The sequence below is a fragment of the Chiloscyllium punctatum genome, chromosome 8 (assembly GCF_047496795.1).
Source record: "Chiloscyllium punctatum isolate Juve2018m chromosome 8, sChiPun1.3, whole genome shotgun sequence".
Classification (NCBI taxonomy): Eukaryota; Metazoa; Chordata; class Chondrichthyes; order Orectolobiformes; family Hemiscylliidae; genus Chiloscyllium; species Chiloscyllium punctatum.
Window position 1 is genome coordinate 44,936,275 of NC_092746.1, and position 72,089 is coordinate 45,008,363.

The window sequence follows — 72,089 nt, forward strand, 5'->3', positions numbered from 1 at the left end:
AGCACAGTGGGGAAGGCCAATGTACCCCGAGCAGAGTGGGGAAGGCCAATGTACCCCGAGCAGGGCGGGGATGGCCAATGTACCCCGAGCAGGGCGGGGATGGCCAATGTACCCCGAGCACAGTGGGGAAGGCCGATGTACCCCGAGCACAGTGGGGAAGGCCAATGTATCCCGAGCAGAGTGGGCATGGCCAATGTATCCCGAGCACAGTGGGGAAGGCCAATGTATCCCGAGCAGGGCGGCGATGGCCAATGTACCCCGAGCAGAGTGGGGAAGGCCAATGTATCCCGAGCACAGTGGGGAAGGCCAATGTACCCCGAGCAGAGTGGGCATGGCCAATGTATCCTGAGCACAGTGGGGAAGGCCAATGTATCCCGAGCAGGGCGGCGATGGCCAATGTACCCCGAGCAGAGTGGGGAAGGCCAATGTATCCCGAGCACAGTGGGGAAGGCCAATGTATCCCGAGCAGGGCGGCGATGGCCAATGTACCCCAAGCACAGTGGGGAAGGCCAATGTACCCCGAGCAGAGTGGGCATGGCCAATGTATCCCGAGCAGAGTGGGGAAGGCCAATGTACCCCGAGCAGAGTGGGCATGGCCAATGTACCCCGAGCAGAGTGGGGAAGGCCAATGTACCCCGAGCAGAGTGGGCATGGCCAATGTATCCCGAGCAGAGTGGGCATGGCCAATGTATCCCGAGCAGAGTGGGGAAGGCCAACGTACCCCGAGCAGAGTGGGGAAGGCCAACGTACCCCGAGCAGAGTGGGGAAGGCCAATGTACCCCGAGCAGAGTGGGGAAGGCCAATGTATCCCGAGCAGAGTGGGGAAGGCCAATGTACCCCGAGCAGAGTGGGGAAGGCCAATGTATCCCGAGCAGAGTGGGGAAGGCCAATGTGTCCCGAGCAGAGTGGGGAAGGCCAATGTATCCCGAGCAGAGTGGGGAAGGCCAATGTACCCCGAGCAGAGTGGGGAAGGCCAATGTATCCCGAGCAGAGTGGGGAAGGCCAATGTACCCCGAGCAGAGTGGGGAAGGCCAATGTATCCCGAGCAGGGCGGCGATGGCCAATGTACCCCAAGCACAGTGGGGAAGGCCAATGTACCCCGAGCAGAGTGGGCATGGCCAATGTATCCCGAGCAGAGTGGGGAAGGCCAATGTACCCCGAGCAGAGTGGGCATGGCCAATGTACCCCGAGCAGAGTGGGGAAGGCCAATGTACCCCGAGCAGAGTGGGCATGGCCAATGTATCCCGAGCAGAGTGGGCATGGCCAATGTATCCCGAGCAGAGTGGGGAAGGCCAACGTACCCCGAGCAGAGTGGGGAAGGCCAACGTACCCCGAGCAGAGTGGGGAAGGCCAATGTACCCCGAGCAGAGTGGGGAAGGCCAATGTATCCCGAGCAGAGTGGGGAAGGCCAATGTACCCCGAGCAGAGTGGGGAAGGCCAATGTATCCCGAGCAGAGTGGGGAAGGCCAATGTGTCCCGAGCAGAGTGGGCATGGCCAATGTATCCCGAGCAGAGTGGGGAAGGCCAATGTACCCCGAGCAGAGTGGGCATGGCCAATGTACCCCGAGCAGAGTGGGGAAGGCCAATGTACCCCGAGCAGAGTGGGCATGGCCAATGTATCCCGAGCAGAGTGGGCATGGCCAATGTATCCCGAGCAGAGTGGGGAAGGCCAACGTACCCCGAGCAGAGTGGGGAAGGCCAACGTACCCCGAGCAGAGTGGGGAAGGCCAATGTACCCCGAGCAGAGTGGGGAAGGCCAATGTATCCCGAGCAGAGTGGGGAAGGCCAATGTACCCCGAGCAGAGTGGGGAAGGCCAATGTATCCCGAGCAGAGTGGGGAAGGCCAATGTGTCCCGAGCAGAGTGGGGAAGGCCAATGTATCCCGAGCAGAGTGGGGAAGGCCAATGTACCCTGAGCACAGTGGGGAAGGCCGATGTACCCTGAGCACAGTGGGGAAGGCCGATGTACCCTGAGCACAGTGGGGAAGGCCCATGTACCCCGAGCACAGTGGGGAAGGCCAATGTACCCTGAGCACAGTGGGGAAGGCCAATGTACCCCGAGCACAGTGGGGAAGGCCAATGTACCCCGAGCACAGTGGGGAAGGCCAATGTACCCCGAGCAGAGTGGGGAAGGCCAATGTACCCCGAGCAGGGCGGGGATGGCCAATGTACCCCGAGCAGGGCGGGGATGGCCAATGTACCCCGAGCACAGTGGGGAAGGCCGATGTACCCCGAGCACAGTGGGGAAGGCCAATGTATCCCGAGCAGGGCGGCGATGGCCAATGTACCCCGAGCAGAGTGGGGAAGGCCAATGTATCCCGAGCACAGTGGGGAAGGCCAATGTACCCCGAGCAGAGTGGGCATGGCCAATGTATCCTGAGCACAGTGGGGAAGGCCAATGTATCCCGAGCAGGGCGGCGATGGCCAATGTACCCCGAGCAGAGTGGGGAAGGCCAATGTATCCCGAGCACAGTGGGGAAGGCCAATGTATCCCGAGCAGGGCGGCGATGGCCAATGTACCCCAAGCACAGTGGGGAAGGCCAATGTACCCCGAGCAGAGTGGGCATGGCCAATGTATCCCGAGCAGAGTGGGGAAGGCCAATGTACCCCGAGCAGAGTGGGCATGGCCAATGTACCCCGAGCAGAGTGGGGAAGGCCAATGTACCCCGAGCAGAGTGGGCATGGCCAATGTATCCCGAGCAGAGTGGGCATGGCCAATGTATCCCGAGCAGAGTGGGGAAGGCCAACGTACCCCGAGCAGAGTGGGGAAGGCCAACGTACCCCGAGCAGAGTGGGGAAGGCCAATGTACCCCGAGCAGAGTGGGGAAGGCCAATGTATCCCGAGCAGAGTGGGGAAGGCCAATGTACCCCGAGCAGAGTGGGGAAGGCCAATGTATCCCGAGCAGAGTGGGGAAGGCCAATGTGTCCCGAGCAGAGTGGGGAAGGCCAATGTATCCCGAGCAGAGTGGGGAAGGCCAATGTATCCCGAGCAGAGTGGGGAAGGCCAATGTACCCCGAGCAGAGTGGGGAAGGCCAATGTACCCCGAGCAGAGTGGGGAAGGCCAATGTATCCCGAGCAGAGTGGGGAAGGCCAATGTATCCCGAGCAGAGTGGGGAAGGCCAATGTATCCCGAGCAGAGTGGGGAAGGCCAATGTACCCCGAGCAGAGTGGGGAAGGCCAATGTACCCCGAGCAGAGTGGGGAAGGCCAATGTATCCCGAGCAGAGTGGGGAAGGCCAACGTACCCCGAGCAGAGCGGGGAAGGCCAATGTATCCCGAGCAGAGTGGGGACAGCCAGTGGGCGTGAGGCCCGAGCGGAACAGAACAGCCACTGCGTCCATAGCGGGGACAGGTGTTGGACTGGGGTCCAATGCAGGTGGCCAGTGTGTGGAAGCCCCCTGCATTGATCTAGTCCAGGCCCTTTATAGAAAGACAATATGCTTATCTTTTTAACTTTAGTTCATTTTTGAGAAAACTTATACTATGAATAACTGTAAGGTAATGTAACTTTTTGAACTCTATTTTATATCTAAGATTTGTGCCTAGGTACTTTATACCTAAGATGGCACTACATGACACAACATTGTAAACTTTTCACAGTACCTAAGTACGTGACAATAAAAGATATTTTAATTCTAATTCTAAAAGGAAGAGGTGTTGTGTATCTTAAAAAGTATTAAAGTAGGTAAGTCCCCAGGTCCTGATGGGATCTATCCCAGAGTACTGGGGAGGCAAGAGAATAAATTGCTGGAATGTTAACAGACATCTTTGTATCCTCTTTAGGCATAGGTTAAGGACCCAGAGGACTGGAGAATGGTCAATGTTGTCCCATTGTTTAAGAAGGATAGCAGCAACAATCCAGGAAATTACAAGCCTGTGACTGTCATGTTTGTGATAGGGTAATTCTTGGAAAAGATTCTTAAGGACAAGATCCTTATACATTTAGAAGCAAATGGACTTACCAGCGATAAACAGCATGGTGCTCTGCTGGGGACATCACATCTCACTAATGTGATCACGGTGTTTGAGGAGGTGACAAAGATGATTCACGTGGGAAAAGTAGTTGATGTTCATCGAGAGTCATAGAGATGTACAGCATGGAAACAGACCCTTCGGTCGAACCCGTCCATGCCGACCAGATATCCCAATCCAATCTAGTCCCACCTGCTAGCACCTGGCCCATATCCCTCCAAACCCTTCCTATTCATATATCCATCCAAATGCCTTTAAAGGTTGCAGTTATACCAGCCTCCATCACTTCGTCTGGCAGCTCATTCCATACACGTACCACCCTCTGCGTGAAAAAGTTGCACCTTAGGTCTCTTTTATATCTTTCCCCTCTCAACCTAAACCTATGCCCTCTAGTTCTGGACTCTCCCCACCACTGGGAAAAGACTTTGTCTATTTATCCTATTCATGCCCCTCATAATTTTGTAAACCTCTATAAGGTCACCCCTCAGCCTCCGATGCTGCAGGGAAAACAGCCTCAGCCTGTTCAGCCTCTCCCTATAGCCGCAACATGACCTCCCAACTCCTGTACTCAGTACTCTGACCAGTTAAGGAAAGCATACCAAACGCCTTCTTCACTATCCTATTGACCTGTGGCTCAACTTTCAAGGAGCTATGAACCTGTACTCAAAGGTGTCTTTGTTCAGCAACACTCCCTAGGACCTTACCATTAAGTGTACAAGTCCTACTAAGATTTGCTTTCCCAAAATGCAGCATTTATCTGAATTCAACTCCATCTGCCACTTCTCAGCCCATTGGCCCATCTGATCAAGATCCTGTTGTAATCTGAGGTAACCTTTATCGCTGTCTACTACACCTACAATTTTGGTGTCATCTGCAAACTTACTAACTGTACTTCTTCTGCTCACATCCAAATCATTTATAGAAATGACAAATATTAGAGGACCTAGCACGAATCCTTGTGCACTCCACTGGTCACAGGCCTCCATTCATGGGGAACCTTGTCGAACGCCTTACTAAAGTCACATCTACTGCTCTGGCCTCATCAATCCTCTTTGTTACTTCTTCAAAAAACTCAATCATGTTTGTGAGAATGATTTCCCATGCACAAAGCCATGTTGACTCTCCCTAATTAGTCCTTACTTTTCCAAACACATGTACATTCTCTCCCTCAGGATTCCCTCCAACAATTTGCCTACCACTGACGTCAGGCTCACTGGTCCATAGTTCCCTGGCTTGTCTAATTGGACTTCAGTAAAGTTTTTGACAAGGTCCCTCATGACAGACTGGCATGAAAGGTGAAGTCACATGATATCATGAGTGAGTTGGCAAGATGGATACAGAACTGGCCTAATCATAGGAGACAGAGGGCAGTTGTGGAATAATGCTTTTCGGAATAGAGGGTTGTGACGAGTAGTATTCTATAGGGATCAGTGCTGGGAGCTCTGCTGTTCATGGTCTACATAAATGATTTGGAGGAAACCATAGCTGGTCTAATTATTAATAGTGCGGACAATACAAAGATCGGTGGAGTCGCAGATAGTGAGGATCGTCAGAGGATACAACAGGATGTAGATCAATTGGAGGCATGGGCAGAAAAATGGCAGATGGAGTTTAATATGGACAAATGAGAAATGATGCACTTTGGAAGGTTGAGTACAGTTGGAAATTATACAGTGAATGACAGAACCCTTAGGAGTATTGATTTGCAGAGATCTGGATGTGCAGGTCCCCAGGTCACAACATGACAGCATAGGTACATAAGGTAGCAAAAAAGGCCTATGGCATGTTTGCCTTCATGGGAAGGGGCATTGAGTATAACAATAGACAAATGATGCTGTAGCTTTGTAGAACTTTAGTTAGGCCATACTTGGGAATACTGCCTCCAGATCTGGTCACCACACTACCAAAAGGATGTGGAGAGGGTATAGAAAAGGTTTACTAGAATGTTGCCTGCTGGACTTTAGCTATGAGAAAGGTTGAATAGACTGGGTTTGTTTTGATTGGAATGCAGGAGGTTGAGGGTGACCTAACAGAAGTTTATAAAATTGCGATTGGCATGGATATAGTGTGAAGTATGAGGGTGCAAGGTTCAATTACCAAGGGACACAGGCTCAAGGTGCGGTTTAGGGGGCGGGGAGGAGGGAGTGATGTTTATAAGAGATGTGTGAAGCAGGTTTCACACAAAGGGTGGAGTGCCTGGAATGCTCTACCAGAGGAGATGGAAGCAGACACAATAGCAGCATTCAATAAGCACCTGGACGAATACATGAATAGGAAGGGAATTAAGGGATATGGATTCTTTAAGTGAAGATAATTTTAGAATGGAAGGGCAAAATGTGTTGGCGCAGGCTTGGAGGCTGAAGGGCCTGTTTCTGTGCTGTACTGTTTTTTGTTACAGCACAATAAAGGGCAGCTGTCTGAAAGAATAAAAATGTACAGATTTGCACTTGGAAGGGGAGAATGCCAAAATGAGCAGAATTTGTTATCGAAAGTTGTTGAATTCAACGTCGTGTCCTGAAGGCGATAAAGTGCCTAATCAGAAGATGAGGTTCTCTTCCTCTAGCTTACGTTGGTCTTCAGTGAATTACTGTTGTAGGCGTAGGCCGGAAAGATGAAAGCGAGGCAATGAAATAGTGAGCAATCAGCAGACATGGGTCATTCATACAAACTGTGTTACCCAATCTGTGTTTGGTCTCCCCAATATAGTGGAGTCTCCATTGAGGAGCAAACAAACCAAATTAAAAGCACAAGTAAATTATTTCTTTACCTGATTGAACATTTAGAGACTTGGACAGAGAAAAGAGGGGGTAAATAGGCAAATGTTACACTGCCTGTATAAGGAATAAGAGTACACCATTCAGCCCTTTGAGCCTCCTCGAATAAGTTCATAGCTGATCTGGTTTTTAACCTCAAGTCTACATTCTTGCATCTCCCTGATCATCTTCCATCCATTTAGACGAGAGTGTCACACAGATAACGGTCCCATCAAAATGCTACCAATGTGAGTTAAGCAAAGACATATTTGGTGGCATAGTCTTGCTGGAGGTGGCAGAAATAGAACAGATGGTTCTTTGAATGAGGCTGGCAGGTTGGAAGGTGAGACAAGGGTATCATTATGGATCTGTTGTGCCTACTGTAGTTCTGGAAATGGAAGAAATACATAAAATGGACTGGACATGGCTGAGGGCTTCAATCAACCACTTGGTTGAGGAATAGAGAGATATGTTGGAAGCACTGTTGTGGAAGATAGTATCATTGGAATAGATAAGACTGAAGATAGTGAAAGTGGGAGAAAGGAATGGAACTTCACAGGAAGCAGTGTGTGTTGAGGATGTAAAGGTAGCTGAGGGAGCTGGACTGTGTGAAATGAAGATTAGTAGACAGTCTAAAACAGGGATAGAGAAGTCAAAAAACTTCTGCAAGTGGCAGAAATGGAAAGAAGGGCAGAAATTGATGGAATTCCTCTCAGCTCTCAATGAGAGCAAGAAGCAACACTGATAGTCATCAAAAGTACTTGGAAGCAAGACAAGTAAAAGGAGAAATTATTCAACGACAAGAACTGAGAAGATGGCTATTGACTCTTTCTCGAATGGAAGGCTAACAGGGACGGGACATGAGATTGAATGTCCAGTGGAGACAGTTTGGGCTAGGAAATGGTTGAAATGACAAAGGGTATCTGAGTCACACAGGAGACTGAATGAGGGGAGAAAAATTTGAGTCAAGATGGGGAGAAATAAGTTATGAGACAAAGTGATTAGATTAGATTACTTACAGTGTGGAAACAGGCCCTTCAGCCCAACAAGTCCACACCGACCCACCGAAGCGTAACCCACCCAGACCCATTCTCTTACATTTACCCCTTACCTAACACTACGGGCAATTTAGCATGGTCAATTCACCTAACCTGCACATTTTTTGGATTGTGGGAGGAAACCGGAGCACCCGGAGGAAACCCACGCAGACACGGGGAGAATGTGCAAACTCCACTCAGTCAATCACCTGAGGCGGGAATTGAACCTGGGTCTCTGGCGCTGTGAGGCAGCAGTGCTAACCACTGTGCCAACGTGCTGCCCGATGGGTCTACCATGACAGGCATGCTGTAAATTTTGGAAAGGAGGTAGAAAGAGGCTTTCCAGCATTTGGAAATGAGGTGAGAAAATCTCTACAAGAGATGCGGTCAGTCAAAGCCCTGGAAACATTAGGAATTAAGAAGGTGGCCCTTCAGTATGCCAATGAGGAGGAAAAAGTAGAAAAGGTCATAGTTCAGCTTGTGTTCCCATTCACGGAGATCTTTTGACCTCAGTTCCACTTCTTCACCTGATCCCCTATCCCTCAATTCCCTTAAGAAACAAAACCTTATCGACTTCAACCTTCGCTATGCCAAACATGTTGTATCAGTAGCCTCTTACTCACATAATCCAACCAATTTATCATAAAAGCCAATACACCACTGTCATTCTAAATGCTAGTTTACCAGTATGCTATGTGTAACACCAACTTCTGAATATTTATTACTCAACATTTAAATGTTATTTTTGTATTCCTTCCGACCAAATACTCACTTGTTGACATTGTAATGTCAGTCATCTTTTTGTCCACTTGTGCAACCTGCAGCACTTTGTAGGGGCTCCTCAGAGTTTTCTTTCCCTTGTATTGTTGGCAAACTCGGATTCTCAGTTCATTCATTCAAGTTAAAAATTTGCAATTCCACTGATCCTTGCAACACCATGAACCAGAAGAGTGTGCTCCTTCTTCCTGATTTCCATTGCTTAATGAATCTATAATCTGCTATTACCTACAATCCTACATCTTAAGCAACCTTTCATGTGACATCCTATAGTTTCCCTTCTTTTACTCAAACCTGTTGGAGTTCATTAAATTTTATTGCTTCAATTACATAACCATCCTTTGCTAGATTTAAAACAGTACTCTTGACATTATAATTCTTATTTAATTTAATGCCAACATTAACCCTTTTTTTGTTAGTCACAGATAAATCAATTTCCTGGGGTAGTTTCTCAAATTTAATGAAACTTTTGAGAATAAATTTTATTTTTGCAATTGCTCATCATATCTTTATGCACCATACCTTTAACCTTCCGTGTCCAATTTACCTCAACCAACTCTATAAGTGAGTCAAAGTGAACACTATACCCAGAGATCTTTCGAGACAATCTTTTGGACCTGGATTCAAAATGCCAAGATGCAAATCTTTCTCGTTGATTGTAAGGGCTCTATGTAAATTTTGTTTAGGCAGACCAATTGTTGGGTTTGGCAAAAATGAAAAACTTAGCATTCAATATTTATTTAAAATCTGATCCAGGTTGACTAAACCAAACTATGTCCATGGAATAGCTGCACTCTAGTAGAGGGAGCCTTGCTGTATTGCTAGTTATTATCAGTCTGCATGGTGTCAAATGCTGAAATGAAACAAAATTTTGAAAATGGGGGAAGATACTAAATGAATATTTTGCATCAGTATTTACTGTGGAAAAGGATACGGAATATATAGACTGTAGGGAAATAGATGGCAACACCTTACAAACTGTCCAGATTACAGAGGAGGAAGTGCTGGATGTCTTAAAACGGGTAAAGGTTGATAAATCCCCAGGACCTGATCAGGTGTACGCGAGAACTCTGTGGGAAGCTAGAGAAGTGATCGCTGGGTTTCTTGCTGAGTTATTTGCATCATCGATAGTCACAGGTGAGGTGCCGGAAGACTGGAGGTTGGCAAACGTAGTGCCACTGTTTAAGGGTGGTAAGGACAAGTCAGGAAACTATAGACCAGTGAGCCTGACGTGAGTGGTGGGCAGGTTGTTGGAGGGAATCCTGAGGGACAGGATGTACATGTATTTGGAAAGGCAAGGACTGATCAGGGATAGTCAACATGGCTTTGTGCGTGGGAAATCATGTCTCACAAACTTGATTGAGTTTTTTGATGAAGTAACAAAGAGGGTTGATGAAGGCAGAGCAGTAGATGTGATCTACATGGACTTCAGTATGGCATTCAACAAGGTTCCCTATGGGAGACTGATTAGCAAGGTTAGATCTCATGGAATACAGGGACAACTAGCCGTTTGGATACAGAACTGGCTCAAAGGTAGAAGACAGAGGGTGGTGGTGGAGGATTGTTTTTCAGACTGGAGGCCTGTGACCAGTGGAGTGGCACAAGGATCAGTGCTAGGCCCTCTACTTTTTTGTCATTTACATAAATGATTTGGATGCGAGAAGAGGTACAGTTAGTAAGTTTGCAGATGACACCAAAATTGGAGGCGTAGTGAACAGCAAAGAGGGTCACCTCAGATTACAACAGGATCTGGGCCAGATGGGCCAATGGGCTGAGAAGTGGCAGATGGAGTTTAATTCAGACAAATGCTGCATTTTGGGAAAGCAAATCTTAGCAGGACTTATACACTTAATGGTAAGGTCCTAGGAAGTGTTGCTGAACAAAGAGACCTTGGAGTGCAGGTTTATAGCTTCTTGAAAGTGGAGTCGCAGGTAGATAGGATAGTGAAGACGACGTTTGGTATGCTTTCCTTTAATGGTCAGAGTATTGAGTACAGGAGTTGGGAGGTTATGTTGCGGCTGTATAGGACATTGGTTCGGCCACTGTTGGAATATTGCGTACAATTCTGGTCTCCTTCCTATCAGAAAGATGTTGCAAAACTTGAAAAGGTTCAGAAAAGATTTACAAGGATGTTGCCAGGGTTGGAGGATCTGAGCTACAGGGAGTGGCTGTTTTCCCTGGAGCGTCGGAGGCTGAGGGGTGACCTTATAGAGGTTTACAAAATTATGAGGGGCATGGATAGGATAAATAGGCAAAGTCTTTTCCCTGGGGTCGGGGAGTCCAGACTAGAGGGCATAGGTTTAGGGTGAGAGGGGAAAAGATATAAAAGAGACCTAAGGAGCAACTTTTTCACGCAGCGGGTGGTAAGTGTATGGAATGAGCTGCCAGAGGATGTGGTGGAGGCTGGTACAATTGCAACATTTAAGAGGCATTTGGACAGGTTTATGAATAGGAAGGGTTTGGAGGGATATGGGCTGGGTGATGGCAGGTGGGACTAGATTGGGTTGGGATATCTAGTCGGCATGGATGGGTTGCACCGAAGGGTCTGTTTCCATTCTGTACATCTCTATGACGCTGACTAAAATTACACAAATACAACATGTGGTCAAAGGAAGTTCATGCTCAATTGGAGGATGCAGGTTTTAAACTTCTAATAGTTTAATTTTCAAATATGGTATTGATCTAAAGTAACACATGAACTTCAGAATTTATTTTGTAATGCCATTTTATTTTGTGAAATGTAGATATACATGAATCTCAAAAACAAAGATTTGATTTATGATTTGATCTTTTGTACCTGCTGAAAAATTATAGCTTTGATGAAATCTGTAAAGCAGGTTTTGTGGACTCTCGGGGTTTTGTACATGTTTACACTCAGCATAGTGTTCTGCCATGAATGGCACCATTATAGAGGAGAAGAAAAACTTTGCAGACGACATTACGTTTCAAAACAATTTTTGAAAATAAAAAGGAAAATTCACAAGAAAATTGTGTCCTCCTTTGCAAATGTTGAACAACATTTCAGTTTCTATTACATCTCACTTCCAGTGTTACATTTGCCACAGACCATTTTGAACGTGTGCAGAATTCTTTATTCTATATTTTCCAGACAGACAGACATTCTTATCCTGCAGAACTTCACCTATGAGGTTTCCATCTTGTATCCAAATTTTTCTAATTCAGCTCTGGAAAACACAATTGAAATATTTCATCACCATCTTGTGAAGAGAACATATATTCGAGTAAATTCAGATTGTAAATTCACACAGTTCTCTAATTCTACCCTTTTCCTCCAAAGGAAGACAAGCATAACTCCTGATTTAGAACAATCGTCTTTTCATGACTAATCCATAACAGACAGATTAAAGCAAAATGCTTTAAGAATTTTATATTCAGATTTTCAGGGGCTCCATTGATTTAGTTGAGTTTGAGGTGAGGGAAGAGGTTTTGTACTGATAGAGGATTAATTAAGCTATATCAATGACAATTACTGAAAATTGTTGAAGTTACTTTGATATGTGCTGTATATAGCAGCTGTAATTTTCCGTTAGGAAGTTAACAGATCTCGCCATCTCATCTAATCATGTATAAAGTGATGGAAGTTTGTGATTTATATTTTTTATTTTAAAAAAGTTTGAATTTTAAAATGTGTGATTTTAAATTGTGAAGGGGTTTATAAATTAATTAGGTCAGTCCTTCCAGCACCTTGAAATCAGAATTGGCTCCTGGAGTGTTAATGGAAGTTTGTTGAGATTGTAGGGCTTAACAATAGCTGAGAATAAAAAAAATACTTCATTTTGTGTTTTGAATGATCAAGGATTGATTTTATCTTAAGAAAGGACAAAATGGTGAAGTCTAAAGGAGACCAGACTTAAATCATATGCAGGTATAGCTTCTCAAAAGGGAAAAAGAGATTGTCTTCATTACCTCAGTGAAAGAGTTTAGTTTGTGGAACTTTCAGATTAGGAATGTTTGGTTCGAGACCTGCATTGATCAGTTAAAGCTGAGAAAGACTAAAAACTCAGTTGTGAGAGTGACTAAGCATAAAGACCTCCCAACTCCTGAGACTGGAACTAAGAGTTAAGTCAAACATACCAATTTGACAGAGTCTCTCTGGATTTTGATCAACTGCAAAGTGATGGTTTTGGGGGTAGATGGGACTTTGTTGAAAGAATTCAAAGCCTACAGCAAAACAGTGTTACATTTAGCTAACTTGGTTTGTTTTATTTTATGTTTATTTCTCTTGCTATAAACATTTGTTTTAGTGTTAAAACCAAATCAATAGTTTAGTATACTTACATTTCAGTGAAAGACCACCATGGTGTATTAAAGGAAACCAAATTTATCAAGCCAGATTTAATTCTGGCATCTGACTGGTTTGGTTGTAAGATCAGCCAGGATCATAACTAGTTTTCCTTATTTCCAAATTAGCCACTTTATGGAGTGCAAGAACAGTAAGAAGCTTTCCCAACAAATATTTTGTTTTTGCCAATCTATTATCTTGCAAGGAAGCTGAACAACTCGGGGGATAAATAAAATATGCTACAAACCCAGATAAACAATATTAGACAAACTTAAGGTTGCTGACAAAGCCCACAATGGGACAACGCTTTGAAAATTGATAAAATAAGTTTGGACAAGAATGGAGGAGAACTAGCAAAATTTTAAAAAATCTATACCACCTTAAAACGTCTGAACAGAACGGAGGCTGTAGTGTCAATGGATGCAAGATATCTGCTTGAAAATAACTGGATAATGAGCAAAGTAATTGCACAAAATATACAAAATGTAAGTGGTTATCAAAGTTAAATGATCAACAGCCATCAATGCATGAAACCTAACAAACAGACTATGGATCATTCCTTGATTGAATAGTTTTTGTAAATTGATATTAGTACACCATATCGATGTATAATATGCACATTTCCGGATGTTGTTTATGATAGGCAATTGGCACCATCTATGTGATATTCCAATTCCATTTGAGATAGCAGTGATCAACCAGCAGCAGCTGAGAATAGATTGAGATCAAGGGATAATTAAATCTATCAGGAATTATACAATGATCTAACATTATCATCTTGTTTGATTGAAGTGCTACAAAATATATCTGTTGCAAAATTAATGCTGGTAGAACTAAGGGGCAGTGATGATATGAAACAGACTCTAAAATAAAGAGCAGAGTGTTGAAAAATCATTTTCTAAACCGAAGGGATGCACAGTGACATTTTTCTGATTTTGGAATTATTGCCATGGTTATTTTTGATGTGTTTTAATGAGCATAAATGTAGTATAGAGATCTCTTTTCAAAGTATGCAAAATGACACAAATTTTTTAAATATGGAAAACAAAAGCATGAAGAGGGTTAACAGGCTCCAGGACAAGGATTTCAGACATATTGGATGAAATTTGATAAAAAGCATGGGAAGAGATGAAGAGGTAAAAAAAAACACTGGGTAAGGGTTCAAGTACAGACTTGAAATGTGGATTATATACTTTATAAACATCTACCAACATTCAGTGCTGAAGGAAGTATAGTACTAACTAAAATCACTGCCATTCCTCTTATCATTTACCAGTCAAATTGTGCTCTCAACCCATCTATTGCCCCATAAATTGATAGCATTTGTCCATCAAAAATCTAATTCAGTCTTGAACAAATTCAATGATGCAGTGTATTCATTGATATCTGAGGAAAGCCAATTCCACATTCTAATGACTGTCTGAGAAGGAAACATCCTCTTGGTTTCCACTTATGATGTCCCCTCAGGTTCTAAAGTTTCAATTAGATTATCACTCATTCTTAAAACTCCAATGGGTATATACCGAAGCTTTAAATAAAGCCCCTCACCCCATTAATAAATCAATTGAATATTTTCTGAATTGTTTTTAAACACTATATTTGTCATCAATAAAATGACCAAGACTCTGCATACCACACCACATTTTTCTACACTATATGTTCACTGCCAAATATGAAGCACATGTGAACTCAATTCCTAAATGCTCACTTTGGTTCAACACAACAAGATCACCAACACAATACAACAGACATGGAGAAGATATTTCCATTAGTAGGAGAGACTGGGACTTGGGGGCCGAGCCTCAGAGTGAAGAGATGACCCCTTAAAACTGAAATGAGGAGGAATTTCTTCAGTCAGAGAGCAGTGAATCTGAGGAACTCATTGCTGCAGAGAGATTGAGGCCACGTCATTGAATATCATTTATGACAGATGGAATGAGCTGCCAGAGGATGTGATGGAGACTGGTACAATTGCAACACTTAAGAGGCAATTGGATGGGTATATGAACAGGAAGGGTTTGGAGGGATATGGGCCAGATGCTGGCAGGTGGGACTAGATTGGATTGGGATATCTGGTCAGCATGGACGGGTTGGACCGAAGGGTCTGTTGCCATGCTGTACATCTCTATGACTATGACTCTATGATAGGTTCTTTATTGCTAAGGGGATCGAGGGATACAGAAGGTAGGAGAATGAGGTTAAGAGACATAACAGTCGTGATTGAATGGTAGTGCAGACTCAATAGGTCGAATGACTTAATTCTGCTGCTCTATTTTATGGTAATGGTCCGAGATCCACAAATTCAGGTTAACGTTCCTCCCATTATAACCTCAACACAAACTGTTTATTAGCACATTGAGGTTCTTCTGTAATCAATTATCTGGCATTCGATTTTCCAAATATCAGATTATCCGTGAAAGATTGCAAGGTTCTGATGCTTTGCTAAACTGTGTTATTTGGCATTCTATTACCCAGAATTCAATTACCTTAACAAAATACTCCCTGCCCGTGTCACTCGGATAATAGAGATTTGAGGGCGGCCGGTGGCACAGTGGTTAGCACTGCTGCCTCACAGCACCAGAGACCTGGGTTCAATTCCCGCCTCAGGCGACTGACTGTGTGGAGTTTGCACATTCTCCCCATGTCTGCGTGGGTTTCCTCCGGGTGCTTTGGATTCCTCCCACAGTCCAAAAATGTGCAGTTAAGGTGAACTGGCCATTCTAAATTGCCCGTAGTGTTAGGTGAAGGGGTAAAATGTAGGGGAATGGGTCTGGGTGGGTTGCGCTTCGGCGGGTCGGTGTGGACTTGTTGGGCCGAAGGGCCTGTTTCCACACTGCAGGCAATCTAAGTAATCTAATCTAATCCTCTGTACACCGGGCAAATTTGAGACATTGTGGTAACAGTTGAAAAGTGTGGCACTGGAAAAGCACAACAGGTCAGGCAGGAACAAAGAAGTGGATGAATCGACATTTGGACATAAGCCCTTAATCAGAAATGGGTAACACATTGTGGTCACTTGAGGTATCATGAACAGTTTTGTTAATTATGAACTGATTATACATAGAGCACCTGGATTTTTTTAAAAATCAGTTTGGTTATAGATTTCACTTCGATCTGGAAAGAACTACTGGAAAAAAATTCATGGAAGCAAACTCATTAGGAAGCTTCAAAAAGAGTTGAATAATTATGTGAACAAAATAAACACTGCAGGGCAATAGCACAAGTACAGGGGATGGGACAGATGAGGTAGACAGGCTTGACAGGTACATAGGCCTCAAATCTGCACTTGGTGATGGTTTATGGTTCAAAATTGTAATTTTTTCTTTTATTTCTATAAAAGAAAAGTTCTCTATTTTAAGAACAAGCAATGTTTAGGGTGTAGGTTTGCTCGCTGAGCTGTAGGTTTGATATCCAGATGTTTCATTACCTGGCAAGGTAACATCAGTGGCGACCTCCAAATGAAGCAAAGCTGTTGTCTCCTGCTTTCTATTTATTTGTTTGTCTTGGATGGGGTTCTGGGGTTTGTGGTGATACCATTTCCTGTTCGTTTTCGGAGGGGTTGATAGATGGTATCTAGATCTGTGTTTGTGTTTATGGCGTTGTGATTGGAGTGCCAGGTCTCTAGGAATTCTCTGGCATGTCTTTGCTTAGCCTGTCCCAGGATAGATCTGTTGTCCCAGTTGAAATGGTGTTTTGTTTCCTCCGTGTATAGAGCTACGAGGGAGAGAGGGTTGTGTCTTTTTGTGGCTAGCTGGTGTTAGTGTATCCTGGTGGCTAACTTTCTTCCTGTTTGTCCTACGTAGTGTTTGTGGCAGTCCTTGCTTGCATGGAATTTTGTAGATGACGTTGGTTTTGTCCATGGGATGTATTGGGTCTTTTACGTTTGTTAGTTTTTGTTTGAGAGTGTTGGTGGGTTTGTGTGCTACTAGGATTCAGAGGGGTCTTAGTAGTCTGGCTGTCATTTCTGAAACTTCTTTGACGTATGATAAGATGGCTAGGGTTTCTAGCTGTGTTTGGTCTGCTTGTCGTGGTTTGTTCTTGAGGAATCTGCAGACTGTATTTTTTGAGTATCCGTTCTTCTTGAATATGTTGTATAGGTGGTTCTCCTCTGTTTTCCGAAGTTCGTCTGTGCTGCAGTGTGAGTTGGCTCGTGGAATAGTGTTCTGATACAGCTTTGTTTGTGTGTGTTGGGATAGTTGCTGGTGTAGTTAAGTGTTTGTCGGTTTTCTGTATATGCAGGTTTATAGTTCTCAGTTGTCTGTTCTTTCGACTGTGATGTCCAGGAACGCGAGTTTATTGTCGTTTTCTTCCTCCTTGGTAAACTTTATGCCTGTGAGGGTGTTGTTGATGATGTTAAATGTCTCTACCTTGTTTCGTTTTGTGATGACAAAGGTGTCATCTATGTAGCGGACCCAGATTTTTGGTTTGATGGTTGGTAGGGTTGTTTGTTCTAGTCTTTGCATTGCCGCTTCTACTACGAATCCTGATAGCGGAGATCCCATGGGTGTGCCGTTCGTTTGTTTGTAGGTAATGTTGTTGAAGGTGAACTGGGTGGTGAGGCAGAGGTCCGCTAGCTTCACGATGTTTTCATTAGTATGTGATTGATAGTGGTTGGGGTCTGTGTGATGGCCTCTTCTAAAAGTGTGGTAAGTGTTTCCTTTGCCAGGTCGATGTTGATGGAGGTGAACAGTGCTGTTACGTCGAATGAGATCATTGTTTTGTCTTCCTCTATTTTGGCGTATATGATTTTTAGGAATTGCTGGGCGGAGTGGATGGAGTGCTGTGACTCTTCTACGAGGTATTTCAGTCTTGCGTGTAGTTCTTTGGCCAGTCTGTAAGTTGGGACAGGCTAAGCAAAGACATGCCAGAGAATTCCTAGAGACCTGGCACTCCAACCACAACGCCATAAACAAACACACAGATCTAGAATCCATCAACCCCTCAGAAAACGAACAGGAAATGACATCACCACAAACCCCAGGAACTCTATCCAGGACAAACAAACAGAAAGCAGAGACAACAGCTTCACTTCACTTGGAGGTCGCCACTGATGAGGTTACCTAGCCAGGTAACGTCTGGATATCAAACCTCCAGCTCAGCGAGCAAACCTACACCCTAAACCTCAACCTGAGCTACAAACCTTCACAAACCTTGCACAGGCAATTTTTGGTTTTTTAAAACAGATGTTTAAAGCAGGATATTGGATGGCACTTGGATGGTTAGTTGCCATTTTTGACAAACATGCATAACATTACAAGCTTAATAATTTTCCTTTTATATGGAAAGACTTATGATATTAACTTCCTAAATTTTAAAGAGTCAATGAGTGGAACACATGTTGCTGAATGCACTGTAAACAGTTCTAATTTAGCTCAATATAAAGTGATCCATACATCACATTGCTGGTCAGGTACATACAATTATGCTGTGGGTATTGTGTAGAGAATAAGAACCAATTCATTATTGAAGCTTACAGCACAGAAGGTGGCCAATTATACCTGTGTTGCTTTATTGAATGATGCTTAATCTGACATTCTGGCTTTCTTTCCTGTAACCCATTCATCAACTACTTGCCTAAACTTCTTTTGAACTTACGGAATCAGATTTTAGAACTTTTAGAAACAATTGGAAAAAAGTCATGTTTACCAGATTCAAATAATTGGTAAAAGAACTATGAACTCTCATTACTGACCAAATGATTGACAGGAATTATTCTTCAGTAACAACTCAATCAAACTCTAATTTGAATTTCTATTAGGCTAACTCTTAATGGTCTCTGCTGTAGAAAGAACAGCCCAAACTTTTCCAGTCTCTCATCCCTGGCAACACTCTGGCAAACTTGCTCTGGATCTCTTCCACATGGCATCCAGAATTGTCTAAAGTTCTAAGTGAGGTATTCTTGGCTTTGGATTCTATTTTACTAATAAACCAAAGTAACCCACAGTATTTTAACCATCTTATCCATTTGCCTGGTCACCTTCAATGAAATGTGTCATGGACATCAAAATCTTCACTCTATTACAATTTTCAAAATTATCTAACATGTCATCTGTCAATGAGTCCTCCCTCAGCATGTCTCTTCACATTTGCTTTATTGCATTCGCTGCGCTTAGGTCACACTTAAGCCTATAACTTATTCTCATCTTAGTTTACCAAGTTTCATCACTTATACTCAACAAAACAAAAAGACCACATGGCCACCCAGGCTGCTCTATCATTCAATATGATCATGGTTGATCCTCAGCTGCAGCTCTACACTCTTGTCCATTTGCTTTGTCAGATTCCTTGAAACACCAGACATTTGCCCATCTCAGCCTTAAACACATTTAATGGTGGAGCATCCTTTAAGCGAAGAAATTTCACCTCATTGCAGTCCTAATGATCCTTTTATCGTTTGATTGTGTCCCCATGCTTTCCCAAGCCAGAACCTTTCAGTATTGACAATGTCAAGCCTCTTCATGATCATGTACTTTTGTTCTGAATTAGAGAAAATTGACCACTTAACTCAGTCTCTCGCTTGTAAGAAAATCTTCTCTCTCAGGGACCAACATAGTAAAACTTTGCTGGAATGTTTCAACTGCAAGCATCTCCTCCTTTAAATACACAGACCAAAATGCAAACAGGATTTCAAGTGTCATCTCCCCAAATTCATACACAATTGTACCAAAAATTTACTCCTTCACTGATTCCTGTAAAAGGTCAACATACATTTGGTTTCCTAATGACAGTACTTGTTGTCCCCAAATGTTAATATTTTATATTCCTTGTAGGAACATAACAGGACGCTGAACAGCATTTTAAAAAAAATCTGTTTTTCTATTGTTCCAAGCAAAGTAAATAAACTTGCACTTCCCTGCCTGAAATTCTATCTGCCATCTTATTGCCAATTCACTCAACCTATTTCTCTTTGCACACAAGTCCTCGTGTAAAATTTCTTTTCTCAGCAAACCTATATACATTGTGTCTTCGCGCAAGTCATTAATAGGATGCAAATAGCTGAGGTCTCACTACTGTTCTTTTTGACACCACTAGTCACAGCCTGCTGACTTGAAAATGCCCAATTTATTCTGACTAACTGTTTCCTGCAAGCTAACCAATCCTTTAGCAATGCTAATACAGAAGCCTAAATTCCAAGAGCCCTTATCAACATTGCATGGTATCATATTGAATATCTTTGGGAGATGAACACAACTGCCTTTTGGCAAAAGTTGGTTTTAGATCTGTTAATACAATGATTTATGTGCATTGTTAAGACTTCCTTTATAGTAGACTCTAGCAACCTTATGGCAGGCAAATTGTAATTCTGTTTTCATCCACTTTTTTTGAATAGTAACATTACCAGTAGCTAACGTTCAATCTGCTGGGCCTAATCTAGAATCTTGCATCTACTATCTTTGCTGCTATTTCTTTTAGTACCCTAGGATACAGGCTGTCAAATCATATGCATCTGTTTGATTTTAGCCCCTCCAGATTCTCTATAACCCATACTGAGGAAGGATCACTGGACAGTAATTTCTCTCCACAGACGCTGCCAGATCTGTTGGGCTTTTCCAGAAATTTCTATTTTTGTTGACGTTTTCCAACATCAACAGTTCTCTCAGTCTCCTCTTTCATATTTTCTCAGCGAATAAGTTTCTTAAAAAAAATTCTTATTCTTTTTAAGCAGCTGATTGCTTTCAATTTCTTGCTTAAGATTTTTCGACTGTAAAGATTGGAGAATCATAATATCCATGTCTATTTTCTCATTGCCCAAAATAACTTCTCCCATCTCAAAGGAAGTAACTCTCTTCTTTATTTTGTGGACTTAAACTTTTTTTTAAAAACTGAATGCAAAATTTATCAGGAACTCTTTCCTAGCTTCCAAAACATTTTCAATTCTCAGATTTGCTTGCTACAATTTGTTGCAACATTGTCTTTTTTTAATTTATGATCCCTACCATACAAAGTAAGCTATAGGATGGTTCTTTTCCACCAAATTCTGTTTTTCAATGATGTGTATTTTTGTTTAAAGTTTTAAATTGCTTCTTTTAAAAAATCCCCACTGTTTACTAAGAGCTATACTGTTTACCCAATCAATCAATTATAGTCAGCTTTCCTCTCAACTATGTAACTTATTTTAAGTTCAACATTCTTATTCATGATAGGAGTAGCTTGCTTTCAAATGCAACATTGGAATTTATTTGTATTATGATCACTAATGCCCAATGGATCTTTCATTATGAGATGGCTAATTAAACCTACCTCATTATACAACAGTAGATCTGAAATGGTTTTATTCTTAGTTGGTTTGCAACTATTTGATCTAGAAAATGGTCACTATTATAAAAAAATCATCCATACCACTCGTCAAATTGACAGCTGAAGCTGTCACAGTCAAAACTCAGCTGAGGTGCATGAAAAGCAGTTAAGACACTGCACGGGCGCACAAGATATTCTACATCTCTGCTATTAAAGGTAAATTAGCTAGTGTTAGCATTGTAAACATGAAAACTTTGTCCCACAAACTTGTTCCTTGAAGGGTTTACCCAAGCCATTACTTCACAATCCAAACAAAAAAGCATATTAAAACCTGAATGTTATTTTCCTAACAGAGGAATGGCCAAACCAATTAAGATTCTGAAAAGATGTAACTATTTAATAAACATGTCCAAGTTGTCATGGCTATTAGAAAATCAGAAATTAACTGCTTAAGCTGTGGTAACATTAAATTGGTCAGGTGTCATGATTAACATTTGATGAATGAAACTGGAAAAGGATGTTTATTAATACTATTGCAGCTAATTTGATGACAGTTTCTACCTTTTAAGAAACAAAGTTGCAGAAAAAATAATAAATATGGTAATCCATGCTTCTGTTTAGAAATTGAGATCCAAAATATATAAATAAGTGAATCGGTAGTTTGCAGTTTTCAATTAACTTTTAATTTTTACAATTCAGGGTATGTTTTGTATGTAATTTAGATTAAAAACAGTTTAAACATCTAAACTAATATACCACCAGCAAAAAGAGAGACAATAACAAGCACCAAGTCATTAATCAGCAATTACAGTCTAGTCAAAAAGTGTGGTGCTGAAAAAGCACAGGTCAAGCAGCATTGGAGAATGCTCTTGATGAAGGGCTTATGCCCGAAATGTCGACTCTAGCATCTGCAGACCTCACTTTCTCCCAATTACTGTTTATAAACACATCAAACAATACATCTGAAAGATAGCACCTCAAAATGCAGCAACATGACCACCTCAGTATTCCAAATAATTCCCTTTACATCTGGCCTTTGACACAAAGGTAAATGAATTTTAGTGGGTTTCATTCTTTTTAAGAAGTAGGATATCCTGACACCGAAAGAGTTTAGAGAGCACAATACATTTTACAAAATCTTAAAATAAAACATTCTCACAAACACCTGATCTCAAAATAAAATGAACTACTTTTAAACTGAACCTAAAATTGCTAAGTAGTACACTCCTTCACCATTGGTTACGTGAGGTAAAAATCTCTATCTTATTTTCTGACTCTAAATTGGAACCTGAACAATACCATTGACATTCTGAAGAACTTATTAAATTCCGAACATACGAAATTTTGAAAAGGCTAATATTCACCACGATAGTTCCCTAAATATTTCAGCAGCCAAATATATCTTATAAACTCTTAGTTTTAAAATGCCACTAATGTCCAGTGGATTATTCCAAGTTCTTAGTACATTTGAAATTTACTTGTCATAATTCCCTTTCAAACTTGCTATTTTAAGAGCGTGCTTTGAAAATTAACTTCAATGAAATTCCCATTTAATCATTCACAACTGTGAAGCCTTAAAGGTCCTCACAGATTAATAGTTGAGATCTGTCTTGCCGCTCTTTTCTGCACCATTTTTGCAACATATCTGTGGTATACCTCTAACTTAAATTACAAAAAAGGTTAACACTAAACTCAAGTGGGCTCTAATCGACATATTGCAAAGGATGAAATATAAATATATCCAACAATTCTGGCTATCGCAGATCATTTCATAAGTATATTTGTGAATAGAACTGAACTGGCACTATATTTCTTACACCCAGAAAATATTCAGGATTTGTCAGTGCTAAAATTTAAATTTTCCATTTGGTTGGCCAATTTCAAAACTGCTGTGACTCCCCTACAAATCTATGGTCATATGCTTGTTATTGCTGTCAGTTTTTTTCAGAATCTAATCCCCATTGTTAGATACAAAGATCTGACACAATTACCAATAGCCAAAGCCTTCTCTAGACTGAAAGTACACGTCAACTGAGCTTTAGTCCCATTTTCTACCCTAGGATTTTTATGGTTTGTGGCATAATGAGAAATCTTTCATGTAGAATGTTACAAAAATGTTTCTGGAAAGGACAAAGAGCTCCATTATCAGCTTTTTTTTTGGAAGAAAACACTATCTGAATTAGTATTTTAATTAATAGTTTCTAGTTTGAGAAAGTAAATAGCTACCTGATTTTAAGCAATAATGGACATTGGTGAATTATTATTTCCACAAGATGATGCAAATTATCTACTAATTTACTGCCATCACTTACATCTCGAATAGCTGTCTAGTTCAATTAAATCCATTGTATAAGTAATGGTAATCAGTGAATGGAGTATGTGCATTTCCAAAAACTCCCTCTTATATTCAACAGCATATGCCAAATATTGGACACAAAATGCCACTTGCTTTCAACCCCATTCTGTGATTTGTTTTCCCCCAAATGTTTTAAACACATTCTAAATGTTAAGTTTAGAAGTAAAAATAACAAATGTGATGAATCTATACAAAGAATAATTCTCAAATAAATTACAAAGTTACAGCACAAGGATTATACATTGACATATTAAATATGTGAACCAAACACATAACAGTTAGTGCTGCATTTTATTGTCAACTCATACAAGCCAACATTGCAACATATTGACTTTTTTTACATAGTAATAGTACATTCAGAATGATAACATCCAAATAGTTAAAATGCCCAATTTTGCTGTACTGTTACAAGCTCCATTTCTACTTTGATACACTTTTCCATGTCTATTTGAACATCCACTAAGGAAATCCCATGTTTGTGATAAAATGAAGATTCTCTCTAGATTTAATATTGTACTGTGCCCCCTAATTCAGTCACTGTACATAAAGATTTATTGACTGAAATTATTACAGATTTTAATCATTACCAGTCTGATGTCCATAGTAAGTGGTCTACTGTGATCAACACATATATAAATATTGTGGAATTTGTACAAAGTTGCTTGGCAGATTTTCTTTGAACTAGAGTTCTGTAAAATGGATAGTTAAGCTAATATGCCTTATTCTTCACTGTTGATTAAACTTACTCAAAGTCTGGTGTAGTGTTATCCTGCTGTTTTCCAATGAAGAGGGCAAGGAAGATTACATGAAGGTACAGGATAAATTAATAACAAATTCTGAAGTTCGTATTCACTGAAACTATGAATTTATCTATACAACTGAAATAGTGTCTCTTGACCATGTGTGTATGGGTTTCCTCCAGGTGCTCCAGTTTCTTCCCACAGTCTAAAAAGTATGCAGGTTAAGTGGATTAACCATGCTAAAAAAAACAATTACCCAACAGGGTCCAGGAATGTGCAGTGTAGTTGGGTTAACCACGATAAACTCCACATGGGGTGCTCTTTGCAAGGTCTGTGCAGACTCAATGGACTGAATAGCCTCTTTCTGCACTGTGGGGATTCTGTGGTCACAGGGGCCGAGGACTTACCAAAACATAGCCTGAACATTGAAAACTAAAAAAAAAGATAACCTACAGCAAATAAATCATAAAATGCAACCTCCTGAAAATAAAAATGGAACAGAGAAGCTTTTCTTTCCACTTCTAGGTCCTTAAGTTGACGAAATTATAGGCTGGTTGTTGCTTTGAAAAATAACCAGTCATTTTAAAAAAAAAAGATGCATTGAGACCATGGAAATAAGTAATTTTCCTTTACAATTTACACCAACTGAGCAATAAGCAATCATGACAAAAATATAAAGCTTTTGCCATACTTTAAAAATACAGAAATAGTTTAAGCATTAGTTTATGAATGCTCCAAAGTTAAAGTCTTGAAGATTTAAATACATTGTTCCACAATTACTTTTAGATGTTGCACCACATTCAACATTCCTTAATTAAAAACTGATGGGGAAGTAAATTGGCAGATTTAAAACTTATGAATTTTTATAAGAAAATACTCAACTCCCAAAAGTGAGTCTTAATAGGTAACTTTAATATATTTTACTGTCTCAATTTTTATTTAATATGCTAAACATCATTGCTGAAAAACAATCCAATTTCTGTATTACACGGTAAAAGGTAAGCACAGGTCCAGAAAGAGAGATTTTCCAACCTAGGGAGGTTAGAAAATTGCTATGCAAGAAACTACATACAAAGAAAATGGATACCACAAAGTATGAGTGCACTGAAGTCGTCATAATGAAAACGATGTTAACTTAATGCTTAAATTAAATTTCATATAGGTATTGGAACATTCAACTTATTCCCACAAATGTATACAAGATGTATGACAAAATAGCTAAATGTTACTTGGTTTGCTGTATTTTTTTTCATGTTATAACGGGAGGGCATAGGTTTAAGGTGAGAGTGGAAAAAGTTTAAAAGGGACCTAAAACTCAACTTTTTCACGCAGAGGGCAGTGCGTGTATAGAATGAGCTGCCAGTAGAAGTGGAGGAGGCTGGTACAATAACATTTACAAGGCATCTGGATGGTATATGAATAGAAAGGGTTTAGAGGGATATGGGACAAATGCTGGTAAATGGGACTAGATTAGGTTAGGATATCTGGTCAGCATGGACGAATTGGACTGAAGGGTCTGTTTCTGTGCTGTAACATCTCTATAACTCTATGATATCTTATGGAAAAATTACCAAAATAAAGGCAAGAATCAACTTCTCACAACCAGCTAACTCTACAGTTCATCTGAGTGTATTTCTATTTGACACTTAAAGAGCTTGAAGTTTTTTGATTCAATGTTTTAGGGGAGAAGTTAATACCTTAAATTATTAAGGTATTAATAAATTATCGAGGAAGGGGAATCCAATGAATGTGTGAAATATTTGAATCTTAACAGCCCACAGTATCATTTTAGGGCTTATGTTTTTAGAAAATTGTCAAAATTATTAGATAGAAGCGAAGGTTAAATAATTAATTTCACTTGAGAAATTTTAAATATTGCCAGACCACCAACTAGCTCATTGAACAAATTGAGTCTTACGTGAAGAGGATTCCTACAGCGTTTCAGGATACAAGACTGCTTTGATACACTTTACCCATTCTGTTTTTAACAGAAAGCTTAAAGCCGCAGGGTACTGAAGACGAGCTTGACAAGACTTGGCAATCTTAAATAACAGATCTCTGAGCACCAGCAAAGAACTTTTAATAAACGCTTAGAATATTCTAAATTTTAATTTTAGTTTTCAAGTGTCTGGAATGCAACATTCCAGACAACTTAGTAAAACTAATGCTTTCTAACTGCAATTAAAAGGTCTACGAGACAAAAAAAATTGCAGAGCAAAGTTGGAAACGCGATAAATAACTAGCCAATACGAATTGAACTATATAGCATTCATTAAAAAGCAACATTGCTATACGAAACAACATTTTCACTAAAAATTTCCTTCCCTTTCAGATTAAAATAGGCAAAGAATTCTCTAACTCAACAGGAGATATTTCATCACTTCAGACTCAAAGTGATTAGTCTCCAGGCATTGTGGATGAAGCTCAGGAAATAGCCACTCAGGTTTATTATTGACAGCAGATTCCAATCCAAGGTTACTTGCTTTAAAATTCAAGTCTGACTGTGCCCCATAAAAAGAATAGGAGAATAAATTTAACTGTATATTGCTTAGCAAGTAACTGCCAATGGTGAATCAGCTGCCTGCATTGCAATATCTCATTTTCCTTTTCTTTGACTGCAATGGAAGAGTAAATCAGCGGTTTACTCACTGTCAATAGCACCCTGCACAAAGGATGCCATTCAGCACATTCCTCATGATGTCAAGCTAACCAACCAATAATTTTCTGGGTTAACATTTCTGTAAGTTACTTCTTTTTAAAAATAAAATCCCTGCTTTGAAATTTCACTCCAAAAGACTGAGGATTTTGCTGAATAGAAGCAAATAATTAATTCAGCAAGTATCCATTAATTTCATTTCCCTAAATACTTATATAAAAAACTTTCCTTTTCAAATCTTACCTACCTATTGCTTTGAATTTACTCAAAGCTTGTCATGTTCTTAGTAATCCTACTGTGATCTTAACCTAACCCTACAGTACACAGGCTGCAGAGGTTCAAGGCGGTTACTCACCATCACTTTCTCAACAGTAACTAGGGATGGGCAATAAATGCCCACGCCCCACGACTGAATATAAAAATAAACTTGTTTTGTTGTCTTGTCCAGTTTTGCGGCACCTTAATCAACACCATATTAATCACTATCTGTACATAACTTTTCATTTGAGGCAAGTTTTTTGATTTCATATCATGACCACTAGTTTCAGGATGCTCCCCTATTGAACCTGTATTAATCAAGACAAAGTGAATTTCAGCTCATGGTGAAAGTGAATACTGCAGATGCTGGAAATTAAGAGTCAAGAGTGTGGTGCTGGAAAAGCACAGCAGGTCAGACAGCATCTGAGGAGCAGAAAAAAAAACACAAAATAAAAAAAAGAAGAAAAAAAAATCAACATTTCGGGCAAAAACCCTTCATCAGGAAAAACTTCAGCTTATACTACAGCACATTGGGGTCTTTTGCTGATAGTAGTAGCGCACAGGTATATCATAGCAACTAAGAAAATAAATCTCAAGCTAACCTTAACTGGTTAGAAAAATCGTCCTCTACATTGTCATCATCCCAATTATCTTCCCAGACATGGGCATCTTCATCTTCATCTAAACCAGTCCAGCCTGTACAGAAGAAAAAACAAAAAGATGTTGTTTATTTAAATTTAAAAAGCACAAATTAAAATTGAAACTTTTACCTCTAAGAACAAAAAACTAAATTCAAAACACGAAGGCGATCAAGGATCTTTAGCTAGTTGTAGATACTTAAAAGAAGAAGTTGTGCAAGATTGTTAGTTTTCCCATAACTTGTTATCATCTCCATATTTGATCTCACTGGTATAAACCATATTATAAATTGTTTTAGGCTACAGGGAACAAATGGTAGGTATAACTTCTGTTGCTACAAGATGAAAATCTTTACTTCTGTTTACATACATGAAGTACACACAGCATATCAAAAATATTTTGACAATTTAAACAGATCTCTTTCTTCCGGAGCCTTCATTTATGACAGTTTGCATTTCAAAAGGCTGAGAAACATATTTTGCCAGATGGTTAATGAGACAGGGATAATAGAAGGGTTGATGAGCATCCAATCTCACATAAATCTTTCAATTACAAGCATCTGGCCAAACTAAAAACACCCTCCGGTTCCCACATTTCAATCCATGAACCTCTTGATCCTACTATCAAACTGCTTCCTCATATCCTGCTGTTTTTACCTCTGTCTTTAAAACACTCAAGTAACCATCTCTATGACCAAGTTAATGCTGTCATATTTTGTTTATTGATGCTCCTGTGAAGCACCTTGGAATGCTTCATTATATTTATTTAACATCTTTAATGTATGTTCTGATTATTGGAGGCATTATATAAACCTGTATTAAGGATTGGGTAACAAACTATGAAAGATCTGATCCTTTGTGCGGTATCATAAAGGTCAGTGCTTTGAGAGGTGGGGGACCAAATGCAAGTCAATCCAAGTTTCCTGACAATACAAAGTTAGGTGGAAGATGGCCTGCTAATAGGATGCAAACAGACTACAAAAGAATGCAGATAAGTTCAATGATTGGGAAATGTGGAGTTATCCAATTTCATAAATGGTGAAAGATTGGGAAATGTTTGTGCCCAGGTGACAATGGGTACCTTTGCACCCAAACTGTAAACATAAAAGACCAGCAACCAATTAAGAATACAGTATGTGCATCATTACTACAGGGACATTGGTTTGCAAGAGTTAAAAAAAATCATATAAAGATTTTGACATTGTTCAAAACCCAGGAACTACTTATATAAATGAAGTTTGATTTTGCTGAAAATGTTTGATGGGCATTTGGTTTTGTCTTGTAATGGTCTTCACATTGTGAGGTCAGTTTTAATTCATAGGAACAATGATGTTAATCAACAACAAGTTTTTGGTAATGGACCTTATACAATATGGAGTGAATCTCTATATTGCATTGCTCGCCCAGCTTTAGCTTGCAAATTTTCTAAAGCTGAAAATTCATGCAGTTCATTGAATCAGCTTTACTTGTAATTCAAAGGAGTTTTTGCATTGGTTGCAGTTCTGATAATCATCTTGCATTGATGTACCCTGAAAATTACCTTATCTAATTTAGTATAATGCTTTCTTTCGAAATAACAATTGAGGCAATTTAAAAAATGTTCCACCTAAATGTGGTAAGTAAAATTAGTTTATTTCAAAAAAAGCTTATTCTGACTTAGCAGTAAGTGATTAGAATGAGTTGTTTAAATTAATGAGTAGGCTAAACTTTCATAGTTGACAGTCATCCGGGGAAAGAATTGGTCTAGTACTCAGCCAGGTATTCAAGGGAACCATTTGATCTCAAATCCAAAAATGGGTTTGTTGGTATTCTCTAACATCATTAACATGCTATAACTACAGCCTACTGCTTCATGATCAGCTTTTACAATTCATATACAGAAGTAATTTGTATCCGGAGGAAATGTTTCTCATGTTAACGTGGCTCATTAAATTGACCAAATTTGAATTAATATGCATTCATCTGAAAAAGAATAAGTTGTTGAATTTTTGACAATATATTGCCAAATTGGTTACAAAACTTAAGTTTTCTTATTAAACACTGAATTTAATCCTTGATCTTATTTTGCATTGTGCCTCATTGCCCTATCAGGATTTCTGTTTAAAACTGATGACTATGATTCAGTATCCACTTTCTTTCCTGTCTGCCATTGTTTGTAATGCATGGACTGCTGGCATCGTAGTTTGAGATTTGTCTTATTCCTGACTTTTATTTCTTAATATTTTGAATTAAACTCTAATGCATTTATTAATTCTAACAAATTAATTGAGTTATTCCGCAATAAAAACTTTTCCTTTAGCTAATTATTCAATCTTTCCTCAGGGTCCTGACTCGTACTGGAGCCTGGGCATGGGTCATATGCAATGATTTTAATTGTCTAAAACACATGTGTGCATCCTTTACAAAAGAGAGTTTCTACAATCCATATTGGCAAATTATTTAATTGTGGAAGACAGCACATAAAAAACAATTATCTTTCTGATATTCATATAAAATGTTCTACCATTGGGTTGAAATGGTGAGTTATGACCTTGACTTTAGCTTTTTCCTTTGGCTTTGATTTGGCAGTCCTGATTTGTTTGAGCACATGCTGTAATGCGCATGTGAGCTATCTTGAGAACTGCATTGGTATCTTGTAATTTGCTGTAGTATATGAGGATGTCTTTGTTCCTGTAGATCAGTAACTACTACCCGACTAGCCTCTAGGATCAGTGCTAGCTGCTGGCCATTTTGTTTTATTAACTGGGTACACCCATAGTTTTAAGGACAGGGTCACAGCTGACAGCAACTGTTGCAGGAAAAATAAACTGGTTTTCTTCAGGTTCACAGTGGATTTGACTGTAGAGAAGAGAGTCTCCTTCCAACTTGGGGAAGAGCTGAATATTTCACCCCCCACTTCCACAGTAATGCAAAGTTGAACTACAATAAGTTGGCAATTAAGTGGCAACAATTACTGAAATATTACCACACCTTTGCATAAATTATGATTTGCTGGGCCACCTTCACTCAGAGGCACATAAATGACATCCAGATTCTCAGCAAAGCTGATGTGCAAATTAGAAATCTTTAGGAAAAGAAAATCTTATTTGACCAATCTACTGGAAATAATACAAGCTGTAGATAAAGGTGAACAGATAAATGTACTCTATTGTTTTCTGGAAAGCACATGATAAAAGTGCCACAACAAAGGTTATTGCAGAAAATCAAATCTCAATGTAGGGGGTAGCATATCAATATGCATAGATGACCTGGTTAAAAGGAAGCAAGTGACCATAAATAGGTCTTTATCAGGTTGACCGGGGAAAACAAATAGCTTGTCACAAGGATCAGTATTGGAACCTCAACTGGTTACAATTTACATAAATTACAAGGAAGGAAGGAACAGAATTTTTTTTCACTAATGACACAAAGGTAGGAATGGAAGTCGTGTAAAGGACATAACCTACCTTTGTAGTTTTAGTCTAAGTGAGTGGGCTAAAAATGGGAGCACAGTGTAGGAAAATGTGAAACTATTTTGACAGGAATGGAAAAAAAGCATGCTATCTCAATGTTGAGAGTTTGCAGAGTACTGAGATGCATGAATCGCAAGGTTATTAGGTTACAAGTATAGCAAATAATTAGGAAAACCAATAGAATGTTAAGATTTATTGTGAGGGAATTGAATACAATCGTTTTAAGGTTCAGCTTCAGTTATACAGGATACTAGTGAGATCACATACGGGGTATCTTATTTAATGAAAGAGGTAAATACTTTGGAAGCAGTCCAGAGAAGTTTTACCAGACCTACACCTGTAATGAATGAGCAGATTAACTTGAGGTAAGGTGGACAGGCAAGATATGCATAAGCTGGAGTTTAGAAAGAGTGAGAGGCAATTTCATGAAATATAAAAGGTCTCTAATGGGTTTTGACACGATGGATGTGCAGAGGATGGGAAAATCTGTATAAAAATCAGGTATAATCCGTTTAAAAGAGATGAAGTTAAGTGTTTTTGAAGATTGTGTGTCTTTGAAACCCTTCCTGAAAAATTGGGGTAGCAGAGTGTTTAAATGTTTTTAAGGCAGAGATAGATAAATCCTTAGTAAATCAGTGATAGTTAGGGGTGTGGATTTGAGGTTATAGTCAGACTAGTCATGCTCTCATTGAAACAAAAACACAGGCAAGCAGCCAAATGGCCGCCTCTTTTATATTTGCACGTGGTGGTGATGAAATCTGAACAAACAATGAGATTGAAATAGATACAAAAATTTACAGCTAACAAAATATGAAGATTTCCCAATATTAGGACAATCATGATTCACAATTACCATCCTATGCTGTAAAGTCAAGCAGGCCGACAGTATGGACAATTACTCCGGTATGTCCGACACATAAGCAGGGTAAATCCAACCAGCCAATTACCACCTCAGTCTATAACGTGATGGTTGTTTTCTTGTACAACCCCGCATTATAGAAAAATTATGCTTTAGAAACAGTGCTTAAAGCATTGGCAATGTAATCACATTTCAGCCAACACATGTTTTAAGAATTGGCACTTTAGAAACAGTGTCCCCAATTTGTCAATCACATTACAGCAAATGCGTGTTCATGAAATGCACCTTATAGCAGAATGACCTGTATTCTCAATCATCAGTAAAGTGATGGAAGATGGTGTCAAAAGTGCTATAAAGCAGCACCTGCTCAGCAACGTCCAGTTTGGGTTCTGCCAGGAACATTCAGCTCCTGGCGTCATTACAGCCTTGGTTCAAACACAGACAGGAGCGTTGAATTCTGAGGTTTGGTGAGAGTAACAGTCCTTGATATTAAGGCTGCATTCAACAGTATAGTATTAAGGAGCCCTAGCAAAACTGATGCTGATGGGTATCATGGAGCAAACTTGTCACTGATTGGATTTATATCTGGCACACATGAAGATGGTTATGGTTTATGAAACTCAGTTCCAGGACGTTTCTGCAGGAGCTGCTCAGGCAAACCTGCAATTGGTGGTACAGCAAACTTTGTTTTAACCAGCACCTTATGAATTAGCACTCTCGATAAATTGGCAAAAATTATATACCTGAAACACCAGAAGTTTACTGCATTACTGTGATTTTGAGTAGACAGTTGAGGGTCCAAATAATAAGCTGGTAAGTTTTATTTAGGTCAAAGTTGCATTATTATTTAAGAGTTTTATGTTGTAAAACAAGTATAACAGTGATGAGTACACTCCCTGCATTAACCCATCTATTACTTAGTTGTGTTTTTACATTGATTGTATGGATCTCTTGATCAACTGGAATGTTTAATCAACCAGCACACTTCTGCTCCTGAAGGTGCTGGTTAATAAAAGGTTTGCTGTAATTAATGGTACCTGATGCCCTTGATCTTCTAATCTAGGCTAGATATCACAGGTTGAAAGATGTTGCCAGAGAAACTTGGGAAGTTGCTGTTGTGCACATTGTAGATATCACACTTCACCCTCTGTGTATCAGTGGTGCAGGTGGTGAGTCTTTAAGGTGGTAGATGGGATATCAGTCAAATGAGTCTCTTTGTGTCAATTTCTGAAGTGTTGTTGGATCTGTACTTGTCCAAGCAACGAAACAGTCTGCAACCGCACTCCTGACTATTGCCATGTCGATTGGGGACAGGCTTTGGGAAATCAGGAAATTAATTACTTACCACAGAATTTCTAGCCTCTGACCTGCTCCTGTAGCTATAATGTTTGTGTCCCATTAAGTTTTTGATCAATGATAAGATTCAGTGATGATAATACTGTTGATTGTGAAATGAAAGATAGATAGCATCTGGTTGGAAATTGTCAATGCTTGGTCATTCTGCAACCAAAGTTACCTACTGGGCTGTAAGCAATGTCATCCAGTTCTTGCTGCATGCATAATCTGCATGCAGAATGTGCAAACAAACATTTTTTGCTTCTGATTTTAGGTGGTCGAGAGACCCTTGGTGATGCAACTGGCAATGATTACTGGAATGCAGCTGAGAAACTGCTGCCAAGGTGCCCATAGGTTAAGAAACTTGGTCTCCAATATATATATTCACATTTGTGCTTGGCATGATTTCAGTCAGGCAAAAGTGAGGACTGCAGATGCTGGAAATCAGATAAAAGCAAATTACTGCAGATGCTGGAATCTGAAACCAAAAGAGAAAATGCTGGAAAATCTCAGCAGGTCTGGCATCATCTGTAAGGAGATAAAAAAAGAGCTGACATTTCGGGTCTAACTGACTCTTTGTCAAAGTGAATAACAGGGCGGGGGGGTCAGTTAGACTCGAGACGTCAGCTCTTTTCTCTCCTTACAGATGCTGCTAGACCTGAGATTTTCCAGCATTTTATCTTTTGGTGCTGGAAACCAGAGTTTAGATCAGAGTGGTGCTGGAAAAGCACAGCAGGTCAGGCAGCATCCGAGGAACAGGAAAATTGAAGTTTCAGGCAAAAGCCCAAGAGCAACACCACCTCACCCCAAACCTCCCCAATTGCTGCTGACTTCAATTTTACTATGATTTCTTGATAGCACATGTAATCAACTGCTGTCTCGATGTAAGTCACTGCCCCCTCACACTGCTGGCATTCAGTTCAACTTTTTAATTTCCTTTTGATCTGCTGCCTAGCCTAATTACCATATCCATTTCTCCTTTGAAATGCCTGGGAGTTTGTAGTGTTATATGTGCTCTATAGATCAAAGTTGTTGTTTGAAAAGGAATGCTCTGATTTCATCACTGGGAGGCATACATATATCTAAATACAACAGGTTCACACATGATATGGAGGAGCTGGTGTTGGACTGGGGCAGACAAAATTAAAAATCAGGGTGGTGCTGGAAAAGCACAGGTCAGGCAGCATCCGAGGTGCAGGAAAGTCTATGTTTCGGGCAAAAGCCCTTCATCAGGAATACAGACAGTAAGCCTCCAGGGTGGCCAGATAAATGGCCATTTATCTCACCACCCTGCAGGCTTCCTGCCTCTATTCCTGATGAAGGGCTTTTGCCTGAAATGTAGATTTTCCTGTTCCTCGGATGCTGCCTGACCTGCTGTGCTTTTCCAGCATCATTGTGATCTAAACTCTGGTTTCCAGCATTTGTAATCCTCACTTTTGCAAAGTTAAAAATCACACCAGGATGAAGGAGCAGCACTCCGAAAGTCAGCGCTTCCAAATTAACCTGTTGGACTATAACCTGGTGTTGTGAGATTTTTAACTAAGCTCACATTTGACAGTAATGGATCCCATGATCAGTTTACCAGTAGACACATTACAAATTCAGTGGTTAATTCAGTTCAGCACTGAATAACAGAGGATAACAGATAAGTTTACTTATGGGGAATGGGGGCAGGTCGGTGTGGAATTGTTGGGCCAAAGTGCCTGTTTCCACACTGTGTAATCTAAGAACCTTAGGAATGAACACATTGCAGACAAAAAAAAAACACAGGTTAGTATTGTCCCATTAATTCAAATTCAAACTACTGTCAGCATAATCACCAATCATCAAATGCTTTAAGGCAAATCTTGTCTGTAGTAATTTTTTATTACAAGCATCTAGAATCAATGGAAGCTCCAGATCAGAACACTGATGACTAAAAACTAAACTATTGGTCACCTACTGCCTACCCTGCCTGATTACTGTCAAAATCTGTTGAATTAAAGGTTATCTCCACAGAACACGTACATTGAGCCAGTCACAGAAATTGAAGCACCATTGACAGCAGCCTGTACGGCATGGAAGAAATAGGGTGGTTTGAGTACTTCAACCTAGTGCTGCTCTTCTAGCCCTGTGTCATCACACTCCAAAGAGCCGCCAACCCCATTCTCCATTACCCAGTTTGCTCTGGCTATGCTAATAACTTGTGGTTAACTTGAGACTAGAATCATGACTTATCACCAGGCCTGCATGTCACCTGGGATGGGTCACCAAATGAACATGAGATCCTCCAAGAAACCTAATGAAGGAGCGGCACTCCAAAAGCTAGTGCCTCCAATTAACCTATTGGACTATAACTTGGTGTTGCGTGATTTTTTTTTAACTCCAAGAAACAGTTATCCTGAACATAGGGGAGACCATTCTAACTGTACAGGATAGCCCACTGTCAAGAATACCAAACAGCCCAACTCGTGCTCTCTGCTCCAAACTTGGGATTGGTCAAAGGTCACAGGAGGACAAGGGGAAACTTTTCAAAAAACCTCCCCGCAAGTTCACTTAGATTTCAGTAACTGGGCAGAGTGAGTGAGCCCGCCCTGGAGGGCGAGGGAATCGGAGTAACCCCTCATCCCCCACGGGGAGAGGTCCGAACATGGTTTGAATAAAATGCTGCCCTCCCTGTGGCCCGTCCCCTTCTCCCCTCCCTCCCTCCTTCCTCCTCCTCCATCACCGCGCTCTCTCTGAGGCTCCTCCATGTGAAAACTCACACTCGGCCGCAAGCCCGGGGACAGACAGAGACATCAGGCGGAAAAGGTCCACCCAATGCGGCGGCATGGTCCGAAAGGCGCTCACCTTCAGCGGGGAACTCCTCGAACTCATCGTCCTCCTCCAACAAGCCAAGGTCGACCGGCGCCTTCTTCTCCGACATGATTCAGCAAGATGGCGCAGGCCCGCGCGCTGGGCCGTGGTGACGTCAAGGGCACGCCGGGAGGGCGGGGCCTCAGCGGGAAGCTCCGCCCACAGCCTCCAGCTGCTGCAACTTATTCACTGAGCACCAGAGAATGGTGCTGGGAAGGCACAGCGGGACAGGGAGCATCCCAGGAGCAGGAGAATCGACATTTCAGGCAAAAGCCCTTCATCAGGAATGAGGCTGGGAGTTTCCGGGGGTGGAGAGATGAATGGGAGGTGTGTGGGCAGGGGAGAAGGTAGCTGAGAGTGCAATAGGTGGTTGGAGGTGGGGGTAATGGTGATAGGTCGGAGAGGAGGGTGGAGTGGATAGGTGGGAGAGGTCATGAGAGTGATGCTGAGCTGGAAGGTTGGATAAGGTGGGGGGGAGGGGAAATGAGGAAGCTGGTGAAGTCTACATTGATGCCATAGGGTTCGCGGGTACAAGGCATTCTTCCTCCAGGTGTCGGGTGGTAAGGGAGTGATGATGGAGGAGGCCCAGGACATGCATGTCCTCAGCAGAGTGGAAGGGGGTGTTGAAGTGTCCGGCCACGGGTTGGTTGGTGCAGGTGTCCCAGAGATGTTCTCTGAAGCGCTCTGAGAGTAGGCGCCCTGTCTCCCCAATGTAGAGGAGACTGGATTGGGAGCAATGGATACAGTAAATGACATGTGTGGAAGAGCAGGTGAAACTTTGATGGGTGTGGAAGGTTCCTTTTGTGACTTGGACAGATGTGAGGGGGGTTGCTGCTGCTGTGGTCACAGGTTTTGCAATTCCTGTGGTGGCAGGGGAAGGTGCGGGAGGAGAGGGTGGGTTGTTGAGGGGTGTGGACCTGACAAGGTAGTCATGGAGGGAATGGCCTTGATGGAAAGCGGATAGGGTGGGGAGGAAAATATATCTCTGGTGGTGGGGTCTGTTTGTAGGTAGCAGAAATGGCGGAGGATGATGCAATGTATTCGGAGGTTGGTAAGGTGGAAGGTTAGGACCAGGGGGTTGTCCTTGGTGCAGTTGGAGGGTTGGGGTTCAAGGGTGGAGGTGCTGGAAATGAATGAGATGTGCTGAAGGGCATCATCAACCACATGGGAGGGCAGATTATGGCCTTTAAGAAGGAGGCCATCTGGTGTGTTCTGTGGTGGAACTGATCCTCCTGGGATCAGATACGGCAGAGGCAGAGGTTTTGGGAATAAGGGATAGCATTTTTACTGGAGGCAGGGTGGGAGGAGGTGTTGTTCAGGTAGCCGTGGGAGTCGGCAGGTTTGTAGAAAATGTCAGTGTTGAGTCAGTCATAGTTGATGGAGATGGAGAGGTCCAGGAAGGTGAGGGAGGTGTCAGAGATGATCCAGGTGAATTTAAGGTTGAGGTGGAATGTGTTGGTGAAGTTGATGAACTGTTCAATCTCCTCATGGGAGCACAAGGTAGCACCAATGCAGTCATCAATGTAGCGGAGGAAAGGTTGAGGCATGTTGAAGATAAACTGTTCCACGTAATCAACAAAGAGACAGGCATAGCTGGGGTCTATGCGGGTGCCCATGGCTACCCCTTTCATCTGGAGGAAGTGGGAGGATTCGAAGGAGAAGTTATTGAGGGTGAGGACCAGTTCAGCCAAATGAATTAGTGTCAGTGGAAGGGTACTGGTGGGGACATCGGGTGAGGACCATCCTCATGACCTCTCCCATCTGTCAATCTTCCTTCCTACCTATCCGCTCCACCCTCCCCTCTGACCTATCATCTTTACCCCCACCTCCATCCACCTATTGCACTCTCAGCTACCTTCCCCCCCCAGCCTCACCCTCCTCCCATTTATCTCTCCACCCCCAAAGCTGCCAGCCTCATTCCTTATGAAGGGCTCCGGCCCGAAACATCGATTTTCCTGCTCCTCGGATGCTGCCTGACCTGTCATGCTTTTCCAGCACCACACTTTAACCACATGGGAAGGGAAATTGCGGTCTCTAAAGAAGGAGGCCATCTGGTGTGTTCTGTGGTGGAACTGGTCCTCCAGGGAGCAGATACGGCGGAGGCGGAGGAATTGGGAATACGGGATGGCATTTTTGCAAGAGGTAGGGTGGGAAGAGGTGTAATCCAGGTAGCTGTGGGAGTCGGTGGGTTTGTAAAAAATGTCAGTGTCAAGTCGGTCGTCACTAATGGAGATGGAGAGGTCCAGGAAGGGGTGCGAGGTGTCAGAGATGGTCCAGATAAATTTAAGGTCAGGGTGGAATGTGTTGGTGAAGTTGATGAATTGCTCAACCTCCTTGCGGGAGCACGAGGTGGCGCCAATGCAGTCATCAATGTAGCGGAGGAAGAGGTGGGGAGTGGTGCCGGTGTAATTATGGAAGATCAACTGCTCTACATAGCCAACAAAGAGACAGGCATAGCTGGGGCCCATACACGTGCCCATGGCTACCCCTTTGGTCTGGAGGAAGTGGGAGGATTCAAAGGAGAAATTGTTAAGGGTGAGGACCAGTTCAGCCAAACGAATGAGAGTGTCAGTGGAAGGGTACTGTTGGGATGTCTGGAGAGGAAAAAACGGAGGGCTTGGAGGCCCTGGTCATGGTGGATGGAGGTGTAGAGGGATTGGATATCCATGGTGAAGATGAGGCATTGGGGGCCGGGGAAACGGAAGTCTTGGAGGAGGTGGAGGGCGTGGGTGGTGTCTCGAACCTATGTGGGGAGTTTCTGGATTAGGGGGGATAGGACAGTGTCGAGGTAGGTAGAGATGAGTTCAGTGGGGCAGGAGCATGCTGAGACAATGGATCAGCCAGGGTGGTCAGGCTTTGGATCTTGGGAAGGAGGTAGAACCGGGCAGTGTGGGGTTCCCGGACTATGAGGTTGGAAGCTGTGGGTGGGAGATCTCCTAAGGTGATGAGGTTCTGTATGGTCTGGGAGATGATGGTTTGGTGATGGGGGGTGGGGTCATGGTCGAGGGGGCAGTAGGAAGAGGTGTCCTTGAGTTGGCATTTGGCTTCAGCGGTGTAGAGGTCGTTGCGCCAGACTACCACTGCGCCCCCTTTATCCGCTGGCTTAATGGTGAGGTTGGGATTAGAGCAGGGGGATTGGAGGGCTGCGCGTTGTGAGGGTGAGAGGTTGGAGTGGGGGAGGGGGGTTGACGGGTTGAGGCGGTTAATGTCCCGGCGGTAGTTGGAAATGAAGAGGTCGAGGGAATTAGCCATAAAGCTAGCTGATGCATTGGTGATTATCTTCCAAAATTCTATATCTTCAGAATTGATTTCTGTGGATTCAGAGGTGACACATGTCACAATGTTATCTAAGAATGGATAAATAGACAGCTGATTAATAATGATCTGATTGAGTATTGTCAGCATGGAGTTGTGAATGGGAAATGGTATTGGATGAGGTAATTGAAGTTTTTTGAAGTTCTTCCCAACAAAAGTAATAAAAGAGAGCTGAAAGACCAAGCATGCTTAGATTTTCAGAAGGCTTTTGATAAACTTTTCCACAGGAGGCTGGCTAAAAAAAAATTAAAGCACATGGGAAAGGAGATAATGTACTGGCAGAAAAGAGAGAGTAGGAAGTACTAGGTGATTCCTGTGACTAGTTGGGTACTGCAAGGATCTGTACCTAGGCCCCAGCAGTTCACAATAAATATTAAAGGTTTGAAGTTGGGAACCATATATAATATTTACAAATTTGCGAATGATACCAGTTATGTGAAAATGTATGTTATGAGGAAGCTAAAATTTGTCTTCAGGAAGATTTGGACAGGCTTAGCAAATAGGCAAGGACATGGTAATTGGAATATAATGTAGAAAAATGTGACGTTATCCACTTAGGTAGGAGAAATAGATGTGTTGAGTATTTGTTAAACAGTAAGAAGTTGGAAAGTGTAGGTGTACAAAGGAACCCAAGTATCCTTGTTGATATGTCACTGAAGGCTAATGTGCCAATACAGCAACTAATAAGAAGGCGAATGGAATTTTAAGCTAGATAATTTGGATACAGGAGTACTGAAGTCTTGTTTCAATTTTATTGAAGCTTGGTTAGGCTGTAGTCTTTGAGTATGTTTAAGTCACAGGTTGATAGATGTCAAATTACCAGTGGTATACAGGATTGTGGGGATGGGGTGCAATGCAGGTCTGTGTTTTGTGAGCAGCATGCCACTGTTTAGGAGAGGTGCTAGGATGGCTGTGATAGGTTGGCAGATACTGCATGCCAGTGTTTGTAGATGAAGGTTATATATTCTGGTGCTGGTGGCTATGGCCTGAGATGTTGTCCAGTGTCTAATATGGAGGTCACTGAGGGCAAGTGGAAAGCTGATTCAGCTGATGCTGTGCTTTCCTTGTTGGGTTTTCTCAATGTCTAGCTTGTTCAATGGGTTTGACAAAATAGGAGTCTGAGTATTAATGATGCAAGTTGAAATGTTAATAAGGTGGCTATCAAATGTTAATCCCATCATAAAAGCATAAAAGGTGTATTAAGATGATCTCAATTTCAAAATGGGTCTTCTCACACTTGTTCCAGATTCTGCAACACAGCTCACCATAGTCAATATCATTCAGACTCCTATCAGATTCGAAAGTGTGTTGCTGGAAAGGTACAGCAGCCCTTCATCAGGCTCTAGCCCGAAACATTGATCCTCCTGCTCCTCGGATGCTGCCTGACCTGCTGTACGTTTCTAGCAACACACTCTCAACTCTGATCTCCAGTATCTGCAGACCTCACTTCCTCCTATCAGATTCTGCCATCTGCTTCCACTGAGATTCAAAGAACCACAAATATCTGAAAGAAATGTTTTTTGTCTCATTTCTGTCTGAAATGGTGATGCTGATTTTTTAAATAGGGACCCCTAGTTTATATTCTCCCATAAGAGGAAGCATCCTCTTTATATATTTCCTGGTAAGGCCCCTCAGGATCTTACTCTACTAAACTTCAGCAAATACGAACTGAACTTGTATAACATTTCTTATGAGGTAACTTGCCTCTTCCAGGTATTAGTTCAGTAATCCAATCCTGTACATCACAGGGTAATTTTTAGGGGAGCCATATCTTTGGACTATTTGTGTTGTGGTAGTGCTAACCACTGTACCACCATGCTAGTCTGTGGACTTAAGGAATTACAATAACAAAGTGCACATGCCACAGAGTTTAGCTCAATCTCAGATTTATTCATTTATTGAACACTCAAGATTTCCTACGATGTACGAATCCTCCTGTGACTTGTCTGGCAGTTTACACAGGTCCACAGCACAAGGCTCACTGAAACGTACACTTACTAAACAGATCAAACACCTCAGGGCCATGGTGTTGTGGTGGTAATATCATTGGACTAATAATCTAGATCTGAAGCATCGCAGTACTTTGTCTTTATTTAACTACTCCACAGTTGGATTGAAGCTCACAGTCACAGACACAATTGGTTATTACTGATATTAATTGTGGACCTGGATCTAGAGGGAAAAAACAAGGACAGCAGATGCTGGAAACCAGAGTCTAGATTAGAGTGGTGCTGGAAAAGCACAGCAGGGCAGGCAGCATCCGAGGAGTGGGAAAATTGACGTTTCGGGCAAAAGCCCTTCATCAGGAATAAGGGCAAGGTTTCTGCAGAATGGAGAGATAAATGAGAGGGGTGTGGGGGTGGGGAGAAGCAGCAGAGTACAATAGGTGAATAGGGGTGGGGATGGAGGTGATAGGTCAGAGAGGAGGGTGGGGGAAGGTAGTAAAGAGTACAATGGGTGAATGGGGGTGGGGATGAAGATGATAGGTCAGAGAGGAGGGTGGAGTGGATAAGTTGAAAGGAAGATAGGCTGGTAGGACAAGTCATGAGGGCAGTGCTGAGCTGGAAGGTTGGAGTTGGGGTGAGGGTGGGGGAAGGGGAAATGAGGAAACTGGTGAAATCCACATTGATGCTATGGGGTCTGGATCTAGAGATGACCTGTCTCCAATCTTCTCCCAGCAACTACCCTCTGATCTTCTACTCTTTTTATGATGATTAATATCACAAGGTCATAAATACTTCTTTTGTCATCCTGCTAAATCCTCTGATGTTTAACACCGCTCTCGCTTTTAGTTTATTCCATACCATGACTCAAGTGGGATTAGATTTATTTCTGTAACAGAAAACAGTACAATCCCAAATGCACAGCGAGAGATACTGACTCCAAGATTGATGGAAGTGTGAAAGATCCTCCTGTAACATTATTATCAATGATGATGCCTCTCCCAGTCTCTTAATTTTATTAGACAATGGCAATTACTTTGCACCATTGCTTGTGAGAATGTTATTTTCAGTCTTTTAGGAAGCTAGAAATTTGATTGGACCGAGGGAGATAGCGAAGAAAGAGATCAGTCTGAGACTGGTATAGTTGGGAAAAGGAGCAAGTCAAACAGTCAGGGCAGGCAGGAACAAAACAGAAAACAAGGTAAATTAAACTGCATTTATTTCAATGCAAGAGGCCTAACAGGGAAGGCAGATGAACTCAGGGCATGGTTAGGAACATGGGACTGGGATATCATAGAAACTACAGAAACATGGCTCAGGGATGGACAGGACTGGCAGCTTAATGTTCCAGGATACAAATGCTATAGGAAGGATAGAAAAGGGGGCAAAACATTAATTTTTATGCAGGATACTACTATGGCTGTTGTTACAACACGGGATAAACCCTCCTGCTTAATTTACACCAGCAACACAGAAAAGATTTATCCTGCAGAGTCATCTGTAAAAAGTCGAGAGGCCAAGAACTATTTAATGTAAAAATTAATAACAGTATCTCTTAGAGTAAAACAGCGAATAATTAACAAACAACTATTTACAACCCCTTCCTCTAACCTATTTTTTATCTTCCCTTCTATAATTCTAGTCCGATAAAACCCCCGATTAAGATTTACCAAAATTTCAAGTTTTCAAAACCAGCCAGCTGTTGGATCTACTAGTTGGATCTTCCTGTGTCTTCTTTTCTTCTTATTGGGGATTATGCTTCACAGGTCACGGAATGATAAAAGTACCTTTAAGAGAGCTATTTTTTGGGCAGTATCTGCGTGCTGGTGGCGTGGCAGTTCTCTTCCTAACTGTTCAATATATCCCCCAAAGCATCGATTGTTTCATTGGCTTCTAAGATTGTCAATATGCTAAATTCAAACTTGATTGGAATTTGATATTTTCCAGGGTATAATTTAAACTGATTGGCATAATTCAAATCTGTTTTTTTTGTCTCCAGGCAACCAGCTACCCTAGCTAGCCCTGTAGCTGGACCACATGTTACATTGTATCTTATTCAGAATGCTTCATGCTGTCAGGTAGTTCTGCTAGATTTTAACTCTCTTAAAGGCACCATATACGCACATCTTCATAACGATGTACTTAGGGAGGATATTCCAGGAAGGCTATTTGGGTGGAACTGAGAAAAAACAAAGGAATGATTACCTTACTGGGATTGTACTAAAGATCCCCCAATAGTTAGCAGGAAATTGAGAAACAAATTTGTAAGGAGATCTCAGTTATCTGTAAGAATAATAGGGTGGTAATGGTAGAGGATTTTAACTTTCCAAACATAGTCTGGGATTGCCACAGTAAGGGTTTAGATGGAGAGAAATTTATTAAGTGTGTACAAGAAAATTTTCTGATTCAGTATGTGGATGTACCTACGAGAGAAGATTCAAGTCCTGACCTACACTTGGGAAATAAGGCAGGGCATGAGACTGAGGTGTCAGTGGGGGAGCATTTTGAGGCTATAATTCTATTAGTTTTAAAATAGTGGTGGAAAAGGATAGACCTGATTTGAAAGTTAAAGTTTGAATTTGGAGGAAGGCCAATTTGACACTATTAGGCAAGAACTTTCACAAGTTGATTGGGTGTGGATGTTCGCAGGTAAAGGGACGGCTTGAAAATGGGAAGCCTTAAAAAATGAGATAATGACAATACAGAGATAGCATATTCCTATTAGGGTGAAAGGCAAGACTGGTAAGCGCAGAGAATGCTGGATGACTAGAGAAATTGAGGTTTTGGTCAAGAAAAAGAAGGAAGCATATGTCAGATATAGAGATCAAGTGAATTCTTAGAAGAGTATAAAAGCAGTAGGAGTATACTTAAGAGGGAAATCAGGAGGGCAAAAAGGGAACAGAAAATAGCTTTGGCAAATAGGGTTAAGGACAATCCAAAGGGATTTTATAAATGCATTATGAACAAAAGGGTAACTAGGGAGAGAATATGACTCCTCAAAGATCAGCAAGGCAGCCTATGAATGGAACTGCAGGAGATAGGGGGGATATTAAATGAGTATTTTCCATCAGTGTTTACTATGCAGAAGGACATAGAAGATACAGAATGTGGGGAAATAGATGGTGACATCTTGAAAAATGTCGATATTATAGAGGAAGATGTGCTGGATGTCTTAAAACGCATAAAGTTGGTTAAATTCCCACGACCTGATCAGGCATAGAGTCAGAGTCACAGAGATGTACAGCATGGAAACCGACCCTTCGGTCCAACTCATCCATGCCGACCAGATATCCCAACCTAATCTAGTCCCATTTGCCAGCGTGTTGCCCATATCCCTCCAAGCCCTTCTTATTCATATACCCATCCAGATGCCTCTTAAATGTTGCAGTTGTACTAGCCTGCACCACTTTCTCTGGCAGCTCATTCCATACACGTACCACCCTCTGCGTGAAAATGTTGCCCCTTAGGTCTCTTTTATATCTTTTCCCTCTCACCCTAAACCTCTAGTTCTGGACTCCCCAACTCCAGGGGAAAGACTTTGCATATTTATCCTATCCATGCCCTTCATGATTTTATAAACCTCTATGAGGTCACCCCTCAGCCTTCGATGCTCCAGAGAAAACAGCCTCAGCCTATTCAACCTGTCCCTATAGCTCAAATCCTCCAACCCTGGCCACATCTTTATACATATTTTCTGAACCCTTTCAAGTCTCACAATATCCTTCCAATAGGAAGGAGACCAGAATTGCACACAATATTCCAAAAGTGGCCTAACCATCATCCTGTACAGCCACAACATGACCTCCCAACTCCTATACTCAATGCTCTGATCAATAAAGGAAAGCATATCAAATGTCTTCTTCACTATCCTATCTACCTGCAACTCTATTTTCAAGGAGCTATGAACCTGCACTCCAACATATCTTTGTTCAGCAACACTCCCTAGGACCTTAACATTAAATGTATAAGTCCTGTCAAGATTTGCTTTCCCAAAATGCAGCACTCACATTTATCTAAATTAAACTCCATCCCACTCCTCAGCCCATTGACCCATCCGTCAAGTTCCTGAGGTAACCTTCTTCGCTGGGAGAAAGTGAGGACTGCAGATGCTCGAGTACCAGAGTTGAAAAATGTGGTGCTGGAAAAACACAGCAGGCCAGGCAGCATCCAAGGAGCAGAAGAATCGATGTTTCGGGCATAAGCCCTTCCTGAAGAAGAACTAGACTGTTGAGCCTGACCTCAGTGGTGAGCAAGTTGTTGGAGAGAATCCTGAGGGACAGGACTTACATGCATTTGGAAAGGCAAGGACTGATTAGGGATAGTCAACATGGCTTTGTCTGTGGGAAATCATGTCTCACTAACTTGATTGAGTGTTTTGAAGAAGTAACAAAGAGGATTGATGAAGGAAGAGCGGTGATCTATATGGGCTTCAGTAAGGCATTCAACAAGGTTTCTCATGGTAGACTGGTTAGCAAGGTTAGATTCCATGGAATACAGGGAGAACTAGCCATTTGGATACAGAACAAAGTTAGAAGACAGAGGGTGGCGGTGAAGGGTTGATTTCAGATTGGAGGCCTGTGACCAGTGGTGTGCACCAAGGATCGATGCTGGGTCCACTGCTTTTTGTCATTTATATAAATGATTTGGATGTGAACATAGTAGGCATAGTTAGTAAGTTTGCAGATAACGCCAACACTGGAGGTGTAGTGGACAGCAAAGAAGGTTACCTCAGATTACAATGGGATCTTTATCAAATGGATCAATGGACTGAGGAGTGGCAGAGGGGGTTTAAATTTAGATAAATATGAGGTACTGCATTTTGGAAAGGCAAAAAAAGGACAGTACTTATACACTTAATGGTAAGGTACTGGGGAGTGTTCCTGAACAAGGTGACTTTGGAGTGCGGGTTCATAGTTCGTTGAAAGTAGAGTCTCAAGTCGATAGGTTAGTGAAGAAAGCATTTAGTATGCTTTCCTTTATTGGTCAGAGTATTGAGTACAGAAGTTGGGAGATCATGTTGCAGCTGTACAGAACATTGGTTAGGCCACTTTTGGAATATTGTGTGCAATTTTGGTCTCCCTCCTATAGGAAGGCTGTTATGAAACTTGAAAGGATTCAGAAAAGATTTACAAGGATGTTACCAGGTTTAGAGAGACTGAAAAAACTGGGGCTATTTTTCCTGGAGCATTGTAGGCAGAGGGGTAGCCTTCTAGAAGTTTTAAGGCCATGGGGGGCATGGGTAGGGTAAATAGACAAGTTCTTTTCCCTGGGTTGGGGGAGTCCAGAACTAGAAAGCATAGGTTTAGGGTAAGAGGGGAAAGATTTAAAAGGGACCTAAGGGGCAACGTTTTCATGCAGTGGGTGGTACATGTATGAAATGAGCTGCTAGAGGAAGTGGTGGAGGTTGGTACAATTACAACATTTAAAAAGCATGTGGATAGGGATATGAATAGGAAGGGTTTAGAGGGACATGAGCCAATTGTTGGCAAATGGGGCTAGATTAAATGAGGATGTCTGCTCGACATGGATGAGTTGGTCTGAAGCGTCTGTTCCCGTGCTGTACATCTCTATGACTCTGTGGCATTTCTGCAAGGTTGCAGATAATCTCTTCAAACCTGTATAGCTCACCTCTGTGTGTTGTGTTGTGGTTTTATTATTTGTAAGTCACAATTCAAGGTCATGTCTGTTGTTTTGGGGTTTTTATATTCTTTTACCGTTAAGGGTAAAACGAGTCCATGACCTTTAGAGAGCTTGGAAAGGAAACGTGAGGGGCATGAAGAATGGACTCCAAAATAAAAGAAGGGTCTTGGTGGGTTGTGGTAGTGACAAAAAGGAGTTGGAGGGGAAGGGAACAGTGGATTGAAGCAGGGGAGAGGAGTGGAGTGCATTGTGTGGCAGAAAGGAACAGGGTCAAACGGAAAAAAACAGGGGAGGGTGGAGAGAGGAACTGCAGAGAAGAGAAGAATGGGGTGGCAGGGGATAGAGGGATGGGGGTGAGTGTGTGGTGTTGAAGGAGTAGGGAGAATAATGGGGATGGGGTTCAGAGAGTAGAGTGGTCAGGAATGGGGAGGAGATGAGATTGGCGAAGAGAGCTGTGGAGAATAGGGAGGAGTGTGAGTGTTGCTGGGGGAATTGTACAGAATGGGGAGGAGAGTGAGTGGGGCGAGAGAGCTATGAGGAATGGGTGGGGGGAAGGTGAGTATGGTGACTAGAAAGCAGTGATGAAACATGAAGAGACAAGGAAAAGTGGAACTGGGAAGAGAGTGGGCCAACAGTGGAAGGGAATTAAGTGGGCAGAGAGATGAGAGGACCACAAGACACAGTAGCAGAATTAAGCCATTTGGTCTGTCATGTCCCCTCTGCAATTTGATTGTGGCTGATATGTTTCTCAGCCCTATTCTCCTGCCTTCTCCCCATAACCCTCGATCCCCTGAACAATCGAGATCCTATCTACATTTGTCTCTGCCTAGTGAGGGGGAGCAGACAGACAAGCACTATAATAATTTAGAACAATAAAAATGCTGCATCACATTATAATAACTGACAATAGTAATTACAACAACCAATATAACTAATACTAATAACACTATAAAGATCATTGTAATAACATGTCTGTGTTAAACAATTACAGCTCGCAGTTGGGACTTTGAATAATTCTGATCTGAGTTTTCTTTCTTTTGATTGTTTTGGGATGAGAAAGCTTTTGTTTCAGTTTACTTTATTTTCAGTTCATTTCCTATGATTTCAGTTGAACACTATTGAGTGTTTTGAAAGAAAACGAATGTTTGCAATTGATGTGCTTGGAGTGCTGGGGAATTTCATTTCATGGTCACTGATTTCAATAGATTACCACCTGATGTCAGTGATGACAGAAGAACGCTTTGCAGATCATCGCAAATAAGTCCCAGCACACTCTGTTCTGTGCAGAATGATGTCACATTTTCCAAGCCTTTCAGCTCCTGCCAGTTTATTGACCAGGATTTCTCAGCCAGACTAAGGTAAAATCCTAACTGCATGGTAGGCACAAGCCTGTGCTCCTCCAGCAGGGAGTTCATACAATACTGACTGACCATGCCTCTGGTACATTCCCCTCCACTAATCCTTGCAGAGTACACCTCAGAGGACATCTCAAGGCACTCTTGCATCCTGTCCTGGTTAGATGGGTCTATGAATGAGAAGCATGTCATCAGCATCAGCCAAAAGGATCAACTGCGTACGAGGCTCATGCAGATCCAAACCTGACAAGCTTCTCCACAACAGGAGAGGGATGGTGTATGTAGCTGGTGCACCCCGATGCAATCTTCTCATAAAGCAGAGGGATGCCACCAGGGACCTGTTCAGCTTCATTAGACACTCAGCAGCTGCATGCAGACATCAGAACCAGGTGATAAATTCAACCTGAACCTGAATGGTCAAAACTGCATGATTAAATGTTTGTGAGTCACTCTGCTGAACTGATCAAGGAACAGGAGCTGATCAGCAAGAGACCAGTTCTCTGAGAAAGATGGATCAGTCACAGAATAGATAAAGGTTTTCAATATAATCCACCCAGGCCTGTGTAGGGTAGACTATGTTGTCAGCATGATGATAAAGTGTGAAGTTAAAAATCACACACTAGGCCAACAAGTTTAATTTGAAGCACTAGCTTTCAGAGCACTGCTCCTTCATCAGGTGGTTGTGACCCCAGTCCAACACCAGCATCTCCAAATCATGATTAAAGTGGGAAGACATTGTCCTAGCAAAAGTTTTATAATCTGTGCTGAGGAGAACACTGGACATTAAGGAGGTGGAAATCAACCCTCTTTGGAAGCAGAGCAATGACAGACCTGAGCCTTGAGAGAGACATCTCCCCAGTCACTAAACATTCCTCCAAGGCCCACAATCAGTTACTCCCAGAGTTCTCTGTAGAGCTCAATGGTCAGTCCAGCTAGTCCCCAAGGTTTGATTGTGGAGAGCTGGTTGAAAATTCCTGTGTGCTGTCTAGACTCCTGGGCTGACCTCTAACAGATCCTCTCACAAAACTGTGGGAGGACAAAGCATTTCAATAGACTCAGATCTGAGCCCTTATGTTCTCTGGATCCAAGACAAGGAGCCTGTCATTAACCGACTGTGTAAGGAGCTGTTGACAGAACTCAGACGTTATTCCCAGCAAGCAATTAAAGAAAGAGCTGCAGTTCAGGTCCTGAAAGAAACAGACTCTAACACATGCATGCATCTTGGGACTTGATGAATTTCTGCAGGTTCCTCAGCACCTCCTCCTTGTACACTTCTGTTCCCATGGGCTCTGTCATTGGCAGCCATTGGATGTGATTCCAGGTTGAGGGGAGGGGGGAGTTGGTCAAGCTGCTATTGGGCAGGCGCAGCCTCAAGATCCACACTCCCCCAATTCCAAGGGTACTTGACCTGGTTTCAGGTGATTGCAGCAGGACACATGACCTCTCCCACCCCAAGGGAGCACGGGGAAGTGTCAGCAAGAGAATGCACCACCTCTTCCACAGGGGGTGGCTGATCTTCTCCCAGCAAACATCACCCCCCACCTCCTCCATCCCCCCCTTTGCTCTGAGGAGTGATGCCTCCTTCTTTATATGGAAGAGTGTGAAGTGAGGGCAACCTCAATTTCTCCAGAAGCTTCCTGCTCCACATGATCTTGACAGCTGTAGGCTCCCCTCCATGTTCAGACATAAATCAGCATTGGAGCAGGAACTTTTAAAAACTCATTCATGGGATGTGGGCATTGCTGGCTGGGCCAGTATTTCTTACTCATCTCGAGATGCCCTTGAGGAGGTGGTGTTGAGTTGCCTTAGAACATAGAACATTGAAAAGTACAGCACAGAACAGACCCTTTGGCCCACGATGTTGTGCCGAGGTTAGTCATAATGTAAAATATAGTAACTTAACCTACACATCCCTCAACTCACTCCTATCCATGTGCATGTCCAGCAGTCGCTTAAATGTCCCCAATGACTCTGCTTCCACCACCACAGATGGTAACGCATTCCATGCATTCACAACTCTCTGCATAAAGAACTGCTGCAGGTAGACCCAGAATGCTATTATGGAGGTATTTCCAGGATTTTGACCCAGCGACAATGAAGGAACAAAGACATATTTCCAAGTCAGGATGGTGATTAGCATGGTGGGGAACCTGCAGGTGGTGGTGTTCCCATATATTTGCTGCCCTTGTCCTTCCAGATGGTAGTGTTTGAGGCTTTAGAAGGTACTGTCAGAATCCAGAAAGATGAAGAAAAATATTGATGAGAATAGTTAATCACTAATTCAGACTTCTGTGCATTCATTCTTTCTATTTGTTGTACGATCACTAGACACTTAGTTCTTGAATATGTATACATCTGTGTAAAAGCCTTCAAAGTCTGACCACAAAACACTGATGAAAGTGTAGCCTATTAGTTCATGGTATGGAATATAAATGGGCTCATGCACCCACATAGACAAAAGGTTGGTCCATTTGAAATCCATTTGTTTTTTGCTTTCATGTTCAAATTCATCAGTGAAAGATTTTGATAGATAATGTTTGCATTCTTTTCAACAGTGAGCCCTTTATTTTTGGCAGAATTACAATTGAAAGGATATGAAAGCTTGTAGCAGGAATTGAACGAACTCACAGATTTTTGAAAAGTGACATTTGCCAAGTTAGCCCACTGTCTGGCAGATAAGTTCTTACTTTTGCATCTTTAATTGCCATATGGTTCACACTTGCTGTTGAAAGTTGGGGTGTCTTTATTCTGAAATCCTTTCTTAACTTATATTAAACAAAAAAAAATTTTAGTGGTCGCTTAAAAGTTCCAGTTTGCATGTTTCCGCGAATCATTATTTTATTGTTCATTGGAGAAAATATTAGTACTTTCACAGAAGAATGCAGATTACAATTCCAAATGATAAGATGATAGAAAATCACTTGCAAATTCTATTAGTAGTGGAAATTACTACTTGAATGTTTTGATCCCCATGGAGATCAACAAGTCAAAATAATTGAATTTAGCAAAATTACCCCAAGGTAAACTCTGTTTCACTTATCTTTTATAATATTCATCATAGCAATCAAAGCAGCATCCAAAAGAATTAACAAACAAATTAAGGTCAAATATACATTAAGGTCAAAATTGGAAATTACACATTAAATAGCAGACAAACCAAAAATAGATTTCACAGCTTTTTTAGGCAGCCCTGAATATATGGCACCAAATTCAGTCACAAAGTCCTTCAAGCCTCTTATCTTCTTTTGATGGAATTCCAGTTCCTTTCCTCTTAAGATTTAGTCACTGATTCTTATCCAATTGCAGCTCCCTGAATTCCAGAAGTACAGTCAATAACAAAATTGCGCACTTCACCAGAACCTTCACAGCTTTGATCTTGATTGTGTTAATCCACCAAAATCACTTGGATATGAACCATCAGGACAAGTCTTGTGCAGTGTATTGTTGATTCTGCTCACTTAATCCTTTTAAGGTAACAGAACGAATAGTAACAAACTTAATTTTTGCTTATCCCTTCTTTCAGATACAGACTTTGTGTTTTCCTTCTCTGACTATGCCACATCCTCTTCTCCTGCCCAGACCCAGATAAAATGATCCTGCATCCCCTGCATTAAGCATCTTGAGCAAATTCTTCTCAATTCCGCCTCGGATGCTGATCCACTTTTATAAACCATGAGCCCACGTACTGTTCATAGTCTTATACTGGTGCTCAGTGGCATGTTTCCTCAACTGGGCCTATTGTTGGCACCAAAGGCAAAAGCTACATGTCCATTATCTCTGGCAACCTTGCCACGGAGGCCCGTGGGCTGTGACAACAAGGAGCTGGAGAACGCGCAGAGGCTGTAGCTTGATGATACAGCAGGGGTAAAGTACTGTACTGGTTGGCTACCTGCAGCTCTGAGCTATCACCATCAGGAGGTTCATCATCTCATTCAACTCTCACAAAATGGTAGCAGAATGATTGAGTAAAAGAAAGCTTTATTTCAACTTTGCAGTAATTCAAATGATTAGGCATTGGGTAACAAAGTCTCTTAAGTAAACATGAATACAAATCATTTATTTAATCTTTTTAGAGTAAATGTATTGGGTATCTCGTGGTAGCTTGGATTCATTGTTTCCATAGTGAAACCAGACTGGTTTCATGAAGATTTGGATAAATTAGAATAATTTGTGGTCCTTGTTGATTGTGAATGCACTCTTATAACTTTGAGCTTTAGAGTTCATGTTTCAAAAAGCTTGTCTCCTTTTTACTGAATTCAGATCATTTGTATAAACTCATGCATATATAAACTTTCAATAAAGCTCAAGTTCAGAAAGGTGAATTTACTTCTTTTTATTTGTGATATCAACATGTAATTTGTTCTTTCGAATATAAGTTCTAAAGGTATGGTAGGAATATTCAGTATGTACTGATGTTCAGATGTGATAAATTATAAAGGCAATAAATGCAAGAGAAAGAATTTGATTATAAGTTTTACCATGTGAAATGCAATCTATTGCATCCTGTATTTTGGCATTTCTATAAAATGTAAGTCTAACAAAAAGATATTGAAGAAAATGGAGTCAGGTGACAGCTGATAGCATTTTTTAAAACATCAAAAGCTGGAATGGATAGGTTCATAATTATAGCTGAGGTCTGCATGCTATGGTTTGGGCCAATAGTTTTTGAAAAGACAGGGATGGATCAAAGTAAGTATATCTTGCATCTATACAGCCACAAAGCATATCAAAAGTAATCAAAAAAGATGTTTCAGGCAACTTGAGAATGTGAATATCATAATTGAAGAAAATGTACACAGAGACTAAGACGCTTTTGTGTGTATAGACCTTGCTGCATTTCGTTCTCATTATATTAACAGTTGTACAGAGAGCATGCTTGATTTTACTGCATAAATGTGTTGTTGTCACCATAGTTTCACCAGACCTTAGGGGCTGCTATCTCATCAGAGAGAGAAGTGGCTGGTGGAGTTTTAACCTGAGGGCCACCAGACATCAGGCTAGGGAAGAGGTTCAAACTGGTGATGGGAATTGAACCTACAAGGTTGGCATCATACTACTCTGTAAACCAACTACCCAGCCAACTGAGCTAAACCAATACCCTGCATGAATCTGAATGAAGTAAAATTAGGTTGATTCCTTTACTTTTCAGATCTCTAACTTACCCCAATTTCAAATATTCACTCACTCCCAATGATCTTTTGTACATCACAGCAAACCCAGGAAAATTCCCCTCATGTAAAGGCCAGTTTTGATGACATAAGGCAAAAATGTAATATATCAATTTGATTTTTCCTTTGTTAGAAAAAAATCCAATAAAAATGCACATTTTCATCATAACCAGCAAATTGAAGTACATCAGTGTTTTGTTAGAGAAGAGTATTAAGGGTTAAAGAGGCAAGCAGATAGATGAAGTGAACACTCACACCAAACTAAATGGCAGAATATACATGAAGGATTAAATGATATGTTCCTATTCCAAAGCAAAACAATGTTATACATTATTCTGAAATTTACAATTTTGAGAATATAATTTTATTAGCATTAACAGAAAAGAATTATATGAATATACATACATAGAAATAAGGAACAGTAACAGGAGTGGGCCAATCAGCCCCTCAAACCACCTCTGCCATTTAAAATAATCTTGGCTGATCTGATTGCTCAACTGGAAGCCCACTCCAATAACCTTTCACCCCTTGCTTATCAAGAATCTAGCTCTGCCTTAAAAAGAGTCAAAGACTTGATTTTCAATATCCTTTGAGGAAGAGAGTTCTAAAGATTTGAGACAAAAGAGATCTAAAGACTCATTGAGAGAAAAAAAACCGTAATCTCTGTCTTAAATGGGAAACACCTTATTTTTAAACAGTGACCCCCTAGTTCCAGAAGTTCCCACAAGAGGAAACATCCTTTTCGCATCCTGTCAAGATGACCTCAGCTGGAGGTCTGGATGAAGAATTTTTGTTTTGATTGTGGGAAAAACCCTTGGATTGCAAAGCTTTTGGTTTTAGTTCACAAGAGTCCTTCTTGCAGTGAAATGTAAGAACAGCTTCTTCTGGAGAAAAGAGCAGTTCAGAAAAATTAGGAAATATGTTACGTTAGTATAAGGGTTTTAGGTTGAAACTTCACAGCAAATGTTTGGTTAGAACTCTGGAAGGGTTTTTGAAGTTGAGAAGGTTGTGTGAATAATTAAGAAAGTGGCTACCAAACTCAGGACAGAGAACGGAACAGTCACTAGTATTTGAACACTGAAAAATGATGGTTTTGGGATAGATAGGGATTGTATTTTTACAGTTCAAAACCTTTCAAATTGTGTTTATGTAAATAGCTTGTTTCATTCTATTTTATCTTCATTTATTTTGTGTGTGATAAACTTGTGTTTTATTGTCTATATCATAGCCACAGGATTGCTTGTTTGTCTATCAGTGCAAGACCATTTTGTTAAATATAAAGAAAATAAACTATGATTTATCAAGTCAGATTTCAGCCTAGGATCTGACTTGTCCAATAGTAATATCAGTTGGCATCAATGACAATATATAGAAGCTAATCCTGCATTGGTGATGTGGTCTCCAAATGAGGAACAGAAAAGGGCTCACAATTCACAAATGTAAAAGTATGGATTAGAGAGGTCACTGCTGGAAAGGATCTGACTGCGGTCAAATATATAAGACTGGAACTAAACAAGGATAGTAGTCATACTGTGCCGGAAAATCCTAGGGAGTGTTGCTGAACAAAGAGACCTTGGAGTGCAGGTTCATAGCTCCTTGAAAGTGGAGTCGCAGGTAGATAGGATAGTGAAGAAGGCATTTGGAATGCTTTCCTTTATTAGTCAGAGTATTGAGTACAGGGGTTGGGAGGTTATATTGCTGCTGTACAGGACATTGATTGGGCCACTGTTGGGATATTGTGTGCAATTCTGGTCTCCTTCCTATCGGAAAGATGTTGTGAAATTTGAAAGGGTTCAGAAAAGATTTACAAGGATGTTGCCAGGGTTGGAGGTTTTGAGCTATGGGGAGAGGCTGAACAGGCTGGGGCTGTTTTCCCTGGAGCATCGGAGACTGAGAGGTGACCTTATAGAGGTTTACAAAATTATGAGGGTAAATAGGCAAAGTCTTTTCCCTGGGGTCGGAGAGTCCAGAACGAGAGGACATAGGTTTAGGGTGAGAGGGGAAAGATATAAAAAAGACCTACGGGGCAACATTTTCACAGAGAGTGTGGTACGTGTATGGAATGAGCTACCAGAGGAAGTGGTGGAGGCTGGTACAATTACAACATTTAAGAGGCATTTGGATGGGTATATGAACAGGAAGGGTTTGGAGGGTTATGGGCCAGGTACTGGCAGGTGAGACTAGATTGGGTTGGGATATCTAGTCGGCATGGATGGGTTGGACCGAAGGGTCTGTTTCTATGCTGTACATCTCTATAACTCTAAGAAACTGATATGACCTTTTGCATCAAAATAGCAGGAGTCAGGAGGATAGGGAGCAATAGTTCATCACAATCACTTTAACAGAGGCAGTGACATTAGACCTTGATTAGGGTTTTTACAATGCTGTGACAGGTTGGGAAGATTCAAACATGGAGTATCAGGAAAGGGCATTGACATGATTGACAAAATACTTTCCAGGATGTGCAGGAAGATAGGCAAGAGTCGAAAGTGTGGTGTTGGAACAACACAGCAGGTCAGGCAGCATCCGAGGAGCAGCAGAATTAATGTTTTGGGCAAGAGCCCTTCGTCAGGGATGAGGCTTGTGAGCCGAGGGGTTAGAGAAATAAATGGGAGGGGATTGGCGGTGGGGGGAAGGTAGCTGAGAGTGTGATAGGTAAATAGAGATGGGGGTAATGGTGTTAGGTTGGAGAGGAGGGTGGAGTGATAGGTGGGAAGGAAGATGGATAGGGAGGGCAGGTCATGAGGGTGGTGCCGAGTGGAAGGTTGGAACTGGGATAAGGTTGGGGCAGGGGAAATGCGGAAACTGGTGAAGTCCACATTGATGCCGTAGGGTTGGCAGGTCCCAAGGCAGAAGATGAGATGTTCTTCCTCCAGGTATTGGGTGGTTAGTGAGTGGTGATGGAAGAAGCCAGGACCTACATGTCCTTGGCGGAGTGGGGGGGAGTTGAAGTGTTCAGCCACGGGGCAGTGGGGTTGCTGGTATGGGTATCCCAGAGATGTTCTCTGAAGCTGTCTGCAAGTAGGTCCTGTCTCCCCAGTGTAGAGAAGACCGAATCAGGAGCAACGGATACAGTAAATTACATGTGAAAGAGCAGGTAAAATTCTAATGGATGTGGAAGTCTGCTTTGGAGCCTTGGTAGGAGGGGGGAGGTGTGGGCATAGGTTTTTGCAATTTCTGCGGAAGAAGGGGTAGGTAACAGGAGGGAAAGGTGGGTTGGTGGCGGGCGTGGACCTGATGAGGCAGTCACGGAGGGAACAGTCTTTATGAAAAGTGGATAGGGGTGGGGAGGGAAATATATCTCTGGTGGTCGGGTCCGTTTGTAGGTGGCAGAAATGGCGGAGGATGATGCAATGTATACGGAGGTTGGTGGGGTTGAAGGTGAGGACCAGGGAGGACCAGGAAGACAGGCAAGTTGGTGTTAGAACTCAGACCAACAACTGGTGAAGTATTGGAACCAGATCTTCAAACCATTTGTAAGTTTTATTTACACATTCCCTGTGTCTCAAACCCAATAACCATCATCTCAACCTCTACATATACGAACGCAGACTTATTGCTATTATTCTGATCAGACATGTTGTGACACACATCTGAGGCAGTTGAGACTAGAACCCAGGGCTTCTGGCCCAGAGGTAGGGACACCACCACTGTGCAAAAACAACCTTCTCAATGTATGAAATCAAATGAGCACACAATTAATAGCTACCACATGAATACAATTAATCACCCAGTTGATATACAATTAATAGGAGATGGTATAGTGCTTAACTTTGACAAAGGCATTGAGCTGGGTTTAGTTGAGGAAGAATGTTGATGGTGCACTGTATTTGAGGGGAAACAAGCATGACAGCTAACGTAGGGGCTAGGAAGAGAAATAGTGTTCCAGCTGTTTAGTAGAAATTGCGTCAAATAAATCTGGGGTCCAAATTAAATCAAGGATATTTATGTAATTACATTTATAACTTCTGAGTCATCTCACTAGTCAAATACTAAAAACAGCTAAAACATAATTACAGGGAAATTAGTTTTATCCTTTAGCCTGATGAGTCCTGGACTATTCTTCAAACCAAATATATAGGAGAAAGTGAGGACTGCAGATGCTGGAGATCAGAGCTGAAAAATGTGTTGCTGGAAAAGCGCAGCAGGTCAGGCAGCATCCAAGGAACAGGAGAATCAACATTTCGGGCATAATTCCTTCTTCAGGAATGAGGAGGGTGTGCCAAGCAGGCTAAGATAAAAGGTAGGGAGGAGGGACTTGGGGGAGGGGCGTTGGGTGAAAGGAGGTTAAGGTAAGGGTGATAGGCCGGAGACGGGGTGGGGGCAAAGAGGTCGGGAAGAAGATTGCAGGTCAAGAAGGCGGTGCTGAGTCCGAGGTTTGGGACTGAGATAAGGTGGGGGGAGGGGAAAGAGGAAGCTGGAGAAACCTGCATTCATCCCATGTAGTTGGAGAGTTCCTAGGCGGAGGATGAGGCGCTCTTCCTCCAGGCGTCGTGTTGCCATGGTATGGCGATGGAGGAGGCCAAGGACCTGCATGTCCTTGGCGGAGTGGGAGGGGGAGTTAAAAGTGTTCAGCCACAGGGCGGTTGGGTTGGTTGGTCCAGGTGTCCCAGAGGTGTTCTCTGAAACATTGTGCAAGTAGGCGGCCTGTCTCCCCAATGTAGAGGAGGCCACATCAGGTGCAGCGGATGCAATAGATGATGTGTGTGGAGGTGCAGGTGAATTTGTGACGGATATGGAAGGATCCCTTGGGGCCTTGGAGGGAAGTGAGGGGCGAGCTGTGGGTGCAGGTTTTGCATTTCTTGCGGTTGCAGGGGAAGGTGCCGGGAGTGGAGGTTGGGTTGGTGGGGGGTGTGGACCTGACGAGGGAGTTGCGGAGGGAGTGGTCTTTCTGGAATGCTGATAGGGGAGGGGAGGGAAATATATCCTTGGTGGTGGGGTCTGTTTGGAGGTGGCGGAAATGACGAAGGATGATACGATGTATCTGGAGGTTGGTGGGGTGGTAGGTGAGGACCAGTGGGGTTCTGTCCTGGTGGTGACTGGAGGGGCGGGGTTCAAGGGTGGAGGAGCGGAAAGTGGAGGAGATGCGTTGGAGAGCATCACCAACCACGTCTGAGGGGAAATTGCGGTCTTTGAAGAAGGAGGCCATCTGGGTTGTTCTGTATTGGAATTGGTCCTCCTGGGAGCAGATGCGGCGGAAGCAAAGGAATTGGGAATATGGGATGGCGTTTTTACAGGGGGCAGGATGGGAGGAGATGTAATCTAGGTAGCTGTGGGAGTCGGTCAGTTTGTAGTGAATGTCCGTGTTGATTCGGTTGCCCGAGATAGAAATGAAAAGGTCTAGGAAGGGGAGGGAGGAGTCTGAGATGGTCCAGGTAAACCTGAGGTTGGGGTGGAAGGTGTTAGTAAATTGGATGAACTGTTTAACCTCCTCATGGGAGCATGAGGTAGCGCCGATACAGTCATTAATGTAGTGGAGGAAAAGGTGGGGGGTGGTGCCATTGTAGCTGCGGAAGATGGACTGTTCCACATATCCTTCCATATCCGTCACAAATTCACCTGCACTTCCACACACATCATTTACTGCATCCGCTGCACCCAATGTGGCCTCCTCTACATTGGGGAGACAGGCCGCCTAGTTGCGGAATGTTTCAGAGAACACCTCTGGGACACCCGCACCAACCAATCCAACCACCCTGTGGTTGAACACTTTAACTCCCCCTCCTACTCTGCCAATGACATGCAGGTCCTTGGCCTCCTCCATCACCAGACCATGGCAACACGACCCCTGGAGGAAGAGCGCCTCATCCTCCACCTAGGAACCCTCCAACCACAAGGGATGAATGCAGATTTCTCCAGCTTCCTCATTTCCCCTCCCCCTACCTTATCTCAGTCCCAACCCTCAGACTCAGCACCGCCTTCTTGACCTGCAATCTTCTTCCCGACATTTCCGCCCCCACCCCCTCTCCGGCCTATCACCCTCCCCCTCACCTCCTTCCACCTATCGCATTCCCAATGCCCCTCCCCCCAAGTCCCTCCTCCCTACCTTTTATCTTAGCCTGCTTGGCACACCCTCCTCATTCCTGAAGAAGGGCTTATGCCCGAAACGTCGATTCTCCTGCTCCTTGGATGCTGCCTGACCTGCTGCGCTTTTCCAGCAACACATTTTTCAAACCAAATATATAGTCAGATATAGCTTTGAGAATGTTCACCGAGCTGGGAAGTTGATTTACAGATGTTTCATCCCCTGTCTAGGGGACATCTTCAGTGTTTTGGAGCCTCCTGTGAAGTGCTGCTGCACTGTGTCTTCTGGAATTTATTTGGTTCTCTTTCTGCTGCTTCCTGTTGCTTGTTCCAGTTGTTCATTGTCATGGCTGGGATATTGGGTTGAGGTCAATGTGTTTGTTGATGGAGTCGATGGATCAGTGCCATGCTTCTAGAAATTCTCTGGCTCTCCTCTGTTTAGCTTGTCCTATGATCATTGTGTTGTCCCAGTCAAATGGTCCTTGCCATCTGTGTGTAAAGTTACTAGGGACAGCTGGTCATGGCGTTTAGTGGCTAGTGTTCATGGATGCAGTTTGTTAGTTGTCTGCCTGTTTGTCCCATATAGTGTTTCATGCAGTCTTTGCATGGAATCTTGTAAACTCTGCTAGTCTTGCACATGATGGGTATAGGGTCTTTTGTCCTAGTGAGTTGTTGTTTGAGCGTGGCTGTCGGTTTATGGGCTGTCATGGATCCCATTGGTCAGAGAAGTCTGGGTGTTAGTTTTGAGATTTTTTTTAATATAAGGAAGCATGGCTAGTGTTTTGGGGCTTTATGCAAGCCTTGACTATCGTCAGACAACTGAGACAATCTATTCCATCATTGCTGCCTGAATTTTAATCTGCAGGGGCATATGAAGTTGATAGTTATGGTCGTGGTTTTGGGGAACAATCTGCAAAATTAAAAGTGCATCAGGAAGATTGCAGTGGGAGAGAGAGAGAGATGATAGTTGTTTTGGATAGAAATTCAATTCTTTACTATTGTGACCCCCAGACTTGCCAGTGTGATGTGATCTCTGTCATGATCCACTCATTTCAGGTATTCATCTTACAGACATTGCAATAAAGACACAATGCAATGTTGACTGTTGTCCTGTGATCTCTAATATGGTGTCAGAGTGGATTGAGTGTAGAGGAGCTGTATAGAAGCACAGATAATATTAAGGGATACAAGAATGTTCAGAGCTGCTGAAAGCTCATGAAAGCGACTGAAAGTTATGGAAAGGGAACAAAGAAACCAACCATATAAAGTACTTGGCAAAACATGACAGTTACAAATTTTCCCCTCCTGATGCCAGTTGAAATTAACTTGATGTGAAGCAGAACAAAAAGTTTTCTCCCTCACAATGGTAAAATTACAAAACTGTGACAGATTCAATTTATAAACCAAAGCAGTTAGCAGTAGCTATACATTTTTCACATCCTAAATCTCTGAAGTACAACAAATAAACATGAACAGCAGAAAGTTTGAAAGCCTTGATGACATATTTTGAACTTCAAGTTAATGAAAGAGTGGGATGTTTTCAATACTATGATCAATATGAAAGAGTTGGTTGTTCAATTTAACTGGATTAATACAAACTATAGAAAATTCTGTGAATTTGTGCAATTAAAGAATAATTGATTTGAAGGTAAAAACAGGTAAAAACAAGGGCTGCAGATGCTGGAAACCAGGGTCTAGATCAGAGTGGTGCTGGAAAAGCACAGCAGGTCGGGCAGCATCCGAGGAGCAGGAAAATCGACGTTTCGGGCAAAAGCCCTTCATCAGGAATAGAGGCAGGGTGCCTGCAGAGTGGAGAGATAAATGAGAGGGAGGTGGGGGTGGGGAGAAAGCAGCAGAGTACAATGGGTGAGTGGGGGTGGGGATGAAGGTGATAGGTCAGAGTGGAGGGTGGAGTTGATAAGTGGAAAGAAATGCAGGTAGGACAAGTCATGAACGTGGTGCTGAGCTGGAAGTTTGGACCTGGGGTGAGGTGGGGGAAGGGGAAATGAGGAAACTGGTGAAATCCATATTGATGCCCTGGGGTTGAAGTGTTCCAAGGCGGAAGATGAGGCGTTCTTCCTCCAGGCATCGGGTGGTGAGGTAAGGCGGTGGAGGAGGCCCAGGACCTGTATTTCCTCAGCAGAGTGGGAGGGGGAGTTGAAATGTTGGGCCACAGGGCGGTGGTGTTGATTGGTGCGTGTGTCCCGGAGATGTACCCTAAAGCGTTCTGCTAGGAGGCATTCAGTCTCCCCAATGTAGAGGAGACTGCATCGGGAGCAACGGATACAATAAATGATATTAGTGGATGTGCAAGTAAAACTTTGATGGATGTGGAAGACTCCTTTGGGGCCTTGGATGGAGGTGAGGGAGGAGGTGTGGGCGCAGATTTTGCAATTCCTGCAGTGGCAGGGGAGGGTGCCAGGACGGGAGGGTGGGTTATTGGGGGGCGTGGACCTGACCAGGTAGTCACGGAGGGAACGGTCTTTGCAGAAATCAATTTGAAGACAGGATTGTGACATACATAATGTGACAGCCGCTGAAAGAGGGAAAACTGACTCCCAGGAAAATGATCAATGTGGAAAAGTGTGGAAGTTGTAATTCAGTAGCTACATCATATTCATGACAGAACAGAACAGACCTTCCAAGATACTGAAAAACATTCCAGAGCAAATCTGTAGAAACATCACAGCCAAAGGGTAGGATGTAAATACCATACAAAGAAAAATAAGGGATGTGAAGTATGGTAAAAAATCTGTATTTGAATCATTTTGCATACAGGGGTATGGCTAGAAGGAAGCACACCAAGGAATTGCAGGTGACTGCTGGAGACATATCAGCCAATGATTCTGAAAATCATCCTACAACGTACAATAGTTTCATTCAGTCAGATCAATGGTTTGCAACGGTGTTAGGAATACATATCCATATTTACGGATTATGTGAAGAGCTAGAAGGTATTAGACTGTTTGTGCACTTTCTGAATGAAAAGCGGTTCATACCAAGGTTTGAAGGGAACTGCATGTGGTTTCTTGGAAGTTAAGTGAACAGTTTAATATGGGATATGATCCACATGCTGATGATATAAAGTTAACTGACTTTGGGTGTTAAGATTTTAGAGGGATATGGGATGGAGTTTCTTGTCCTTAAATGCTGGTGTAGGGGTGTGAGGGGGTGGGAGGCAGTTGCTATGCTAATTGTTATCTTGCGTCAGTTTCTGCATGTGTGTTTTTTTTTATGAACCTAGAGGGTCAGAGAAGAGGAGAAACACCTCCAAAGCAGCGGCATGGCTGCAAGACTATCTGTGTCTATCTGTCTCTCTCTCGGCTGAAGTAGTTGAGAAACTGGCAACGTTTCTGTTGCTCAGTACTTTGATTACCTTGTAAACCTTGAAAATCAAAACTGTGACCATTCTCCAAAGAGTTGATCCAGTTTGATTTCATTTTGAACTGGAGCTCGATTTGCAAGATCTTCCATCAGTCTACTGCTGTCAACAATTTCGTCCGATCAACAAGAAGCAAGGTGGATTGTGAGAATTCATCAAATTTTATCCTTTGTCTTTCAGATGAGTAGCTTCTTATACTTCTAGATGGTTGTCATTGTAGGCCTGGAAGATACTCTCTAAGGAGTCTTGGTGAATTTCTGTAGGGCATCTTGTAGATGGTACATACTGTTATGTTGGTGAAGGGAGTGAGTGTTTGTGAATGTGATGCCGGTCAAGTGGGTTGCCTTGTCTTGAATGTTGTTGGGACTTCCCCTGTTCACATAAGTGGGGAGTATTCCATCATTCTCCAGTCATATTCCATCATATTTCATATTCCATCATTCATGTAGATGGTGGACAGCTCTGGTGAGTCAGGAGATGAGTTACTCAGCAGAATTCTATGCCTCTGACCTGATCTTGTAACCATTGTATTTATATGGTAGTCCAGTTCAGTTTCTGGTCATGGTAACCCCTCGGATGGTAATAATGGGGGATTCAGCAATAGAAAATGTCATTACATATCAAGGGGTGATGGTTAGATTGTCTCTTCTGTTGGAGATGCTCATAGCCTAGCACTTGAGTGGCACAAATATTAATTGCTACTTATTAATGCAAACCTGGATACTGTCCAGATCTTGTTGCATTTGAACATGTACTGCTTCAATATCTGAGGAGTCACGAATGGTGCTGAATATTGTGTAATCATCACTGAACATCTCCACTTCAGAACTAATGAGGAAAGGTTGTTGATTGCAGCTGAAGATGGTTCATCCTCGGACACCACCCTGAGGAAATCCTGCAGAGAAGTCCTGGAGCTGAGATGAATGACCTCCAGCAACCACAACCATCTTGCTTTGTGCCAGGCTTGACTCTGATCAGCAGATTACAATTGTATTTAGTTTACTAGGGCCCTTTGATGCCAGACATGGTCAAATATGGGCTTGATGTCAAGGACAGTCATTTATACAACTTTGGAGTTCAGCTGTTCTGTCCATGTTTGAACCAAGGCTAGAGTGATGTCAGGAGCTGAGGGGCCCTGGTGAAACCCAAACAAACCTGGAGTGTTTGGTGGCGATTGTGACTGCTTTATTTCTTTGGTTTTCAAATGGTGATAAATGTTTGCAAATTAAATATATATAAAGTTGAATTATATTTACCGTGTGAGTGCATGCAAGGTATTTTCAACTGAAGTTTGTGTCATTGGTTAAAGTGCTGTCAACATGGTCGCATTGGCAGCTAGTCAGAAATTTTGATTGGAATGAACCTATCTGCAGATTATTTTCTTTCCTCCATGTGAGAAAGAATCTCAACGTCACTTGGTGCATCTCACAAAACTAGAAGCTTGAAGATTGAACTTCTGCAGCGCTTCTTTCTACTCATCTGGCACTGAACTCTGCTGGAAGATCTGATTTTTAAAAATGGTATGTTCAGGGTTTCAGCGGATCGTCCATCAAAGATATGAAGGGAGGTGATAGGGAGAAACCCTTGTGGAAATTTAATCCCTTGGTGTCCAGGGAATTATGGCCAAAGGTATAATTATCTTTCACCATTACAGCAATGTTTTTCTCGCTGCACCATCGGGCTTTTTAGCAAAGTTTAGTACTTAGCAAGGTAAGGACTGTTTGTGCAGTGAAATGAAATATTTTCCCACTTTAGAGGCGCATCAAACATTGTCAGATATAATGCAATTTGATACAGAGTAAATTCCATCTGCCATGGCAGTCTCAGAAGAGCACCCCTATTACACCACTGCTATTTTTCCCAATTCCCACAACAGCCATCTGTAATGATATTGATTGCTCTTGTTAGAGATGAAAAAGAAACAGCATCAATAGCTCTGAGTAAACAACAGTTTCATTGTTAGAGGAATAGACAGACAGATAGCTGGTCTGTAATAAAGGAAACAGATACTGAACCATGGCTGCTTGGTAAAGGCTTCAACAAAGTCCTCTTGAGTCGTGTGACATTTTTCGTCCCCTCAACAATACATCCTTATGGCTTCTCAGACAGAGATTGCCAACTGTGTGCCAAATTAGGAATAGCTTTGTACTATAATGTACATGTCCACAGAGATCTGGATTGAGACTTCTTGAACTCATTCCTGACCCTTTCAGCCAGTGGACCAAAGACACTCTTCATCAGAGCAGGCTGCATTTGCATTTAGCTCCAGAACACTATGCTGACCTAATATGCCATATAATTCACCTTAAATGTTAGGATAAATTCAGTGCACCAGACTTCCAGTGGGAGCACTGATCATAAGCAACTACAATTCTGAAAACAGGCATTACAGTTTTGAAGCTCTAATGCTGATTTGTATTCCCTTTGAGCTAAACTTGCAGCTGAGAGAATAAGTGCTGCTGAATTTACCCTGTTAAGCAGACTTGGTTCTGAATCTAGCAGCAAGTCCAATGCAAGTAAATACATAGATTTGATTTCTGACAAAATAAGCTTCAATTTTAACCAAACTCTGCAGGGATTGGATTGGTTGCCAATTTACAACATGTCTCAAATAACAATGTTAGGTTAAAATCAAGGCTGTAATTTCTGAAATATCAGTGGCCTTTAGGAACATTCTGGTTGATATTAACCACATCCACATAAGCAGCAGAGGGTTACCTTAAGATTATGTTAGGAATTAAAAATTGTGAAACATGACCTCAACCAACAGTGCATATGTTTGCTGCAAATTGTTCAGTGGCTTTAGGTTACATGGGAAGCCTGAGTGTGGTGTCCAACTTCCCACTGCATTTAGGAGGCTGATTCAAATGTAAGGATTGCTGGCCGGATTTCCCAGGGCTCACAGCGGTTTAATGACACAGCAGCAGTTGGTGGTTGTGATGTGGTTTTTAGAGCAGACCTTTGCGTGCCAGAATAAAACAAGAGTGCTTCTCAGTACTTCAAACAAACCTTTGGCCATCCTCACAGCTCCAGTCTGTGGCTTTTCCTCTTCAACCTGCAACCCTGAATGTCCTACCCCACAATCTGTTGAGTCCCCTCCCCTTAGTCCATCGCCTTTGCATCCTGATTGTCAATCCCCCACTCCTATCCCAAACATAACCTCAGAATATATAAGTCTCCTTGAATCCTGGTGACCAGCTCTCATGGTCTTCAGTTGTAACCATTTGCTGCTGGCTTTCCAACTCAAATTGAGTTGAAATTCTAAATCTGGCTTCTGGACTGAAAACTGATTATAAAAATGATAATAAGGCCCTGCCATTAAATTCAGTGGGATCCCTACCTGAGTAGGCTTTCTACATTTGCTCTTCTGCTGCTACATTGTTTGCAAATATTGTGGTTCAAATTCAACCATATCCTTGCAATACAAATTAAAACCCATCAGTATAATTTGCAAAGAATGCATAACACAAGGTTAAGATAAAACAAATCTGTTCTGAGCTTAATAAAATTGAATTAATTTAATATACACAATTGCCGTGTCTGATTATTTCAATTCTGCTATGTATTTCCCCATTTCTCTTATCATACTTCAGGATGTGGTTATTGATGGCAACATCAGCATTTATTGTCCATCCCTCGTTCTGCTTGAGTAATATTGCTGCCTGTGTGGTGAGGGTAGTCCACAATTCTGCTAATAAAGTTGTTACAGCATTTTGACTCAGTGACTATATAGGAATGGTAATATATTTCCAAGTCAGAACATTGTGCGATATAAAGAAGACTCTGGAGGATGATTGTACTGCAATGCATTTACCCTAAACTAAGCTTAATTTGTCTAACTATCTTCTAGGTGATAAAAATATCAGGTTCAGAGATGCTATTGAAGAAAAGTTGGTGTTTGATATTTTATAGATAGTACACTCTCCTGTTAATGTATACCAATAGACAATAGACAATAGGTGTAGGAGTAGGCCATTCTGCCCTTCGAGCCTGCACCACCATTCAATATGATCATGGCTGATCATCCTTAATCAGTATCCTGTTCCTGCCTTATTTCCATAACCCTTGATTCCATTATCTTTGAGAGCTCTATCCAACTCTTTCTTAAATTAATCCAGAGACTGGGCCTCCACTGCCCTCTGGGGCAGAGCATTCCACACAGCCACCACTCTCTGGGTGAAGAAGTTTCTCCTCATCTCTGTCCTAAATGGTCTACTCTGTATTTTTAAGTTGTGTCCTCTGGTTTGGCACTCACCCATCAGCGGAGACATGTTTTTTGCCTCCAGAGTGTCCAATCCTTTAATAATCTTATATGTCTCAATCAGAACCCCTCTCAGTCTTCTAAACTCAAGGGTATACAAGCCCAGTCGCTCCAGAAGGGTGTAAATGTTTTCACCAGTGGATGTGAGCAGATTAAGGGAACTGCTTTGTCTTAGATAGTGTCGGGCTTCATTGAGTATTATTCCAGCCACATCATCTGTGCAGTTGGAAGTATTTCAACATGCTCTTGACTTGTACATTGTAAGTGGTAAAGAGGCTTTGGGAAGTCAGGACATGAAATACTCACCACAAAATATCCAGACTCTGACAGACTCTAATAGTCATGATATATGTTTCCTGCCAATGGTAACATTCAGGATGGGGAGGTTCATGGTAGAGTCTCAACATTGGTAGGAACATTGAATGTCAAGAGCATGTGGTTCAGCAATATTTTAATAGAGATTGATATTGCCCAATACTCATGTGGCATGAATGTTACTTATTACTGATAGACCATGGTGGTACAGCGGGTAGCACTGCTGCCTCACCGTGCCAGGGACCAGGGTTTGATTCCAGCCATGGGTGACAGTCAGTGTGGAGTTTGCACATTCTCCCTGTGTGTGCATGGGTTTCATCTGGGTGCTTCGGTTTCCTTCAACAGTCCAAAGATGTGCAAGTTAGGTGGATTGGCCATGCTAAATTGCCCATAGTGTGTAGGTTACGTGGATTAACTATGGTAAATGTGGGATTACGGGGATTGGGCGGGATGCTGCTCGGAGGGTTGGTGAAGACTTCATGGGTCAAATGGCCTCTATCTGTACTGTAGGGATTCTATGATTCAGAAGTCTAGGTGTTTTCCTGGTCTTCATGCATGTGGACATGAACTGCTTCATTATCTGAGAAAAAAAAATTGCAAATGTCATTAGTGAATAGGTCCATTTCTGACATTATGATGGAACATCATTGATAAAGCAGTTGAAGATGGCTGGGCCTAGGAAGCTAGAATTCCAATTATCAGAACCATCTTCCTTTGTGCTCAATATGAATAACCAGCGGAGAATTTTCAATGCGACCCCTTGGAAATAAAAGCAATTGAATGCTGCCTTAAAATCAAGATTATTCTCTTTCACCTCACTTTTAGAATTGAATTCTTATTTTCATATTTGGACCAAGTTCTGAAACTGGATGATTCTGGTGGAACTGGTTATCACTGAGAGGATTATTGGCAGTCGATGTTATTTTAGAACCTTGTTGGTGACAATGGCCAAGCTAATGTTGGGGAGACATGGGTAGAGATCCTACCATGGTAGATCGTAATATGTGAATTCAATAAAAATCCATTCAGAAAAGCAGGTCTAATATAATCACTGTCAATTGTCACAAAACCCATCTGGTTCACTAATGTCCTTTACAGAGAAAATCTGTCATCCTTTACCAGTCTGGCATATAGATCCACAATAGTATGGTGGACTCTTAATGGCCCTCTTGCAACTAGGGATGGGTAATAAATACTGGCTTAGCCACTGATACCCACATCGCATGAAAAAATAAAAAAAAAACCCAAGGGTTACCATTGACCAGACACTGAAATGGATTGGCCATAAATTTTCTGATTCAATATGTGGATGTACCTATTAGAAAAGGTGCAAAACTTGACCTACTCTTGGGAAATAAGGCAGGGCAAGTGACTGAGGAGTCAGTGAGAGAGCACTTAAGAGTCAGCGACCATAATTCTATTAGATTTAAAATAGTGATGGAAAAGGATAGACCAGATCTAAAAGTCGAAGTTCTAAATTGGAGGAAAGCTAATTTTGATGGTATTAGGCAAGAACTTTCAAAAGCTGATTGGGAGCAGATGTTCACAGGTAAAGGGACGACTGGAAAATGGGAAGCCTTCAGAAATGAGATAATGAGAGTCCAGAGAAAGTAAATTCCTGTTAGGGTGAAAGGAAAGGCTGGCAGGTATAGGGAATGCTGGATGACGAGAGAAATTGAGGGTTTGGTTAAGAAAATGAAGGAAACATATGTCAGGTATAGACAAGCTAGATCGAGTGAATCCTTAGAAGAGTATAAAAGAGGTAGGAGTATACTTAAGAGGGAAATCAGGAGGACAAAAAGAGAACATGAGATAGCTTTGGAAAATAGAGTTGAAAATCCGAAGGGTTTTTTACAAATGCATTAAGGGTAATGAAGGAGAGAATAGGGACCCTCAAAGATCAGCAAGGTGGCCTTTGTGTGGAGCCGCAGGAGATGGGGGAGATACCAAATGAGTATTTTGCATCAGTGTTTACTGTGGAAAATGACATGAAAGATATAGAATATAGGGAAATAGATAGTGACATCTTCAAAAATGTCCATATTACAGAGGAGGAAGTGCTGGATGTCTTGAAACACATAAAAGTGGATAAATCCCTGGACTTGATCAAGTGCAATCTAGAACTCTGTGGGAAGCTAGGGAAGTGTTTGCTGGGCCCTTGCCGAGATATTTGTATCATCGATAGTCACAGGTGAGGTGCCGGAAGACTGGAGGTTGGCTAACGCAGTGCCATTGTTTAAGAAGGGTGGTAAGGACAAGCCAGGGAACTATAGACCAGTGAGCCTGACCTCGGTGGTGGGCAAGTTGTTGGAGGGAATCTTGAGAGACAAGATGTACATGTATTTGAAAAGGCAAGGACTGATTAGAATTAGCCAACATGGCTTTGTGAGGGGAAAATCATGTCTCACAACCTTGATTGAGTTTTTTGAAGAAGTAACGAAAAGGATTGATGAAGGCAGAGCGGTGGACGTGATCTATATGGACTTCAGTAATGTGTTCGACAGGGTTTCCCATGGGAGTCTGGTGAGCAAGGTTAGATCTCATGGAATACAGGGAGAACTCGCCATTTGGATACAGAACTGGCTCAAAGGTAGAAGACAGAGGGTGGTACTGGAGGGTTGTTTTCCAGACTGGAGGCCTGTGACCAGTGGAGTGCCACAAGGATTGGTGCTGGGTTCGTGATTTATATAAATGATTTGGATGTGAGCATAGGAGTTATAGTTAGCAAGTTTTCAGGTGACACCAAAATTGGAAGTGTTATGGATAGAGAAGAAGGTCACCTCAGATTACAACGGGATCTTGTTCAGATGGGCCAATGGGCTGAGGAGTGGCAGGTGGAGGTTAATTTAGATAAATGCGATGTTGGATTTAGATGCTGCATTTTGGGAAAGCAAATCTTAGCAGGACTTATTCACTTAATGGTAGGGTCCTAGGGAGGGTTGCTGAACAAAGAGACCTTGGAGCTCAGGTTAATGGCTCCTTGAAAGTGGAGTTGCACGTTGATAGGATAGTGAAGAAGGCATTTGGTATGCTTTCATATATTGGTCAGAGTATTGAGTACAGGAGTTGGTAGGTCATGTTGCGGCTGTACAGGACATTGGTTAGGCCACTTTTAGAATACTGTGTGCAGTTCTAGTCTTCTGCCTATCAGAAGGATGTTGTGAAACTTGAAAGGGTTCAGAAAAGATTTGCAAGGATGTTGCCTGGTTTGGAGGATTTGAGCTAAAGGCAGAGATTGACTAGACTGGGGCTGTTTTCCCTGGAGCGTCAGAGGTTGAGGGGTGACCTTATAGAGGCTTATAAAATCATGAGGGGCATGGATAGAATAAATAGACAAGGTCTCTTCCCTGGGGTGGGGGAGTCCAGAACTAGAGGCCATAGGTTTAGGGTGAGAGGGGAAAGATATAAAAGAGACCTAAGGGGCAACTTTTTCATGCAGAGGATGGTATGTGTATGGAATGAGCTGCCAGAAGAAGTGGTGGAGGCTGGTACAATTGCACATTTAAAAGGCAGCTGGATAGGCATATGAATAGGAAGGGTTTGGAGGGATATGGGCCGGTGCTGGCAGGTGGGACTAGATTGGGTTGGGATATCAGGTCGGCGTGGACGAGTTGTTTCCGTGCTGTACATCTCTATGACTCTATATAAGTATTGTGGCTACAAGGGCATGTCAGACTCTGGGAATCCTACAACAATCCTGACTCCCTAAACCCTGTTCACCATCTAGGAGAAAGTGAGGACTGCAGATGCTGGAGATCAGAGCTGAAAATGTGTTGCTGGAAAAGCATAGCAGGTCAGGCAGCATCCAAGGAGCAGAAGAATCGACGTTTCGGGCATAAACCCTTCTTCATTCCTGAAGAAGGGCTTATGCCTGAAACGTCGATTCTCCTGCTCCTTGGATGCTGCCTGACCTGCTGCGCTTTTCCAGCAACACATTTTCAGCCCTGTTCATCATCTACAAGGCACACCTCAGGGGTGTGATCGAACACTCCCCACTTGCCTGGATGAGTGCAAATCCAACTCACTGTTAGAGTTCTTTGATGAAGTGACCAGGATATTGATGAGGGCAGGGAGGTAAATGTAGTCTATATGGATTTCAGTAAGGCCTTTGATAAGGTTCCACATGGTAGGCTGCTCTGGAAGGTTAGATTACATGGAATCCAGGGCAAGCTGGCAAATTGGATACAAAATTGGCTTGATGGTAGGCAGCACAGGATAATAGTGGAAGGATGCTTGTTGGACTGTAGGCCTGTGACTGGTGGAGTGCCTCAGGTGTCAATGCTGAGCCCATTACTGTTTCTTATCTACATCAATGATTTTTTTTTGAGAATGTACAAGGCATGATTAGTAAGTTTGCTGATGACAGTGAAATAGGTGGTATCGTGGACAGTGAGAAAGGTTATCAGAAATTGCAGCAGGACATTGATCAGCGGGGAAGTAGGCCAAGAACTGGCAAAGTGAGTTTAGTAATAGATTAT

General features: G+C 42.2%; 1 protein-coding gene across 1 annotated transcript; it reads right to left on the reverse strand.

The window, feature by feature from the left end:
• Positions 1-11,245: 11,245 nt before the first annotated feature.
• sem1 (SEM1 26S proteasome subunit) lies at positions 11,246-36,342 on the reverse strand. Its single transcript, XM_072575451.1, has 3 exons — positions 36,203-36,342; positions 27,692-27,785; positions 11,246-11,723 (listed from the first exon to the last, which is right to left on the reverse strand). The coding sequence occupies exons 1-3, from the start codon at positions 36,276-36,278 to the stop codon at positions 11,681-11,683; spliced, it is 213 nt and encodes a 70-aa protein (XP_072431552.1). The 5' UTR covers positions 36,279-36,342; the 3' UTR covers positions 11,246-11,680.
• Between the last annotated feature and the right edge of the window lie 35,747 nt (positions 36,343-72,089).

Bases quoted from the DNA above. Each gene is read 5' to 3' on its own strand.
- sem1 (XM_072575451.1), bottom strand. From the start codon at position 36,278: ATGTCGGAGAAGAAGGCGCCGGTCGACCTTGGCTTGTTGGAGGAGGAC. The intron at 27,786-36,202 runs GTGAGCGCCTTT...TCTTCTGTACAG, and splicing joins CGAGGAGTTCCCCGCTGAAG to GCTGGACTGGTTTAGATGAA. The intron at 11,724-27,691 runs GTTAGCTTGAGA...TGTGTTTTCCAG, and splicing joins GATTTTTCTAACCAGTTAAG to AGCTGAATTAGAAAAATTTG.